We start from the raw sequence: 52,031 nt of genomic DNA on the forward strand, positions 1-52,031 counted from the left end.
GCGAGCCTTTCCTTGGACTTTGTTGTTTAAAACCAGGAGATCACGAACTGCTGTATGACTACAGCATCTCAGCCCAGGAGAGGACGCAGGTTTCCTCACAGGCAGGGCTGCAGAAAGTAAAGCAATCAGCAATCAAAAAAACCTCACCTGCCATTTGGCCAATATTTATCAAATAAGAACTCTTCTTTTCTCCTTGAGAGCCAGTTCTCACTGATGCTTACAGATATTCTTGCGTTGTCAGTTCATATTTTTGTGATCCTTCCCGAGGGACTGTAAGAACCTTATTAGCATTAGATAATTTAGTCTTCCATTACCCTGTTTAAACTGTAGCTGTGACATAGCATGAGGGGCACAAGTACAAACTGTAAATGCAAAGGAGCAGCTAAGTTCATTGGAGATCTCACCTCTTGTCTTGCAGAAATCCCTGTGGAGAGGCATCATCTACTGCTACCTCACTGAAAAGGCTTGTCACTCAAGCCATGGCAATTCATTTTGTATCATGGGAGAGGGAGATGGTTGACATGGCATCATCACAACTCCATTTTCACCCTGAGATAAGCTTAGCTTCCACCAGCACTTGTTCTCAAACCTTACCCTGCTCCTGCCCGGTACCACCCTGATGCGACAGTCTGCTTCCACTCCTGCAATGTCCATAATCAAAAACATCATGGACATGCCTCTGAGATGCCAAAATGCCTCTCCTTCCCCTTGGAAATCCCTAGGTCCACTGTGCATTGCCATGACACTCCTGTAAGAAGGTGAAAAACACGCTCATCCAAAAACCCCAGGTGCTAGGAAGAGGGGGTTTCATCCTAAAATGTCCTACTGCTGCCCCTGCTGCTAGTAAGTGTCTGTGTATGTCCAGCTTTCAGCCCTGATAGTGGTTTCTTTTCCTAAAGAAGATCAGGAAAATCAGAAATAGTAATAAGACATCCCAGCTCCAAATCTTACACTTCAATCACATGGCCATTGCCTTCCTCTTTTCCCTTAGCCAATTTTATGTTGTCCTGCTTGCAACAACATTCGTGCTGTATCAGCGCCCCTCTCCTTCAAATGAAAACCAGTAGAAGTCACCACTAGTTTAAAAAAATGAAGCAAACAAACTTTTCAGTGACTCTAACCATCTCTCAGAAAGGACCAAAGCATTCCAGGCGCCTACACTGCATCAGGTTCCTACAGCAGCAGCTGTTGTATCCAGGCTGTTTCGCTTCACCTTGCCATTTCCACCATGAAAAGCCAAAGTCTTGTATCGCACTTCACTCAAGAGCATATCAAGACCTACCATTCTGTACCAATCTGGGAAAAATAGAGGGGGAGTATTATAGCTATAACAACTATCTCTATGTATGTGTCAGCCAGACCTATACTGCTGGACAAATATACCATATGAAAATCCCTGGGAGAAGAGCAATTATAGTAACAGTGGCTTATCTGCATGACATTCGATTAACTGAAAAGGAGCTAAACAAGCAGTGATTTGGCAACCTGTCCTATTTCCTCCTTGAACGGTGGAGTATTGAAAAAGATAAAGCAAAAAGCCTATTTTTAGACACAGCAAGTTCTTGCCAGTGCTACATTCCCACGCCCTCTGAATGTTTGGGGAAGGAGAGGGTCACAGCTGCCGGGGGCTGGTAGCCCATGCCCTTGCCGCACCATACACAGCACCGCAGCCACCGCACCGGGGGCTTCAGAGGCAAAATCCGGGTCTCCTTGAATTCACAGCAAAACTTCAGCCAAATTCAGGCATCATCCAGAGACTTTTGTGGCAGACACCTCAATTTCTGACTTCATTGACTGCAACGGCTAATTGAATACATTTCAACTAACATACGCAGCAGTGGCACATCATGTCGATCTTGCCTGGCACCCTGGGTGACCCTGAGCACAGCGTTTCCCCCCAGGGACAAGGGAGACTCTGCTGGCAGCCTGGGTGGAGGAGTCCGCACTACAGGAGCACCCGCGTGTCTGTGTGAGACAGGACGGGGAGTCCACAATGGCAGAAATATAATTCAATTCTCCTCAAAAAAAAAAAATCCCTGTGGAAAACACTCAAGTTCATATAATTCACACCTGTTTTTTCACAAGAAGCCCTGCCCCAGGGCATGTCTAATGATGCAAATCAGAAGAATTCTAATTTGCAGAAATTAACTGCGCAATTTCAAAAAAAAATCCCCTTCACGTTAAAGACATGTTTCTCTCATAAAATTGAAAAAAATCCTGCTTGGATGTTAACTGTTTTGTAGGCATCTCAGACATTATATTATTTGCATCAAGATGGGGATGGCAAAACTTGTCGGGGGAATCTCATACAGATATTGCAAAGATTTCCTCTTTTTTTAGTTGGTTTTTTTCCCAGTTTTCTATGTGTAAAACTGAATGGCTTGGTTTTTGTCTTTTCTCAGAGAGAAAAAAACGATCCCGATTCAAAGCAGCACTAAAATACAAGGCACTGCCAGATGTTACATAAACGATGATGTAATGCTGAAGTATTTCATTACACATGCAGCTCTGTTCTTCAGCCCAGTGTGATTTATTACATTTTGTCAATCCCATTTTATGTACCTACATCATTTTTACACCATTTTTCTTCATGACATTGCTACATTCTCACAGAAGCACATTGAGATAACATCGTAACAGTGCAGGCAATGAAGTTAGCATTTTACAAATAATGTTACTAATAAATAAGTATACCGCTGAGTGGGAAATGGTCTGTCTGAGAGAGCGAAAAGCAAAGTTACCTTTGAATAATCTGATGGGGGGAAGAGGCCATAGGTCCAATAAGAAAAGTGAGTTTGTATCTTCTCGGTGCATATTCTGCCTTCATGCAGAGCGGTGAGGAAATGCTGTTCTTCCATTTTTTCAGTTTAATCTCACATTCCCTTTGTTTTGCTCATGTGTTCTGCGTGCTGCTGGCTAGATCTCATACAGCAGCTGCTCAGTCAAACAGATTCATCAGCAAGAGCCAAAAGATCAACACTTAAAATCTATTTTGACCCTGAAATTATCAAGCCATCAGGTATATTAGGCTTTTTTTCCTGATCTTGCATCAAGGTTTGTTAGAAAGTCACACCCAGCAACATCGCTTCTTGCCAGGAGAAAAAGAATTCCAGAAACTATAAGCTGAAAAATATAGGAACATCGTGTCAAAATAATACAGCAGGATGCTTAAAAGATGCATTCCTACAGCAATATGGTTAAAGAAAATAACCCCTCTAACAAGCAGGATGCCATAAATCCTGTTAGATGACTGAAACAGAGAAGTCCTCTTTTCTAGCAGACAGCCCTTAACCTGCATCATGCAAAATGTTGCAGTGAGAAGCTGCAGTTGATAATAATTTAAAATTTCCCTCTCCCAAGGAGCACGGGGCTAAATTCTGGTTTTGCTATGTCACTAGAAAATCAAAGGAATATGCTATTCTAAATTGCATGCCCCCTTGCGCATACAAAAGGCATATCCCTGTTCTCTGCAGGTCAGTATTTGTTATTCAGTAGTTAGGGTACAGATCAGCAGAAGACTCAAGTATATGCTTAACTCTCATTAATTTCAATGGTTAAGCACTTGGTTAGAGATTTGGCTAAACCAAAGCTTCCTTCTCCTGTTGTTCAATGTATGTTTGGGCCCTCTTCCAAAACTTGTTAAAATTTGTCTGAGGCCACCCACTAACAGCACTTTATCTGGGATTTCATTGCAGAGCACCCATTCTACTCTAAGATGTCGGTATTTCACAGAGACATAGTTCTACACTTACAAATAGCTGAGTGCTTCCCCAATCTGGATGTCAAAAACAAGCAGTCCAGAAAGGAAACTGCTTTCTGCTCCAGGACATCTCTGAGTAGCTGTCTGTTCTACAGACTGTCTAAAGTGAGTGAAGAGACAAGCTGGATTTATTTTGACTCCCTTCTTGGTTTCAGACCCTTCGTAATTTATCCTCTAGTTGCATTGGCAGGTTGGGACACCTCTCCTGCTATTGTTCGTGTTCTCTGGCTGGTGACTGGAGGCTTCTCTTTCCACCAAAGGTAAGCAGATAGCAGAAGTGGAGAAGCCTCAACATACCGCAATTTCTTCCTTCTCTAGTTAACACAATATCTTGCCAAGCAGAGTCATTTTTTTTAAAAAATACACCATCTTGCCTTTATTTTTTATTTACTTGTGGAGACTCAACCTGCCATGGCACTGCAGTAAGTCACCTCTATTGCCACTATGCAGTGCAGAAAAGGGGTGTGTGGGTAAGGGGAGGCACAGAGAAGAGAAAGGACTTACCTGAGGCCATGCAGAAGATGAATGTCAGACTCAGAAACAAAGCCAAGTCTCCCGAGCCTCAGTCTTCTTACTGGACCTCACTATCACAGTGAAATGCCAAATAAGAGCAGTTTCGTCTCTTTGGGGTAACTTCAGGCAAAACATTTGTGGTTAGTTTTGGAGGTTCAGTCTCTTGACTGGCTCATATCTCCAAGGTTGCTCAGCAGCAGGTGCGATGCTGAGTGAGTGGTGGGATGGCACATTTATGAGCACTCGGCCTGGCTCAGGCATCACTCACATCAGGCATCAGGCCCCGAGAACATTTCCATGGTTTGGCTTAGAAGCCAATATTGCTTTTGTTGACGGGGAAGGAAGAAGGACTGGGTGTTCAGTTGTCTCACAAAGACCAAACCATCTGCCAGCACCCCAGCAACACAACATTGTCATCCTGTCAGCCCTGTCCTGTGTCAGGATACAAGGAAATGGAGAAAGAGCTTTTAAGGTCCCATGGCACACATGAGGATATAACCCCTTGGTGGGTGCAGGCTGCTTTTATCTTCTCATCAAAATGGGAAAAAAAAAAAATCTAACTAGCCATGAGACTTAAACTGGGGCAAACAGGAGTTTGATTTCTTTTCAGATAAAAGAGATGTTACAAATGAGAATTTTATCTTGCATGGAGGCGTGACAAAGTATGAGACAGAATCCTTCTTGATTACAATCTTCCATCATTTTGATTTTATAATTACTGAATGGAATCAATCAGCTTTCAATTGTTACCTTGGCGAAAGATTAAAACATCATTACTTGTCATACATATTTCACACTTTAGCAAATTTTAATAAACTGAATGCATGAGAAATGGTCATATTATCTTTCACAGCACTGGGATGCTAATGACATTTCTATTGATTTTAATTCACATTTGTTGGTCAAAATAACTCAGGTTCAGGCAAGGCATGGACTCTTATAATCAACACTAACAAATGAAGACTGCTGAGCACTGAAATGGCTAAAATGGAACCATTAATCAGAAATATCATAAAATAATTTCCAGTGAGCTAGGGAGGTCTTATCTTCCTACTGATCATTCTTTATGGTCTATTGATCGGTTTATAAGAGTACGTGTTGGTGATCTCGCCATGAGAGGGTTAGGGAAGAGGTAAAGGAGAGCACCACAGAGCAGGTGACTCAAGACGAGCAGGGGAAGCCACCTCAGAGACAGCTGCCCATCAGCCATGACAGCTGTTTTCACCATCGCAGTATTTTGTTTGGAAGCTGGGATCCTTCCTCAGGAATCTAGCCTTGGAATGCTGTGGCAGAGAGCTTTTTCTCATGGTGCCCATCACTCAGGTCAGCCAGGACGAGCCCTTCGGACCCATCAGCTTTTACAGCTGTGGCATTCAGTCCCTGACATCGTTTGTATGCCTGGTCTCATTCTTGCCATGCAGGCCCAGTCCATGCAAGGTATCAATACTTCTTCCATGAATAAAGTCATGGGGAATAGGTTTGGGACATTTTTGGTGCATTCTGAATACCTTTAAAATACAAATTACAGACAGTTTGCTTCGTTCAACACAGATACCATGAGAAAACCAATACTCCAAGTTATCCAACTAACCTAAATAATCCCATCCATTAAGACAAGCAGAGATACTACTCAATATTCCTGAAAGTTTTAGAAATCTAGTGCAACCAGCACTTTTTTGCTGATCAAATGTTGTTGTTTGAACTCATGCTGGTGTTTTCTCTTCTACTCCTAAGCACAACTTAATAGCAAGATGATGTAATTGGATCTTGAATTACTCAGACTTCATTACTATTATCAATACATTACAGAACATGTACTAATATCCTCTGAAATGTTATAAATAATTAAAACTTAAATACATTTGTTGAATTAATACAGCTCGTTTTGTGCTACATTTTTTTCCTTCTTGTCTTATGGTCAGATACTGGGATGCTATTAGCCTACAGACCTGCAAGCTTTTAAAAATCAACTCATCTCAAAGCCCTCAAGGAGTGTCATTAACACCAACAGAGCTAGACCTGGCTTTAAAGTTCAGTGCATGCAGAAGTGTTTGCAAGACCAAGATTTAGCCTTCCTGCCTACTACTGATCTCCTTGAGCTCCCATGTCAGTCACTGGAGTAAGCAGGTTTACCATCCCATAGGGCAAACCCAACAATACTGTCTCAAGTCTTTATTGTTTTGATGGATACTCCCACAGACATGCAATTCATAGATTTAGAGCAGAATTTTGCCAGTCATGAAGCATATTAGTGAAACCCTAACTTAGGTGAATTACCAGCCAGTCTCTACAATTAACACCAGAAACCTTAATTGTCTCTTTCTTCGTCATTGCCCAGCATAAACATGGGTGGGTATGAGTACTATATGTCATGGTTTTAATGTGTGTAATGCAAAGCATAACATTTACTAGTGCCCTCAAACAGACTGTGTTTGTCATAGCGGTGCTGTGCTTTTTTATTTCAGAAATCTCCCACACAGAAGTAGGGATGTAGTGTTGCATCTCTTTAGTAAATGCTATGATTTGAGACCTGGCTTTGCCAGGTGTGGAGAATGTATACCTACTGTGGTAACTCTTAGAAACCACGTCCCATCGTCTTAAACAGCATACGCACACACGTCACCATTCAACAGTCCCCACCCTAAAAATTGCTAGTGCATTTGCAATGCATCATACAATAGCAGATAAAGTGGATTATACATATAATTCATTGCAAGTCATTTAACTACATTAAAACAGTGAGTTATAGGTACATAGAAAACAAAAGATGGTGTGTTCTTTGATATATTCCTGCTGGGAACAAAAGACTAATTCCCTGCATTCCCTCTGTCATAAAGATTATCAGTCACCCGATGAATTTGGCTCCCCAAGAACTGTGCTGTAAGCACAGACAACCCAGGGTTCTAGACCCACTTCTACACTGCACAGTACTGGATGAAATCCAAAGATATTAGGACAAACAGGGCAGGAGGCTCTTTAGAGTTTGGCATGGAGGAGTAGATGTTTACAGGCAACGTGGACTGGAAACATAAGAAAGAGCTACACAAAGCTGCATCAGCCGAGAGTTTGACTCTCAAGTGATTTAAAAATATATCAAGGGTGAGCACATGTCACTGGGTCATGTTACAGGCTTGGGCACCACGTTTAAAGACTAGGCTGTTCAAGTCAATTTTTCCTGATAGTCTCCCTCTTACTATTAGACATATCTGCTAGGTTAGCTAAGGCATTCTCATCAGCAGAAGAAACACCGTAAAAGCCAATATTTATTTTAAGATCTAGCTCTTATAAAGGTAAAATACAAATATATATGCCAGGAAATCTGAATTGAGCTTGGGGCCACAAAGAAGGGAATCACAGAAGCAGAGAGCGCTCTGGACCAGCAAGGCCAAAAAACAATGGATTGTACACATTAATCTTCTTCCACCTCAAGATGATAAAATATGCTTCCCTTGTCCTCCTGCACCTCTTCAAAATGGGAGACATTGTAACCCTCAAATGCTTTAGCAGAAGCACGTACTACACTGTTTCCTTATGCTTCTTTATGCTTAAAAACCTCTGCTCCAAGTAAAGCTGCTCATGCACTTGTCTTCAGTTTGAGACTCCAGGAAACCTCTCCCAAACGATTTGTTCACATCCATAAAATCAAGAAATTCTGGCCTCAGAATTTCCTTGGCAACGGGTGGGCAGCCAGCAAAACATCCCCTGGTATCAGTCCACAGGACTTCACATGGTCACCAGGAAAACATGGTACCAGGAAAACAAAGCCACACTAACTCACCAGGAAGTCAGCAGCATTTTTCTTCTGATTATAGCAACTCGAGAACAATCGAGCACTGTCCTTCACATCCAAAGGCATGAGAAGAGACACTAAGTTTTATCTTGTTGATGATTTGTTGATGAATGGCTTCTTAACAGCCGAGGTCATTTACTGCATATCCAACGTGACTGATGCAACACGCTGTGGTAATAATCGCAAATCAGAGGGACATCAAAAAAGAGCCTCGAAGACTGAATTCTCTCTTTCCTATTCCCACCTAATGGCCATTTATAAAGCTACAACAAGCCTCAAAGTGCACCTTGAAACACCAAATTTAACAAGAGGACCCTGACTTGCAAAGTAAAATGAATGTAAAAGAGTTCACTAAATATATGTTTTAGCTTTATAGGCCTCTTATGGTATCACTGTTTAAAAAAAAAAAAAAAATCTATCAAATTATGGCAGTGACACAAAACCAATAAAGCAGATAAATTCAGAGTCGAGAAATCACTGCATCAGTCCCTAAGAGAATAAAATATGTTGCTAAACTAAAGCCTCGTTAAGATGTCATGTACTCTTCCTGTTTCCCTTCCCATGGTCACTGGTTACCAGGGTTTCTCCTTTCTAATCAGTTCCCTTTTAATATCTTGCTCATACTGGGTGAATTAGTGGCTCTGGAGACAGTGTGAGATTTTCCATGTACTTCAGCAGGGCCAGGACCTCAGACCTGGATTTTATTGTGCCTGTGGCTTAGCATAGCCCTGCAGTGTCCCTTCTGCCCTGCACCTCTGCCCACCACCTGCCCTGCCCAGCCCTCTGCCCACCAGGTAACCCCACAGCTCCATCAGAAGCAAAAAATTCCTACCTGTTACTGAGCACGTGGCTCATATACATATGTGTATGGATATGCATATGTATGAATGTATATCTCTAATTCTAAGGAGGGAAAGATAAAGTATATAGACCTAAGCTAGAGATTTTGAACACGAATAGTTTGCCCTGCAATATTAGCTCACACAGTTATCCTGATCAGGGATCTAGCTGCACAGCCCAGGCCACCTCGGAGTAACAGGACACCAAAGAACTGTCACCTTCTGGTCCCCAAGTTTTGCCTGCCCTTTGCTCTAAATTAGGTGCGATTTGGACTGTGGTTCCTGCTGGTCTGATGTGCTGTCAGGGCCATGGGCACGTTCCTGTCCTCCCTTTACTGAGGGCCATGGTGCTCCTAGGGCTCTCATTTCATGTAGTCCTCTGCTTGTCTGGTCAGTGGCTGACATGGGTGAGACACCACTATGGGGATGAGAGAGACACAGGTTTCAGGGCTGGGGAGGGACTGCAGGTGAATGGGACTCTCTTTCATAACTTTTTGATTTTGCCCTTCCCTGTTATAACGATAACATGCTTTTAACATCTTTATAGATGTATATGGAAGTGTCAATTCTGTCGTTGTTACGTATTGTTAAAGAAGCTATAAATGCCTTATGACTCAAGGATCTCCAGCCAGAAGAGAAGAGCTTAAAAATGGAGCAAAACTGCTATCCATAATTTAAATGGGCAGCTTTCCCATTGAAAAATGCTTTTCAATTTAAACTCTATTAACAGGAAATTAGGAGATCTCCCATCACAGTGTTATTGTTTATTTTAAAATGAAAACTAAGAACATAAAAACACTATCAGCAGAAATGTTTGATAGACCCAGAAATAAATTAAACCATTTTATCACATTTTTTACCCCAATGTTTATCTTATTGTCTCTGGCAATTTAAATTTAATAGGCAAAACTATTAAGAAGGTAGCATAAATTGAAATTTTGGCCCAGCTCCTCATTGCTTTGAAATCAATGACAGAACTGCCATTGATTTTCATATGATCAGGATTTAGACCACAAAAGGTACTGTTAGTAAATTAGTCAGCAGCCTTGACTCTTAGCATGACCAATCTTCCACTGGTGTCAAGAGAAGAATGCCACAATCATCCCATGTAAAACAGAAGTATCATATTTGCTGTCTGGATTAACTTGTAAAAAATATATCTAGATATACATGTGATATGTATGCATTTTAGGGACAGATGCATGCACACATTTCTGTGTAGCTGCAGGTGTGGCTGTGTATAGGTATGTATGTCAGCATAAGTATGCGACTGAACTGCCAAGGTGGCAAAGAGACTGTAATGTAAATGGGAAATTGTCACTGGGAATTTAGTCCCTGTTAAATAGTTACATATGCAATGTAGTGTTAATCAAAACAGGTAACTCAATATTCCAGCATATAGAGTCCTGCATTTTTTTTTGCAGAGCATCCAGTAGCCTAGGGCATAGTTTTCAAGTGTCCAAAAACTACCTGTTGTAGAAAAATTACATCATATGCCTTTTCTTCCAGGAAAGGTTCTGAAAATTCCTCATTTCAGTCTGGCAAGAAATACAGTAACACCAATTTTCTCATAACACTTTTTTTTTTTTTTCGGTGCTAATATCTGAAAACAAGAAGTGTAAATAAATGCAAAAAGCAGAACAGAAAGGCTAGCTATAATTTTGCAAACCTCAAGAAGAACACAAACTGTAATTGCATACACAATTAAAATGTTCCAAATCATTGCAAGACAGCCAAGAAAGCTCCTGACTTTATTTCGTTTTAGTATTATTTTTTATTTTCATATGAACTGTATTGGCTCAGTCATTCCTTGATCTAGTTTTCATCAAAGTTTGCTTTTCCCATATTGTGTTTTTAGCAAAGAATTTCCACCTGTTTACAGTAAAGAAACGTGACTTCTTGCAGTATGAGGCTGCTTGTTTTTCTAGCTCATATCCTTTATCATATGCCCTGAGGGCTTGGTCTCCGTAAACCAACAAAACCCCAAAGAGCGCCAATAAAACCTGATAACAACTAACAGTGTCAAAACATCTAGGCAAATGGGACAATGCCCTTCAGTGAGCTACACATTACAGGAGCCCTCCTGAAGAAGGAAACAAGTCTGTTGGATGGGGTTGGCTCTTCCGTGACTCCAGCAAAAGCTGCTCCAAGCCCTGGGCTCACCCCTGGCCCTGCCCTCCCCGCCAGCCCAGCTCACAGCACACCCTTGACATGGCAGCATGCTGCAAAGGAGAGATCTTCCACATAGCTCAGCTCCTCTGGTGCCTGCCAAACCTGTTCTCTGGTCTGTATGTTTGGTAAAGGGAGCAAGGGATGAAGGGAGAAGTAGCACTGGGCTACCGGAGTCTGGTTCCCCACCGCTTTGCCTCTCAGGCTTGGGCTTTCTAATTGAGCGTAAACCCCAGGTGAAGCTTCCTTCTATGAGGAACATCTAAAATACCCCTTTCCCATGTAGGTTTTCTATGAGGTTCAACAAAGGATGAACACAGACAAGCACCAGTCCCCCAAAGAAGCCCTTCATGGAATCTCTCCTCTCTATCCAGGCCATCGTTTTCATGACAGCTATTTGACATCAGTGCTTCTACACCTCTAGCTTAAATTAGCCCATAGGTCCAGGTGAGACATGCCAGCATACAGATATAGATGCACTCTGCATGGCTTCAACAGCCCACTTTTTTTTGTGGGGAAAAAGGGAGAAAAGGATGGCTCTTGGCCATTATTGGTACTGATGCCAAACCTCCTGTCAGGTACACATACAAGCAAAGGCATGTTGGTCTCTTGGTGCTGCAAAGAACATCAAGCTGTGAGATGTGTTAGTTGTCCCAATTAAATCCCTAGGCTTTTGCTCAGACCCTCTTGTGCAATGTGACTGCCATGAGAGCTGAAATCTCTCTCTCCTGGCAGCTCAGGAATCTATGCGGCTCTGAGCCCCGTCACCCTCCTCACTCCATCCCCTCTGCAGCTTGAGGTTCTCCAGCGGCTGCATCTCCAGAGGCTATATATAGGGTCAGCATACCTCCTCAGAGAGGGTGCATTGCTCCTCTGACATCCCTACCTGCATGGGGAAATCTGCAGCAGCTGCTAGGCTGAAGCCACTTTCACACCATTATCGTCCCAGACACATTAAATATGTCTATGGGGCAGATCAAAGGGAGGAACAGGGCTGCTTTGCCTCCCTGGGAGGGTGTAAGCTGTGCCATCTTGGGAAGCATGTGGCCAACATCAGCCTGATGCTGAGCTGAGTAATTATCCTTCTACATGCATGTAGCACACACTTGCCCTGGCTGAGCCTCCCACCACAGCATGCTCAGGCTGGGCTGCTGGTGTCTGACCAGGTCTGGGTATGGGCAGAGATAGCACCATCCCTCTAACCTGCCCTGTGGCTGTGTTTTAGAGGCTGTGAGACTCAAGCTCTCCATGTCATGGCACATTTCAAGTGCTTCCATTTGCTCCAGACATGAGAAAAATGAGCCTTGGTAATAGGTTGCACTAGAAGGACTGAGACATGGCATCTCCCTCAGCTCATAATACAAATCATTGTTTATCAGGAGACAGAGAGAAGCTTGACCATGTCCATTATGGACAAAATATTTAGCCCAGTGCTTGTTCCTGGGTTCTGTTAATCTCCTTCTTCCACATCCCATCTGTCTTTACACTCACTACCAAATCCAGACCTGGGACAAGAGGCCACTCTGACAGTCTAATTTGACCAGCACTTGTGTATGCCAGTGGCAGATCTTGCCCTTCATCATTCACGATCCCACAGGGCTGCCCATCAGCTGCTGCTCTCTGAGTGCAGACAAAGCAACCACTCAAGCAGGAGCATCCTCTCTGAGTGAGCTCAGTGAGCTCGGGCTGTCCCAATAACCTTGAATAAATCCTTTCTATTTTTCTTTGCTAAATCCACCTACTGAAAGAAAGGCCACTTCAAAGGGAGACTCTCACCCTGTCTGACATCATGGCATGCTGAGATAATTCAGAGCAGTTATGATAAATGTTCTGACTACTGGCACCAAGAAACAAAAACGGGCTCACAGCAACATAAGATTTAACATGTTGCCACAATTATCTGGGGAATTGTCGTGCTGACCATGTTCTTCTTGCTATTTTTTACTGACCAAATAAAAAAAAACAGAGAACGTTAGAGGGTTCTGTCAAATACAGCTGAAGTGCTTTAGACTTCCCCCCTCAAAGGAAAAAAAAGGCAAGGAAGCTCTAGTAGAAGCAGGTTTTCGCTTGTCAGGTATGGAAGGACATGTTTGTAGCCTCTGCACCACAGGCTCTTCTTAGCCCATTTGAGATGTAAGCGGTGCTGCTTACAAGGGCTAATTCTCTACTGCTGGGAGGGTAATGCTGCACCATCAGCTCGGTGGAGGGAAGCTGCACTCAGTCAGGAAAGAACAAGCCTGAGTGGCAAAAGCCAAGAGGATTTGCAGTGGGAGGAAGCACCGCCTGCCAAGCCAGAACACAATGCAAGCTTTGATCCCAGCCACCAGCTGTGCCAAAGAGCCTGGCACTTTGTAGCCCAGCCATGAAAATACTCAGCCTTGCCAAAGAGCAAGTGGGAGCAGATGGAGCAACAAGGGGAGTACAAAAACATGAGCTCAGGGCTGTAGGCAGGACCAGGTTATGAAAGAAAAAGAAGCAAGAAGTAGTTCATCGGAGCACCTCCATCTTAATTCAACTTAATTCAACTGCTCCTTTCCTTGTGATCCCGCCCCACTGCACTTCTTCCTTTGTATTCCATTTCCATCGTTTCTCCAACAAGGACTTAGAACGAAGGTTCCCTTCCTTCCACAACACCCAGACGAGCTACCTCTTCCGGCAGCCAGCATCTCAACACACCTTGCCCCTAGAGCCAGCCAGCCACCCTCCATTGCACCCTGACCCCAACCCACGAGATCTCTCAGGGTAAATCAGCTGTGAGTAGTCATGCTGATGAATTTCCTTGGGGTGAGAACCAAACACATATCCCAAGACAGCTAGAAGGAACCCGCTGTCCACAGCCACATGTGCCAGGAGCCAGTCAAACCACTTCACAACTGCAGTCCAGTGTGTAAGCCTGTTCACCCCCTGGCTTGGTTCACTGCTGCTGAGGTGTGCTTTTCTACCAGCCTTCTTCCCTAAGCATTGCCTACCGCTCATTTCATTGGTGTCGCATTCATCTCCTTCTAAGCTATTTTTACTTGTTGGCCAGCCTTAGCTACGGACAGACCAGTAGAGATCCTTGAGACATTCAGTTCCCAGAGTTTTGTGAAAATTTGCAGGCAGGTGGAGGAGAGAGACTGGCATCCCACTAGGAAAAAGTCTTCAGTATGAGTTTAACCCAACTATCAGACAACAGAGCATCCAGATAGATTAAGACCATTCTAAATGCCTCAATAGCCGGTAAAGTTTCATTCAGGCTTAATTAATGATTCAGTGGTTAGAAAGTAATTTCAGATAACCTACATATCATTAATAGCTATGTTTTTGGCAATAAAAATGTTCCTTTGTTCATAGTGCCTTTTTTAATTTCTCTTGCCCCTTCTCCTCACCTTACCTGCTTTCATAACTATGTTTTTTAAGTCAAAAAAAAAAAAAAAGAAAAAGTATTTTATTTAACCTTATGTTCCAGTATGGGCAAAAGTGTATTCTCAGCATAAGCCCTCATTCTGCAGGGACCAGGTCCTATTATACATCTTGTCAAAGCAAGACCTGAGGAATACCAGTATGGATGTTAACAAGTAACTGTATGGGGGAAAAAGCATGATATATCCCAGGACAACATAAAAGAAAACAACTGCCTGTTCAAGCAGTACGTATACATACAGAAAACAGCTGAACAATGGTCAGAAACCCTACGCTCTGCATCCTGATAAAGTAGACCAGCTGTCCCCCAGGGGCCTGCAGAAGGGGAGATGAATGTGTAATGTGAATTCTGCCTTCAATTTATGGCTTAATTTTAAAATAACTGGAAATAAAACATGAAGAGGAATATCACCCACAGAGAGCAATCTGAACTCTGCTTTCTATCACTTTCCTACAGCTCCCATATATCTCTGTCAGCATGGAGAGCTTTCTGAATACATCTGTACTATGAGTTACGCAGCAGGCCAAGCCTGTTCCCAAGGCTGGGCTTGCCCACCATCCACATTGTTTCAAGCCCATACACTTGCAGTCTTGCACAGCCAGGAGCCTGAGGTCCAGGCGCTTCCTCATGGGCCGTACACAGCTGACACCGGCACAAGGCCAAATAGGGTGAGGCACAGTTTAATAGAATGTAGCCCAAATACAGAGCTTTTAAAGCACGTTTTATTATCCTTTTCTTTTTTTTTTTTTTTTTTTTTTTTTAAACACATGGCCAGGAGCTTGTTTTTGAAGTGCCTAGGCTGTATCTGGGGCCAAACAGGAGGGTGGTGTAGTAGGTCACAGAGCTTAGACCATCTGTTGCCTTGAATTCACCCCTTCCCCTCTACTCTGCCCTGGTGAGACCACACCTGGAATATTGTGTCCAGTTCTGGGCCTCTCAGTTCCAGAAGGACAGGGAACTGCTGGAGAGAGTCCAGCGTAGGGCAACAAAAATAATGAAGGGAGTGGAGCATCTCCATTATGAGGAAAGGCTGAGGAGCTGGGTCTCTTTAGCTTGGAGAAGAGGAGACTGAGGGGTGACCTCATTAATGTTTGGAGTGAACTCATTAATGTTTACAGATGTATAAAGGGTGAGTGTCAGGAGGATGGAGCCAGGCTCTTCTCGGTGACAAGCAATGATAGGACAAGGGGTAATGGGTACAAACTGGAACACAAAAGGTTCCACTTAAACTTGAGAAGAAACTTCTTCACAGTGAGGGTGACAGACACTGGAACAGGCTGCCCAGGGAGGTTGTGGAGTCTCCTTCTCTGTAGACCTTCAAACCCACCTGGACACATTCCTGTGTAACCTCATCCGGGTGTTCCTCCTCTGGCAGGGGGATTGGACTAGATGATCTTTTGAGGTCCCTTCCAATCCCTGACATTCTGTGATTCTGTGATCTCCCTTGTCCACAGTACCAGCTCTCTTCAGTTTTCTGGTAGTGCTAGAAAACGTGGGTGGGCTGGTATAGACCAATCATTAATGTTTTCACATAATCCAGGAGGTTGAAGAGGACAATGTTTTTGTTGGTAACGTTCATGTGATTGCGAGTCCGTAATTGCTGCCTTCAGTCATGCTGGGGCAGGGGGAAATTTGAGGGAAAAAGCTGTTGAAAGAGGTTTCTGTGGTTCACCTTCTGAGCAGCATATGTTCCTTGTTACTCAGGGCTCTCACAGGAGAGGGAAGGCAATACAAAATAAGAGCTAATTGAAGCTGCTGTTTTCAGACAGAAAGTTAGCAACGTGCATTTGTCTCTGCTCACGCTAGCCATGCTTCATGGGTTTCCTAAAGCAGAATTCACTCTGTCAGCAAAACAGAACATGTGTTAATTTACGTCCTTAGGAAGGAAAGCAGTGAATCATTTCTAATGGTTCAGGTGGTCTACTCATAGCACCTAATTAATTTTGACTGGAAAGTTGCAAAAAATTCTCTGAGACAATTTCAAGTATTTATTTTAGCTTTATTATTAAATAAGTCATAATGAATGAGGAACTGACCTTGTGGTTAAACCACTGACCTAGGACTGAAGTTCAGTCCCTGACTCAGCTCCCTGTGGAACCACATCACTTTGTTGGCCCTAGCTGTACGTGTTCCCTCCACTAACTTTTTAGCAAACCACACACATGACCTCGGGAGACACTTGGTTCTCAGCATGCATCACCACCACCACCAAGGGGGACACGGAAGGCAGGACTGGTCTCTGGGGTTTCTTGCTGGTCTCGAGGAAGGCCCAGGTCAGACGCAGACTGGCTGTCTGCAGGGCCACATACCTGAGCGTGGAGCAAGGTGAAAGAAGCTGATGGCCCTCCAGACCAGAGGTGCCAGAGCAAGACAGATCCCACCATCAGCCCCAGAACTGCACTGGGAAGACGGTGTCAGAGCTGCAGGGATCACCACTGCTGGGTGCCGCCAGCATGCAGGGCTGACAGGAGGGAGAACCATCACCAGAGACCTGTCCTAACAAGTCCGAGTAACAAAAGCTGCTTATAGCTAAACAAAAGCTTTCTGATAATGCAAAATTAAACTGACAGGAAGCAACACACGTTAGGATACAGTCTAACAGACGCTTCAGCATTTGTTTTATGTAAATTTGAACAGGCACCATCCTCTGTGACCTGTTTGATAAGGAACACGACTCTCATTCCAGAACAGCAACTCTGTGTATGTTTTCTCAACTTTTATTTTCTGCTACGCTGACCTCAGCTACAAATTTCCCAGCAAAAACACAATAGATGGTTTATGTCACATTACAGGAAATCACGAAAGCCTCTAAAGTGACCCTGATTTTCAGGCGCTTTTCTGATTTCCTATCAGTCCTTTTTTCCCTTCTCATGCCTGCTACATAGTTAATATTGGAGCTCTAAAAGGAAAATGTCATTTTTAAGTCACAATAAGGCTTTCTTGCTATGTCACTTATTTTCTCTGAATTACTACAACAGAGGCTTTTTTTTTAACTTTCTCTTCTGTCACCATAATTTCACTAGTTTACAGTGATACACACAAAAATACAACAGGAAGAGACAAAGATTCACAGTAATCCAAGTCATTGCATTATTTCAGAGACAGCTGCCTTCCTTTCCTTGCTTCCTCAGACACCAATCCTGAAACTTTCTGCAAATTGCTGTGCGCCAGTTTAGTATCATGACTGAACCGAAATCCATGGACCTCTGATGTCTGTGCACTTCCAAGTAATGCTGCCTTCTGCTCCGTTGTTCTTTGTTAGATGAAAAATGAAAGAGTACAGCCTGCATTAGAATCAGAAGAAATGCAGAAACCAAGTTTTAGCAAAGTCACTGTCCTCTCATACCTAAACAGAAAGAAAAGACATTTTCTGCCATTCCAATTATTTAGTTAATCCCAGTGAGCTTTTCCTGGAACAGATATCTGTGTTGCCATTATATTAAGATATTTTCTAAACAAAACTCTTAATGAAAGCACCATTTTGAATAAACAAATGCCTGTCGGCAGCACAGCTCTGCCAGAGCTCCCCAACCAGGACATTCGCCACTGTCCCAAGGGTGCTGCCAAGCAGGACCGAGCCCAGAGCCGGCTCCAGACACCGCTCCAGCCTCCTGTGGCACCCACACACTTTGCTTCCTTCCACTTGGGTGGAAAACGCTCGATCTTTCTCGACAGACCAAAAGCCCAAACTTGAAATAACTCTGCAGCTCTTCATGGAGCACAAATTTAAGTACTTTTGCTTTCAGGGGGAGGAGGTTTGTTTTGTTGGGTTTTTTTCTTAATCTACCATAGTTAAGTGTAATCTTGAATAGCAAAAAGAAATACCCTACTTAGAAAGTGGCATGGCTCCTTTTTTTGCTTCAATTGCACCAAGATCTCATTTAGTAGGAAAAAATAATCCTCCCAAATTTCTCCCAGCCTTCCTCTTCTGAGTTTCTGTTGGTCTCACTAGGTTGCAGCAACAATCAGGTTTATTGTTTCATTTCTTAGGCATATGTTCTCCTACTCACCACATCACACTTTTATTGAGGAGTAACACAGGTACCCTAGGACCACGGCTAACACTGCCCAAAGCTCTAACCTTTTAAATACTCTGATTTCACAACTCCAGTCTTCAGGAGCAAGCAATATTTAAGCAAAAAGAAACACAGGCTTTGCAAGGCTCCTCAAAGAACAAACAAACAAACACACACACACACACACATACTAGCTTAGTACACATTTAGAACTGAAAGAAACAATCAGTGTTTCTAAATGATTTTATGTCTTGATTTTCTCACAATTTCTGCATGTTTTGCAGGGTTTAAATAAAAGTCCTTTCAAACTCTACTCAAGAACCCCATATCCTCCTGTGTACAGCTTCTCTTTTCAATCATACAATCTCCAGGTTTGGGTCTATTCTTTCTGAGTGTTTAGCTTCTGTTTTCTTCAGCTGCCTCTGCAGACTCCAATTTTGTGCTAGTTAACACTCATTTATTTTCACCATTCCCTTGAACAACCATAACCAGTTTCACCAGGTGGTTTTTCTTCTGCAATTTTGTTCTTTATCTACCTGCCCCATCTTTCCAACAGGGCAGTAGCCATCTTTGCGTGCAGTGGTGCTCCATTACAAACCATGAACATCCCCTTTTACCAGCCCTCACACTGACCACGCCACCCCTTCAGCCCAGGCCACCCAGTGCCACCGGCAGACAAGGAGATGCCACCAGCATGGGCGCTTGAGATGTGTGCGGAGGAGGTGCCCAGCGGGGGACAGCTGAGGGAATCGGCAGGCCAGGGAGCGCACAAGCCTTGTGTTTGTATCACCACCCAGTAGTCACGGAGAAGCCACTGCCAGGCAGCAGCCTGTCCTGGCATGCCACATACTCCCACCTTTGACAAGTGTTGAGGATCCACGACTACGTCTCCTGGTTTTTGCAAAGCTGTCATTTAACTCACACCTTTTTTGTATTTCTCCAAATTTTGCTCTCAAAAAGCTCTCCCTGTGCCTCTCCAGCCTTCTTCTCTTTTCCCTTCTGCATGGCTCTGAGCCAACAGGGTGATTCTCACCCTTTGCCCGCTCCCACAGCACTTGGTATCCCTACTCAGCTCCTGGGCCACCTACTCACCCCTGCCCCGGGCGTGCAGTCCTCTCCCTGTGCTGTTTGCCAACATCTCCATCTCCCGGACACAGCATACACGGCATGTTAACTAAACATCCTTTTTTTATTATTCCTGCCCACAAATGTCATCAACATCTTCTGGTTGATCCATGGGCTTCAGGGAACTTGAAGCTGTGAACTGACAGCTTTTGGACAGAAAGCAGAACCTGTGGATTAAACTTTTAAGGGATCTTCACAAGGTGGCTGAAATAGCAGGGCCAGCACTTCTCTAACAGGCTTATGCTTGCCATGTGGAGGTCTCCACCTGCACTGGGAACAATTTGCTAATCTGCAAATAACGAAACAGAACAAACAAACAAAAAATCCTTTGATTTCTGAACAGAGAAATTCTGAAATTTTCATTTGCCAGCAGCCACACTCCTCTGTGCTCCCATCTCTTCATCTTTTCCCAGTTAAAGTCTAACCATGCTCGTTACTTCAAAGAAATCCAACACACAGCTGGCCATTGCCAAAATTCATTCAAAACATTATGCCAGCTCAAGCAGACTTGAAATAGGCAAGGCCAGTAGACAGAGCCCCCTTCTTCTCACCTCTCCAGTCTCTGCTCTGTATCCCTTTTCCTGCAACATTCCTCCCACACTCCACCTCTCTTTACATGAGTTCATTTCCAATTTCTTTGTCCTGCCTCAGTGCTGAACTAAGGACAAAAACGATGTATTCAAATGTCGCGAAACCAGAGAGTTCAATACATGGCTGGAAGAGATTTGCTAGCTCACGCTACAGACATTTCCAACCTTTTGCCTTGATCTTCCCATTAGTTTCAGCTGGATATTTTAGTTCCCTCTACTCTTCTGTGGCATCTCCATCAACTGTTACAAACTTTGTTTGTTACCCAGAATGCTGCTCCACTTTACCTGTGAGTGAAGCGATTGTTGTGCAAAGACCCTTCTGGTACACTGGAGGTGGAGTGAAACCAGCTGGGTTCCAGGCACCTCACCAATAAATAACAGAACTCTCCACTGTGGAGGACTTCCCAGCATCATGACTGTTACCAGAAAATCCTAAGCAACCTAGTGTATGTGTGAAGAAACAACCAAGCAACAGCTTCACAAGCAAGACCAGGCTTGGATAGAAGCATGGTGATGTTGATGCCTTGTCCAAAAGGTGCAGCTATCAAGGCAGGGAGGCCGACTGTTGCTGCTGCTACAGGCAGGAGCACCATCGGTTACTCAAAGCAATGAAAATGCTCAGGCAACTCACAAGGCACACGTGCTGAGGTTTCAGGTTCATTCACCAAATCACCAGGCTGCTGGGGGTGGACTCCATTTCAGTTGCTATGTCTTAAATAAAAAACCTGACCCCAGCAATCTGTGTAATTATAAATTCATCTAGGAAACTCAGATCACACCAGACTGCTGAGGTGCAAGGTAAAAAAAAGACATACTCACTGAAGGATGTGCAGCAATCCTCCTGAGAAAACATAAAAGACTGGATGTATTTTTGGTGGAAACACTTACAGGCTTGGAGCCATCAGCAGGGAAATCCTCTCCTGATGGTCATCAAGACAATAAGGCTTCGCACATAGGAATATTTAAGAGACTCCCATCAAAAACAAGCAAACAAAAAAACCCCATGCAATTCCATAGTTCACCTCTCCTCCTAACAGAAACAAGTTGCAAGGCCCTACACATTGACCCAACTTCTTCAGGCAGAAAGGGGTGACACAACACACTGCAGCCAGGTCCTGCTGCTATTCCATCCAATTCCTATACCCTGCAAAAATCACATTCTGGTATTCATCATCATTTTATTAGATAGAACAGCTGCAGTGTACTTCTGGCACTGTGATTTTGCCCCATTTTCAGACACCTCCTTGTTCTACAGCAACCTACATGAACCACCATGAGGCAAGAGCCGCACGCACCATGGACAAGGTGACCGCAAACACGCTGCCTTTAACCACAGTAATGGAGAAAATTCCAGTATGGGCTGGGAGAGCCAGTCACGAAACACGGGTGGCGAATCCCTCTGCAGAATATGTGCGGCGTATTTTACCATTTTCAAAGCTCAGTTTCACCTGCAATTTCACAGAATGACAGAATCACAGAATGTCAGGGATTGGAATGGACCTTGCAAGATCACCCAGTCCAATCCCCCTGCCAGAGCAGGAACACCCAGATGAGGTTACACAGGAATGTGTCCAGGTGGGTTTTGAATGTCTGCAGAGAGGAGACTCCACAACCTCCCTGGGCAGCCTCTTCAGTGTCTGTCACCCTCACCGTGAAGAAGTTTCTTCTCAAATTTAAGTGGAACCTCCTGTGTTCCAGTTTGTACCCATTGCCACTTGTCCTATCATTGGTTGTCACCAAGAAGAGCCTGGCTCCATCCTCGTGACACTGACCCTTCACATACTGATAACCATGAATGAGGTCACCCCGCAGTCTCCTCTTCTCCAAGCTAAAGAGACCGAGGTCCCTCAACCCTTCCTCATATGGGAGATGCTCCACCCCCTCCATCATCCTTGTGGTGTTTGCTCGCACCTGACACCCAGGCCGGGCACAGGGCAGGACCCACACGGGACGGACAACCCCGACCCCCAGTGGCGGGCAGCGCCGCCCGGGACGCGGAGCCCCGCCCCTCGCGCGCGGCCCGGTGCTAACCCCGCCCCCAAGGGGTGGGGGCGCCCCCCCGTGAGGGGAAGCGACCGCCCCCGCTCCGCCCTTTCCGCGCCCCTTCGCCGCTTCCGGTGCCCGCGGACGTGACGGATCCCGTCTCCCCGCCCCGTCGCTGCGGCGCCTGCGCACTGCGGCCGGCGCCTGCGCGCGGAGCGGCGGCGGTCTGCCCCGGTTCCGTTCCCGCGGTGGCGGCCGGCGGGCCGCGCACCATGAGGTGGCGCCGCTGCGGGGCGGGCGGGCCGCGCTGCGCCTGAACGCTCGCACCCCTTCCCTCGCACCGGCGCCGAGCCGCGCCCGCTCCCCCGCCCCGGCATGGAGGAGAAGTACAGCGGGCAGGCCTTGGCCGGCGGCGGCCTGCTGGGGCCCGTGGATGTGCCCAGCGCCCGGTAACGGCAGCGGGGGGGAGCGGCCGCTGCGGTGATTGAGGGTGCCTCGGGCGAGCCCGAGCCGTGCTCCTGTCGTCGTCGCGGCTAGGGGGCAGCTGATGTGGCTCCGCAGGCTGCCGTGCGGGCCGCGGGGAACGAGAGGCAGCGGCGGGGGGCCGGGCCTGGGGCTCATGTTCAAAGCGCCCCCTCTCCTTTTGCAGGCTGACCCGGTACATCGTGCTGCTGTGCTTCACCAAGTTCCTGAAAGCCGTGGGACTGTTTGAATCTTACGACCTTCTGAAAGCAGTCCACCTCGTGCAGTTTATCTTTATAGTGCAGCTGGGGTGAGTGTGTAGGGGCTGGAGCCTTGTCCACTGCTGCCGTGGCACAGTTCATCTGTGGTGGTCTTTGTCAGCATCAGGCTTGTACCCTGCCTTATGTTATTATAGGTTAATTGAGGAGAAGGCGTAGCAGTGGATCCAGGAAATACTCTGTTGATAGCAGTTTTTCTTCCACATCTCTGCTCACTATGATTTTAGAATCATATCTCAAGTTGGAAGGGACCCACAAGGATCATGGAGTCCAACTCCTTGCTCCTCACAGAACTACCTAAAACTAAACCATATGACCAAGGGCATTGTCCAGACGCATGTTGAACTCTGACAGACTTAGTGCCATGACCACTTCCCTGGGTAGCCTGTTCCAGTGATAGACTACCTTCTCCATGAAGAACCTCTTCCTAATTCATAATATGAATTTAGACTGATGCAGCTTTGACCCATCCCTGCGTGTCCTGTCACTGGTCACCAGAGAGAGGAGATCAACACCTCCCCATCCCCTGCTGATAGTGAGGGAGGTGTAGGCTGTGATGATATCACCCCTCAGCCTTCTCCAAGCTGAGCAAAACAAATGCCCTCAGCTGCTGCTCCTCATTCTTGCCCTCAAGACGTTTTTTCATTTTGGTGACCATGCTCTGGACACACTCTAACAGTTTGTTGTTCCTTGCTCTATTGAGGTCCCCAAAACTGCACACAATACTGGAGGTGAGGCCGCACCAGTGCAGAGCGGGACAGTCACCTCCCTGCCCAGCTGGCAATGCTGTGCGTGATGCAGCCAGGACACAGTTGCCCTCTTGGCTGCCAGGGCACACTGTTGGCTCATGGTCAACTTGCCACAAACCCAGTCTCCCAGACCTCTTTCCATGGGGCTGCTCTCCAGCCTCTCATCACCCAGTTTGTATGTTTAACCAGGATTAGCCTGTACCAGGTGGACAATCCCATGCTTGTCTGTGTTGAATTTCATGCGGTTGGTGATTGCCCAGTTGTCTAGTCTATCCAGGTCTCTCTGTAAAGCCTCTACCCTCAAGAAACTTAAATGGTTTTGCTGCGTTGATATTGTTCACACCATGATAGTACTGATCACAAGAAGCTCAGGCGTTTCCAAGTTGTCTTAAGAAGGGTATAGAAGACAAGTTTCTTCCTTATAATTTATATTCCTGTAGTTCTTATGAGTTTCAACTGCTCTTTTTCCCTGCTGGAGAAAAGTATAGAAACTGATAGCAAATATATAGAAACAACCTTTGCAGACACAGTCGTGCTTCATGTTTGCCTTATATGATGTGGAAGAGGATTTCTGTAATAAACCTGTCAGAGTTGGAATATTTGTAACCTCATTTTTTCCTTTTATTTCAAATTTGTTTACATTTCTGGGCATCTGACTTGCATGTTCCCAAGCTCCATAGTGTTCTTCCCCATCATTTACTCTTTATCCCAGTTGAGAAAGATGCATGGTGTTTCTCGCCATCTCTAACAAGACTGTATTCAGCATTCCATATGTAAGCCTTTGGGTAGATGTATCTTGCTAATGAAAAGGAAATAGTATTATTTCTCCTGAAAACTTCTGAGATCAGTTACTTTGATTTTTAGTAAATCACAGGAGATGTCTCGTTAGCCATTCTCTGAAGAACTTGCATTTAAAATTGACCAGAACTGAAGTTCACTTACTATCACCTTTGTGCTGGTATCTGACACATGTAATGCAACAGGGAAAATAAAACCAGTTAGTGTGATCAGTGTGGCTTTTTAATGTAAAATGTAGAGGAAGCAGTTTTGTCAGCTGAGCCTCGTATGAGATACCTGGTTATTTAGAGCTGATTTGAATAAAAAGCTGACTGCTAACACACTAATAGAGAACTTTTTTCTTTTAACAGGTCTGCAATTTTTATGGTTTTGTTTCAAAAACCATTTTCTTCCGGAAAAGTTGTAACAAAGCGTCAGGTGAGTTGACATATGTAATAATGGTTCACATCTTTGTAGATAATTCTTGACAACGTGGCTTTTGCCACAGAACAAAGGTTGCTTTGCTTGGAAGATGTGGTTGCAACTTCCAGAAGTGTGCAACTAACTTCATCTCTAGTGTGCTGTAAAAAACAATCAGCATTTTTAGCTTATGTCAGCTCCTTTTGAGAGTATCGTGAAAAGCTTGGTCCTTGGCTCCATACGAGCCTCTGTTTTGAGGATTGGATTTTCAAAAAGAGTTTAGTCTATTTAGCCAACTTCGACAGTTTCTAAGGTTGAATTCAGGACTGCCAGAGTGTTCAAGTGCTTCGGTCATGTCCTTCCCACCAAAAGAGTGCTTTCTGCATGGTATACTGTGATGGGGAGTTAGTCTGTGCTCTTCAGACCTCTCTTGAGCTCCTAGTGTCTCAAGATGTCAGAGAAGGGCCAGGTTGGAACGTACTGCTTTGTAAGAAATTAATTTTCTTCACCTGCTCCATATTCATCTTGGTTTTATGTAATTGTGTGCACAAAAACTTGGCGCATGCACGATGTCATCAGTGTGTGTGCTAAGTAGAGAGAATGTGAAGGATAGCCTCAAAAATGTTCCAAATGTCAACTACTTTAAAGTGTGAACAGGAATAAATTTCATCTTTGATTCATGTTCAGAAAAATCTCTCAATTTATGATTTCCCTCTTGCTAAAAAACTTAAAATTCTGGATTTTGAAGATGTGATTTTTGTGATGGGCACTTTTTCTTCTTTAATATACAATTAATAATGTATTGAATAGCTGAATTATAACCTGCTTCCTGAAGAAAGAATTTAACACATACATAAGTATTTGTAGACTTAAGGTCTTGGTCTCTTTATCTTGGATGTTTTACCTAGTTCTACATATGCTTATCAGATATATAAAATAGATTACAAAATAAACAGCGTCTTTGACAGATAAATGGACTTGCATTTTTTTCAGCGTTTTTTCCAGGCTTTTTTTTAAAGAGCTCTCAGACTATGCTATATAATCTAGTATTCTGGTAGAAAAGAAGTCTAGTTCATAATGTGTCCAGACCTTACTTACTGGAAAAATAGTGAAGAAGATAATCATACTCAAAATTTTGCAGAACTTGCAGAGCATTTGGTTTCCCCTCTATTTCTACAGCTACTGTGTTAAAGAATGCTAATAATGGGGTGTTTATTTTGAAACTGTGGAGAAAATGATAATGAAATACCTTTCTTTTGTAGTGGATCAAAATTTTTAAGCATGCTGTTGTGGGATGTATCATTTCTCTCTTGTGGTTTTTTGGCCTTACTCTTTGTGGACCACTGAGGTAATTATTTATTTACTGTAAAGAATGTTTTACCTTTTAAGATATTTTTTGTGATCTTTTCCTGTATTCCTCCGTTGTTTTTTGTTTTGTGTCCATTAGTCCATAAAGCCAGCTTCTTGCTTTATTTTTTGCAATTTTAAATCAATCTTTATGCCTTTCCCTGTGAACTCGGTTGTGCTTGAGAAAAGGTACGTAGAATTTTGTGTAGAACTTGTAATTTTCTTAATTGATTCTTTGACAAGATGCCAGTAAAATTCTTGATAGTACTTAAACAATTGATGTGAGTGATTTAACAAGCTCACTGACTGCTGTACTGACTGTCGTTTTCATGGTTTCTCTAGTCTTATTAATGTAAACCACATTTTTTATTTGACTGTTTGAAGTCCATGGCTTGACTGCTGGTGATAGCCACTTGTATTGCTGTGCCAGGGCCATAATAGATTTCTGCATTTGTGACAGAGCGCTACTTTATCTGGTTGTGTGTCTGTGCTGTGTTGGAGTTGGGTAGCGTTAGTACGTGTACTCCATGTAAAATCACTTGTGCTGTTTGTTAGCAGTACTGACTGACTATGAAAGAATAACATTAGACTTCCAAAAATGGAGGTTAATGTATTAGCATCTTTCATTAAAGGGGGAAGGTGAAGCTTTAAATGATACATTTTATGATACTGAAGTCTTGTCCTCTATAGAGCAAAAGGCATACCTGCGAGTAGCAGATTCCTTAATGCTGTATTGTGGATGCTGTCAGTCTTCCCAAACAGAACCAGGAACATAGGCCATAGCACATTGTGTGGCTATGCAGAGAATGGCAGAACCATTTGGTAATCTTGACAGGAATTATTATTTTCATGTTATGCTCTGGAAAGCTGTCAATATAGCCTATTCGTCAGTCTTTTCTGTCTAAAAGAAATAGTGTACCAGTAAGAATTTCTTACTTTCAGCAACTAAGAGGTTCTGATGTTGCATAAACCACTAAACCACCAAGATCTCAATAAACAAGCTGTAATACAATAGAATAGGACCTCTTCTTTCTGTGAGCCAGAAACTTTGGTTTAGAGGGGGTGTTGTAATGGCAATAATAATTTTGTCTTGAGCAAATTAATATCTTGTTGTGTTACTAGAAGAAAGTACAGTTTAAAGTAAAATATAAAAGAATAATTTTAATCTGTTCCTTGAGTCAGAACATTCTCTGTTTTGTGATATGTCTGGTTGTCCACAGTTAGTACTGTTGCTGGTGAAGGCAAATAGATTTGCATTTATCCTGTTAAATTATTTAAACTTCCTGTTGAAATCACAGGATAAATCTTTGACTACTGTGTCATTGAATTTTAGGTGAAATAGCATGTATCAAGCTTGTAAGGTAAGTAAACTCCTAGTAAGTGGACATAATTGTTTATTTCGCTTTTTTTTGTAGGACATTGTTGCTGTTTGAACACAGTGATGTGGTTGTGATATCACTCCTTAGTGTCTTGTTCACAAGCTCAGGCGGAGGACCAGCAAAGGTATTTAAAATTTATTTTACCAAATGTAAAAAATACTGAATGTAAATTCAAGTACTTCTTTACCTCGAACAAACAGTGTTTCAGACCTGTGTTCATAGAAACTGTGTTGTTTTTTTAGCTTACCTAGTGATGAAATGAGAAGATGTACTACTTGAAATAATAAATATGACATTAAGAGGGAAACTGGGAGGAGCTGTTGGAGAGCCATTGCAGATACCTGAGAAGTATTTTCTATTTGTAGGCACAAAAGGATCTTGAGAATGATATTTGCACGTTAAGCATTCTTTGTAACGGAATTTTAGGGTCAAACTGACAAAAGGAGATGTGTGCGTTGTAGTTGTTCTGGTCTTTAGGCATTGAAGTCCATCAGTACAGCCTCCAGATCCTTGCCTAGTCTCTTCAATATCTGTATTTTTTCACATACTTTGGGTTTTTTTCTGCTTATGTGTGCTGAATGCATGGGCCCAGTCTTTCACTCAGTCAGAAATCCATCCTTGAGACATCCTTTGTCCAAGTTGCATTACGCACAATTTTGGAAGGTATTTTCTAACTGTGCCTAATCACCCCTGAACGGAATGAGCTCGTCCCACCACCTAGTAGTCTTGGCCACTTTAACTCAAAACCAGTGGTAGCTGGAGGAAGATACCCAAGGCCAGAGTACTTTCTATGTAAGAGGAAGTCTGGCTTTGGTGCCACCTCAGGCTGCAAGTTTTGAAATTTGTCTTGTAACTGCTGCTGGAGTCCCCTACTCACTTTTAGGGTGGCTTTAGAGTGAAAAGCAGTCATCTGCTCTGACACTCCACACGCCCTGCCTCAAATTGAGATGCTGTGGGCATCCAACATGAGGCTCCTCATCTAGAAGGCAAATCTTTTGTCCCGCCAGCCACCCAAAGGGTAGATGTAGAGCTTGAGAGAGTGGTTCTGTATCTTAGTGTGCCATGCTTGGAAGTAAAGCTGAGTATCTTAAGTCCACAAAAACAAGGGAGCAAAAAACCCCTGTCCTCTGAATGTTTCAGCTTAATGAAGTGAACTGTGGCAAAGAGAAGTCAGCTGGCATTCCAAAGAGGATGTGATAGCTGTATTTGGCTTTGGAAGATGGATTGTAGCAGTATTCTTTAGCTGTAGAGCTCAGTGTCTTGCCAAGATAATGAATACCAAAATTGTGGTGTCTTAAGTCAGGGTGGTGAAAGCTCTGGGAACTGGTATTTCATAGCTACCTCTCTGCCTTCCTCACAAAAGCACTGCAGAACTCTTTATACAGTGCTCTAGTGTTTACTTTCCCTAAGGCAAAATTCTACAGTTTGTCCAATAGATCTTGTTTATAGTTCCTTAATGCTACAGGATATTAAATCATCAGGCTTAAGTAGCTGTGCATTTTGGCAAGCAGAAACACCATGAAGAAGGAAGTAATCACACTTGAGCTTCATAAGATAGAGGCTTCTAGCTTGTTAGTGCAGTGAGTTGGCCTGAGTTATCTGGTAAATCTGAAAATTAGAACAAATATAAAATTATATTGTCAAGGTCATTTGAAAAAAGAATGGGTATTTTCCTCGTTCTTCATACTGAACTAAAATATGCTTACATTGATCAGGGAGGGAAAACGACTTCCTGGATTTTTTTTTGCGTTAATCTGTTACAGCACATTATAAAAATATTTGAGATGGTTTTTTGTTGTGTGTTTTGTTTTGTTTTTTTACAGACAAGAGGTGCTGCATTTTTCATCATAGCTGTCATCTGCTTACTACTCTTTGATAATGATGACCTCATGGCTAAAATAGCAGAACATCGTATCCTTTCTTGCTGTGTGTAAGAGCAAGTGCCTGCTATTACTGGACCATAGAGAATGTGAAGTTCAGTGCACATAATTAAATATGCTTGCATTTTTCTTTATAGGAATGTTATCTTTTGAGAATATTATAAAATAAGATTTTATTTTTATATCTAAATACTGATATTTACACGAAAAGAATGGCATTGCTTACTTTGATGACTTAGGACACAGCTATAGATTTTAAGTTGTAGTTAAAGGCTCCCAGCCCATTTGCACATATCAGACCACGTAGGATTGCTAGAAGCCTGCGTACACATACACAGGCACGTCACAAGAAGAGCCAGAGGCCACAAATGCATTGTAAAGAGCAAGTTTTATTTTAGTTACCTCTCTACTGGGGGATCTCCGACGCCACACCTAAGCTCCCAGGCAGAGGTGACACAAGCAGGGGATGCAGGCTGGTCAGTTCAGCCCTGCTGGAAGATCGCCAGGCCTGCTGAGCTCACCTGTATTTCAAGGCTTCAGGCAGGTGCAGCCTCCTGCTCTTTCTCACAACAAAGCGGGAATCTCGGACAATGATAAGGTGCCTAGAGTTTCTCACAGGCCTATGTTATCTAACGCAGAGGTTCTACTCATCAAGCACACAAGGTCAGTAAAACGATTAGTGTGGTCTATGTGCTTTTTCTACAGACAGGTGCAAGGCACTTGAGCATATTTACATTTAACTAATCTCCTCGCCAAATCTTCTACTATTTCCTCATACAAAGCCCTTTTGATAAGTCTCCTTTTCTTTTAGGAATTCTAGACATAATGGCTGTAGCCTAAATGTGTACAGTAAATGGTTGACAGCCTGGCTGGCAGTCTTTTCTGTATATCCAGAAAGATTCATAGGATCATAGAATGGTTTGGGTTGGAAGGGACCTTCAAAGCTCATCTAGTCCAACCCCCCTGCAATGAGCAGGGACATCTTCACCTAGATCAGGTTGCTCAGAGCCCCATCCAGCCTGGCCTTGAATGTCCTCAGGGATGGGGGATTGACCACCTCTCTGGGAAACCTGTGCCAGTGTTTCACCACCTTCATTGTAAAAAATCTCTTCCTCATGTCTAGCCTGAATGTCCCCTCCTTTAGTTTGAAAACATTACCCCTTGTCCTGTCATAACAGGCCCTGCTAAAAAGTCTGTCCCTATCTTTCTCATAAGCCCCTTTTTCAGTACTGAAAAGCCACAATAAGTTCTCCCTGGAGCCTTCTCTTCTCCAGGCTGAACAACCCCAACTCTCAGCCTGTCCTCACAGCAGAGCTGTTCCAGCCTCTGATCATTTTTGTGGCCTCCTCTGGCCCCTCTCCAACAGGTCCATGTCTTTCCTGTGCTGAGGGCTCCAGAGCTGGACACAGGACTCCCGGTGGGGTCTCACCAGAGCAGAGCAGAGGGGCAGAATCACCTCCCTCGAGCTGCTCAACATGCTCCTTTTGATGCAGCCCGAGATACAATAATCCCTTCATCCCCAGCCTGGATTGATACTGGGGTGTTGCCCTGACCCAGGAGCAGGAACTTGTGAAAATGAACAAGGGCCAAGTAAACTTTCTCAAGGAAGGATGAAAACATGGAGTTACAGATGCAAATGGTATAATAGTATCAATTAACCCCTTGAGTTTTCAGTGAGTAAGTTCATTGTTCAAGTGACTCTCGTAGTTTTCCCAGAAGCTATCATTATTTTAATATTTGCTGCATTGTGCTTGTAAATTACTAATTTTTTTCTAAAGTTTAAATAATTAGAAACTGGAAAGATACATATATTTCAGACACCTGATTGTTCTAGTGCTTTTAGTGAAAATAAATTTAATTTTTAAGTCTTTTGTGTATATTTTTTGAAGTCTCGTTGCCAAAACCAACATAAAACCTATATGAAGACTGCTGCAAGTATTTAAAAGTGACTATGTTCTCACATTTTAAAACACTAATTTTTTCCCCTCAATATTTTTAACTATTTATTTTCTGTGGAAATATATTAATCTTTCCTGAATTTTAAGGATCTGGTAAACCTTAAAGTTCAGTTTGCTTACTTCTACTTTCTGTGGTCTTCTGCTACCTCTACCTTTTCCTTGGTTTAAAAAAAAAATCAATTGAAACTCTTCCTTAATGTTTTTATTTAGCTGAGGGGCATCATGACAGTGCTCTTACCCATGTTTTGTATACAATCATTGCTTTCCTCGGTGTTGCAGATCACAAGGTAAGTAACTTTGGTTTTAGTAGGTTAATGTTTATTTAAGTTTTGTAGGTAAGAATTTCACCACCTCAGAGCTAATCCAAGCCTGAATCAAAATTTTCAACATCCCCTCCCCATATTGGAACTGAACTATCACTGATTTTTACAACCTGATTATGAGCAGCTTCAATACAGCAACCCAAACCATACAGTATTCAAATTGTGTAGCTGCCAAGGACTTTGCTGCAATGCATAACCTAAAAAGTCTCATTAAAATTATCGTAAAGTATTCTGTCATCTAAGCCATTTCTTGCTCACTTTGGGGGTCTGTCTTTTGTTGCTGCTTCTATATCTTTATCCAGTCTTGCCTTTATGTTAGGTGCTTGTATTTGAAGATACGGTTTCTGATACTTCTCAGTAGTATAGCCCCATTATAATAGGTTACATGAATGACTTGTGTATCAAAATCTTACCATATGGGATTGAGCTGGCTGATGGAATTGTTCTGTTAGCTTAGTCTTGTTGCTAAAGTGGCTGCATTGAGGACTAAAGTAGGAAAATAAAAATATATGGAGCAGCGGAGAAACTATTAACATAAAAACAAATCAAATGTTTAGACAGACGGGTTAACTGTGCGCAAAGCAAGTGTGATCTCAGGGAGATGAGGTGCTGCTTGTCTATCTTGTGGTTCGTTTGTAGAACAATTGTGAAAGAAAATATTATGAAGAAATATGGTGCGATTAAAGGTAAGTGAATGTAAAGGATATGCAAGGATTAGAGACCAAGATGACGTTATACTTTTGAGGTTTACCTATACTTTCAACACTTTCTTAATAATGGAAGATGGGAAACCCAGTTATGTGTGATTTTTCTTCTTCCTCGTATGCTGTTCACTATCAATTCACACTTTGAGGATTTTAAACTTCAGGTCATATTAAGCTGTTGTGAATAGTGCTGAGGTGTAACCATGTATGCTCAGTTACTGTTTATAACTAGAGTAACAATTAGAGGAAATATCCTGTCTTTGGCTTTTCTTGGTAACTTAAAGAAAGCATGTTTAATCTTTTTTCATGTAAGTGTCCCTTTGTTTGGAGTGAGGTATTTAGCTGTCAAGAAGGGCTAACGGGATCCCTCTGTGTTTCCAGGGAGGAGTACTGCTTCTGGTACTGGCATTGTGCTGTAAGGTTGGTTTTCACATGGCTTCCCGAAAACTCTCAGTAGATGTAGGTGGAGCCAAGCGTCTTCAGGCTTTGTCTCATCTTGTTTCTGTGCTTCTGTTGTGCCCATGGGTCATTGTTCTCTCTCTGACAACAGAGGTAAGATAGCAAGTATAAAAATAAGTAATTTTTTGTATTGCTTCTGCTTGTGAAGTGCGGTTTAAATCTTTTCTTCATAATAGTGCAATTTAAATCTTTACGTTATAATGGCTTTAAATTACCAGAGTTGCCTTGTTTATTTTTCTAGTAAGCTCTGTTTGAAATTTTTCTTCTATATTTTGGTGTATATCTGCGTGATACCATAATACCCTCTTTTGTGTGATAACCTTATTTCATCTTTCTGGCTCAGATATATCCTACATTCATATACTAACATTGCACGAGTATTAATGAATGAATAAATACTGGGCTTTTTTGTTCCTGAGGAGTGGATTATTGTAATTTAAAAACATGTTCGTTATGCCTTAGGGAGAGTAGACCATTGCAAACATGGCGTTGCATATGGCATTGCTTTTAAACACATGAAAGTATTTAAAATAAGGTACTGTAGTGCATGTTCGCTTTATGTGTCTTTCTATAGCTGGAAAATTGGTTTTATGTTAATACATTGAAAGTATATAAGTATTAATGTTTCAATGGATAGCTGAAAACATCTGTAATGAAAATGAACTAGATTTAATGCTGTATGTAAAATCTCATCTAATGGCAAACATTCTGTTTGAAATGTATTTTCTGTTGCAGAGTAAAGTAGAGTCTTGGTCTTCTCTCATCATGCCTTTTGTAACAGTCATCTTTTTTGTTGTGATCCTGGATTTCTACATGGAATCAATATGCTCTGTCAAGATGGAAGCTTCCACATGTGCCCGATATGGATCCTTTCTTATTTTCGTTAGTGCACTGCTTTTTGGCAATTTTTGGACACATCCAATAACAGACCAGCTTCGAGCTATGAACAAGCCACCACACCATGAAAGCACAGAGCATGTTCTTTCTGGAGGGGTGGTAGTGAGTGCTGTCTTCTTCATTTTATGTACGTACTCTTATTTATCTTTTGATAAATCTATTGTCTGTGTGACTAAGAAGCCCATCAGAAAATGGATGTGTGCAGAATTCTTTTGGATGAGCATTTATGGATTCTTTTGAGTAAAAAGGGCCTGTGACTGTTTGCTCCTTTACTGCCTGTCTACAAAAAAAAAAGTAATCTGTTCTATTGTGGAAGTGATGACCTAATCTTGCATAGCAATGAAATCTAATGATAAACTTCAAGATAAAGTTGACACTTTGCTGTCTGCAAATCTCATGTAAGCTTTGATTGCTGCTAAAACACATTATAAAATAGCTATGAAGCTTAGAAACAGCAACAAAAACTTCAATACTTTCCTTGCAGCTGCCAATATCCTGTCCTCCCCCTCCAGGAAAGGGCAGAAGGGTACCCTTATTGGCTATTCCCCTGAAGGCACCCCTCTCTATAACTTCATGGGTGATGCATTACAGCAGAGCTCTCAGTCATTACCTCGGTTTATTAAGGAGTCACTGAAACAAATCCTTGAGGAGTATGATTCCAGGCAGATCTTCTATTTCTTGTGCCTAAATCTGGTAAGTGCATGGTTTGTTTGTTTTTTTTTTCAAACCAAATCACAGTAGTACACACATAGTACAGTAAGAAGAGTTGTTCTTTAAAAGGCTTCCCTGGTTGATTGTTTTTAAAGTGACCCTTGATGGAGCAGATGGAATGTTAAAGTAGAAGATTCCTGTGCTAATCTTACAGTGGTTGGCAGGTCACTTTGATTTGTAGTCACAGTGTGGCAGTGTTTCTGTGTGTAACAATTATACCAGTAGCTAACTACTTGTATGATGGTATATTTAAGATTGAGATATCTCAATATTACCACCAGATGAAATGAAACTAGTAAGTCCTTCAAGGATGGGGACACTAAATAGTAAGTGTGGGACTGAGTAGCGTCATTTTGGAGTCGGCCAGTTTTATTTCTAGCTTCACTCTTTCTCAGATAGGAAAAGATCATTCAGTAAGCAAAACTGATAGAACCTCATTTGCAAAGATCTCTGTTTGTTCTTTGGCAATTATCCAAGAAAATATGGAAAGGAACTTGAAGTATCCATGACGACTTTAAGGAATTCCATTATGAGTTATGAAAGGTGGGAAACACAGTTTATAGGCAGACCAATTAATAGTAGTAAATTGTGCAGGAAAGATTTAAACAGTCAACCTACTGGTTGCTTTTGCACTAATAACAGATCAGATCAGAGTTGTTATACTGCTTAATAACAAAATGCTTAAAACTTGTTTGTACAACATCAGTTTAAAATTTTAAATTAAAAATCTGTTCCTTTTGGGGGTTCTTTTCTTAGGTCTGAGGCTTTTGTAGTGTGTAGGTTCAAAAATGTCTCTTCATAGACTTGGAATGTATCAGTTATTTTTGTTTGGTCGGAGAAGAGAGAAAATGATCTAGAAATACTTTGAACAATACCTTGAAAAACTATCAAGTGTGCCCTATGGAGTTTCCTGCTAGCTACCAAGACATTAAATTACTAGTTAATGTTGAAGGAAAAATTCAAACTCTCTTTCGTTTTAGGCTTTCACTTTTGTGGAGCTTTTTTATGGAGTATGGACCAATAGCCTTGGTCTTATTTCTGATGGATTTCACATGCTTTTTGATTGTTCTGCATTGGTGATGGGACTTTTTGCAGCTCTAATGACAAGATGGAAAGCAACTCGCATATTCTCCTATGGGTACGTATATTAGGTTCTTTAAGGACTGTCTGAAAATTATTCCAGTTGCTCATTTTCAAAGTGCTCTGCCATAAAGATATGTTCAGGTTATTTTAATGGTGCATGCTTCTGTGGGTTTTTTGCTGTGTGTCTTTTCTGTTCCATTTTTCTTCATGCTATTCCCCTCTTACCCAGCAAAAAAGTGCCTGAAATGTGATTTTCATTTACCTCCACAAATAAAGCTTTATCACTGTTAAATTATGTAAAAATTGCCTTACTCTATGTATGTATGTGTCTGTCAAACAAAAATGTCTTGCAAGTCAGTGTTTATATGAGGATTTCAATAGTGCTAATATAATCAAAATTTGTATGGTTAAATTGTGTGGAAGTTGAGCAGTTTGAAACCTTGAATGTGCAGTGTTTATTTTAAAAAAATAGATTATTATAGCTTTACACTGTTGGTGTGTGGACAGTTGCAAACTAGCTGCCTCTTGTTCAGAAATAAATAACCCAGAAATTAAGGCATGATTTTGTGGTGTTGAAGAAAAAAATCAAAGCAAACTTAATGCTGTATTAAATGTATTGTAACTTTATTTATTATGACTTTGCAATTTGTTCAGAGTACCAGTTGTTCGTTCTCAGAAGTACATGCTTGCTTTCAGGTATGGACGTGTAGAAATTCTCTCTGGATTTATTAACGGCCTCTTTCTGATGGTAATTGCTTTCTTTGTCTTCATGGAATCAGTGGCCAGACTGGTGGATCCTCCAGACATAGATACAAATATGCTAACGGTAAGTTTAGCCATTCTGTTTGAATGTTGTTCAGCAGTTAATGGTTCATTTATGTTGGTTTTAATTAAAATAAAAAAAGATAAGGAGACTAAAGTTGGGTACTCACAAGTACAACAACTGTGCCTTGACTTTTTAAAATATGAAAATATACAGGGGTAAGTATAATTTAATTATAACAGTTAAATTGGATTTTTTTTTCTAAAATGTTACAACTCTAATCGTTTTAGATGGTGATCTTTCTTTCCTTCAAACTATTTTTTTTAGATGGAATTCTGCAAATCCAAACCTTCATCTCTCACATTTCCAGCTTCACTTGTTTTCTTCCCCACATACACTTAAGTTTGTGCGCTCCTGCTCTCTTCAGTAGCAAAGAGAGAGATTTTTATGTAACCACAAGTAGAAATGCACATTGCTGGAATTGAGGCCTGATTTTTTTTTTTTCTTTTTAATATGCAATACTCACTTCATTTTCACTACTGATTTTGTTTCCTTGTGGTGGGAGGGGTTAATCCCTCAAGAGGAGCAAAGTCTGCATAGGAAAGGTCTAGTAACCCCCAAGCAGGATTTCTTTAGTGCCTTAATTATCTGGAATTACTCTTACACTTCTCTCATTTTTCAAGAGAAGAGCAGAAAAATATACAGACAGATAGAAAGCACGGCTCAACCAATAAAGCAGTAGTTGCTGTCTTAAGTACAATTTTAGATGAGTGTATGTGTCCTAGATACAATACATAAACTTTTTTTTCCAATAAAAGCAGAGCAAAACTTGCATTCATACCACTCCATCTCTTTTTGAAAGTAAATAAAACCAATGACCGCTTCTTAAAACTAGATTTCCTATTTTGCCCTGATTTGTGGATACTAGGTTTTGCATTTTGGTGGTGGTTATTACATGGGGTTTTTGGGAAGGTTAGGGATAATCACTTTTTTTTTTTGAGAGAGAGAGGCGAAGAGAATTCCTCTGAAATCAGCTTTCATACTGAAATGAATATGATGAGGAACCCATGTCAGAATAATTGTTCTGTTGGTGTTAATGCATCCATGTTTTTTCCTTTATTAAGCATACAATGTGTCTAGTTACCACGTTCTAGAAAATGAACTTGAACTCTTGGGAAGACTTGGCAATGTTAAAGACTTTTCTCCCTCTCACAGCCAGTGTCTGTTGGAGGGCTGATCGTAAACCTGGTTGGTATCTGTGCCTTCAGCCACGCGCACTCCCATGGGGCGTCTCGGGGAGGTTGTCACTCGCACGATCACAGCCATTCTCACCACGGGCACAGCCACAGCCACGGACACGGCCATTCCCACGCCGACCATGGGCACAGCCACGGGCACTCCCACGCGCCTTCTGGAGGGGGCATGAACACCAACATGAGAGGTGAGTGTGGATTGTTGAATCAGAAATGATGTCTGTGATTCCCAGCAGACTTGGAAGATTTTCAGAATCAGACCCTGTTCTATGCATAATGCTTAAAATCTCCAGAAGTCATCTAACAGCCATTTAATGTCATATATGTGAATTTCTCAAACTGTTACTTCATTAATAGTTTAACTTGAAGAAATAGAACTTGAAATACTTCTTTGCTTGGCTTTCTCAGATGTGGGTAGTACCCTGTAAAAAGCATCAATTTGCATTCTTCATTAACATTAATAAGCAGTCATTGTAAGCCTTATTGAAAGAACTTAAAAGTTTGTGGTTCTAAGTTCCATCTGGAAATGAAAGTACAAGAGTACAAAGCTCATCCGTATATATATTACCATGCTCCTCGGTATTATGTGACAACTGGTGGTAAAAACACTGAGGGAGGCAATAAGAAAAATGCAGACCAACAGTCTAGACTATGCTCCTATTTGTGTTTCAAATTTAAAATCAGAATCTAACTAAGGAGGATAATTATATTAAAAATTTCAGCGTAGCTACTACTTCGAGTTTTTTCCTCGGTAACTAGAAGGTTGTTGATCTACCAGCTGCCTCGCTTATAAAAAAATCTATAAAAGATCTGATTTTTTTGTGTAAGCATGTCGGAGCATAAGCTTTCATTCGTTACTTTACATCTTAATTCAGCTGGCTGTTCTTTTTCTGGCATTTTTGTGAAATCTGCCCATATTCTTAACTATTTCAACATTCTTTCAAATGCTGACACTTAACGAGCACTAATCCTACAAATAGTTAGAGATTATTTTTCTATGCCCTTTGAGTTTACACTGAGAATGCTACCCACCATTAAAACAGTATAAAGGAATACTCCCAGCAGTAGCAGATCGACAACCTTCTTATAAAATTGGAGCCGAGTTGGCATACAAAAAACAAATGTTGCATTAAAATCTGTCCACATTAACAGGCCAAGGCATTTACACTTATCTTTTTTTATCTTCTGTTAAGGATCAATGAGTCCCTCCCTATAGAGTTAAATGATTAAGCTATATAGTAAAAATCCCACTAACAATTTGAAGAATAGTCACGTTTGGTTTAATCTGTGAATGCCTGCCTAGTTCATTGCACTGTAGAGTATAACTTTTTTTCCTTGCGTTTGTGTTTGCATTGGTTTTTTACATTGTTTTGTAATTGAACATTGGAAAAACTGTATGTTTTGTTTCATTTTGCACCCAGCTAGGCAGATAGTTTTCTGAGGGTTGTTCATTATATTTAATGAACTCTACTGTGTTTCCTCTGTTGAACATGTACACATATTTTAAACAGAACTGTTCAACCTAATCACTTGGTTTATTTTGTTTTCAGGTGTGTTTCTGCATGTGTTAGCAGACACTCTTGGCAGCGTTGGTGTTATCATATCCACAATATTTATTCAGCAATTTGGATGGCTCATAGCTGATCCGCTCTGCTCTCTCTTTATTGCTACGCTGATATTTCTTAGTGTTATCCCACTATTGAAAGATGCCTGTCAAGTGCTTTTGTTGAGGATACCTCCAGAACAGGAGAAAGATCTGCATGCTGCTTTAGAAAAGGTCAGAAAAAAAAAAATCGGAATGTTTTCATATACAAATATACAAAGCTATAACTGTTCTTGATAATTACTAAACTCAAGTAGTTCAGTCTGACAGCTTCCATTGTCTTAGATAACTTCATGGCTCAAATTTTTTTAGATCAGCTTTGCAGAGGTGAGACAGGTTTAGAATTTCCACTGATTAAAGTTGGTTTGCAACTAAAAAAAAAAAACTTGTACTGTTTTTTGCTTTTATGGGTAGCTCAGGATTACAGACAAGTATGGTGACGCTGTGGGAAAGGAACTTAGTACTAAGAAAGTAACATAGCAATTCCCAAAAGCTTGTGCCATTTTTAAACTCAATGTGTACAGTTCAGGCTACAGGATTGTACCTTGAGCCTGTAATTGCAGGTTTTCTTACTTATTCATAACTCGAAGTGCATGCTGGTTCACAGTAGGTGAGATGACAGGAGGAATGCTGTTTTTTCTAAATACTCTTTCATTCTAGTCCATTCTCTTCCTGTCTGCTGCAGTACGGTGTCTGCTTTCAGATACCCACCCAGAGAGGGGTTTGAAACTAGATCATCATTAAGGTCCCCTCCAACCCAAACTATCCCATGGTCCTATGATGCAGTGTGGGACACAACATCCCTCTGGCCAGCTTGGGTCCTCTGTCCCAGCTGTGTCCCCTCCCGTCTTCTTTCGCACGCCAAGCCTGCTCACTGGGTGAGGGCAGAGTGGGAAAAATACAACCTTAGCAGCACCCAAGCACTGTTCAGCAATAGCCAAAATACCAGTATGTTACCAAAACTGCCAGGCACAAGTGCGAAACACAGAACCTCACCAGCTGCTGTGAAAAAATAGTTAATCCATCCCAGCCAGAACTGGTACAAAGATAAATTTCAAAAAAATGATAAGTTATGGAAAGATACTATGTCTCTGAATTTAATCCAGCTATGATAACTAAATAGCTGCATTTCCTGGATAGTCAGGTAACAGATGGCCTAGAAGTGTTTAAATATCCAGCAAGCTTTCTGGTTGTTCTGTCCATTGATTTTATTGTGATATGTACACTGAATGATTTTTTTTTTCTCATCCTGTTTTGCATTGCACTCTGCTGGGTTTTTCATTTAGTTTGACTTTTAGTTTCTAGTCTTTGACAGTAGTAGCAAGGTGACCTTTCAGTACTACGTATTTCTGTATATGCCTTAGCTGGAAAGCTACCTTGCTATACAGCTTTGTTTCCCTGTTAAATATATGCTACCAATATCAATGTACATACACACATTTTAAATGTGTTCTTAAATTAGTTGTTGCTAATGTAATTTATTTACAGATTCAAAAAATAGAGGGAGTCATATCCTACAGAGATCCTCATTTTTGGTGTCACTCTGCAAGCGTTGTGGCAGGTACAATACATGTGCAAGTGGTATCAGATGTGATGGAACAGAGAATTGTGCAGCAGGTAGGTACAAGGTTTTTAGACCCTGATGTCTTCATTTCTCACTCTGCAGCCGCTTTTCAGCCACAGACTGAAGCTTGAAGCTGCTGCTTGTGATTATTTCTGTAACTGCTAGTTACTGTCTCAGAGCTGGTCACTAATGCTGTACTTCCCCTTGCCTGCTAGCCAGGAATTAGTTGCCTAACGAGTAGTCTGCTGAAACATCTGCCAAAACAAAACAAAAGTCTGTTTTTTTTCTCACTGTTGAAAGGGGCACTACATCTGCTCTGAGAAAAGGAGAAGGAGGTGAATTTCACACTGCAAAACAGGCAGTAAACATGAGGGATACCTGGATGCTAAGCATGGGTTTACAACTGGCTTACTGATATCAGTCTGCCTTGGATTTTTCTTTTCCTTAAAGAGATAACTTATTTTGCTTATGCAAGACACTGATAATTACCCAGAAGCTGCAAAGCCATGCCATACCCTCTGAAGCTAGTCTCTGCTTTCCAGAAAATGTAGTTCTTTATGATGATATATTTTTAAGGTACAGTATCTCAGAGTCAGAATACCGCAAGTTACTGTGAGGTGCATATAAGGTGTGATACTAATGTTAACCGTGCTGTTCTGTTCAGGTTACAGCAATTCTGAAAGATGCCGGCGTCAACAACCTAACTGTCCAAGTGGAGAAGGAGGCTTATTTTCAGCACATGTCTGGACTCAGTACAGGATTTCAGGATGTCCTTGCAATGACTCAGCAACTGGAATCCATGAAATACTACAAAGATGGTACTTACATCATGTGATGCAAAAAAAGGAGGTGTAAATGCTGAAGCTGTAGGATTCCATATTTGTATTACTTTTTCGTCAGAAGATCTTGCACAAACATGTACAGAAACAAACGTACTATATATTTGATTTTTTAAAGCATACTTTCTTTATTAAAATTGAATCAAGATGCTTTTATAAAGGAAATAAGATGGACTCAAACATTTACTGTATATGTGAAAATAATGGAAATCTTAAATACTGTACTTGGTGTTTATTAAACAGAAGTCTTGCAACTTGTGAATGAGCAGACATATATTCCATACTTTAAGTGTGGGACGTCATGGTTATGATTTCATGGAAGCAGTGGGAAATGGACACACTTTATACTGGAATGCAAACATAAGCAGCTGAAAAATATTTTTTTCAAACATAGCTTGAAGACTCTTTGCATGAAAAAAAAATACACATTTATTGTGGGGAGTAAAAAGCAACATGTAGTCATGTTTTTTTGCGCACTTTATTAGATAATAGAAATACAGTTTTTATATTATGTGATTTCTAAACTTAATGCATCGGACCACATACATGTTATCATTTTTAACCTAATTGGTTTTCTTAAGGAAAGAAATCCACAGGTGAGCACTGAGAAATTGTGAAGGGAAAAAACTGCAGACACTTTTCTGTTTCCTAGGAAGACACAGAATCAAAAATACACTATGTAAAATACTTTTTTTTGTTCTTCTTGTATGAATAACTACAAATGCAATAGTTTGAAGCTTAAAGTAATTAATCAGTGGCCATCCTCACACTCAGCTAAACTTCACCTCAGGCTTTTCTGTCACTTGATTTTTTTTCATAATCACATAACACAGCTGCAGGTGTACTGTAGCCAGCTGTACCTTTGTGTATTACCCAAGGATGCGGTCCAGGTTGAGAATGCCAGATGGTGCCAGAAGTCTAGGACTTGGCAAGCTGCTGAAACAAGCTGTAAATTGAGACTTCTAGACTGGAAAGAGAAAGTGTGTTTAACAAGGAATTAAGCATAAACAACTCTGTGTCTTCAGGGAAGACCTGTCAACAGGGTAATAACGTGTCTTCTGAGGCAGTTATCCTTACATCTGTCCACAGTCTTCCCATGCCCCCCTTTTCTTCTCGTCTCAATCTTTTGAGTATTTTCCTTGGAGTTCAGCAAATCGATTCAGTGGTTAGCAAGAATAACTATGTTTTTAATCATTCCATGCATCACAGCAGTCTTATTTTGTCAGACTGTTTTCTTGTTCTGCTATTTAGGATCAGTACTTGAATAGAAATACCATTTTAAAGACCAGACTTGATGTCAGTGGAATTTGAGGATAGAGTGATGTAGGAATTAGGTTATCAGAATAATGAGCAACACAGTGTGAAATGTCCTTAAGCAATTCTGCTTCTCTTGCAATAGGACTGTACAAACTGCATACTTTCTTTTGTAACTGTTAAACAAGTTTCCATTCACTTATCTTCCTCGGTGCTGAGTGAAAACACTAACTGCAGTGCAGGGCTGACTTGAAAAACTCTGGTCAGAAGGTCTCTGAAAGACGCATTGCTGTTACATGGAGGGATGAAGATCGACTGCACAAATAACAGTCCCTCGTTTCTCAGGACAGCGCTGCAGAACAAACCATGTTCTCAAAGTTTGATCCTGTTTTCTTCTGATTTATGTCTTTGGAAGTGGTTTTCTCACCTTGCCTCCTCCAGAAGGCTCAGGTCAGTGCAATAACAGTGCTACCGTTATGCTCAGCCTATAAACAAGGTGGTGATCTGGTTCTGAAAACCATTTTCAAACAAAAATCTTCAGTTATTTACAGACGCCATTCATAGCTGAGGTGATTGTACTGGAGCTGACAACATTTCACCAAACTGAGCATTAGCCCTATTGTGACAGGTAGATTAAAAGGGGAGTGATTCTTTTCAAACCAAATTAGCTTAATATAGTTGAAATGCCTTCATGCTTGCCACAGCTTGTCGTGAGTAAAAGCTTGTTTCATACTCCAGCTGCTAGCAACAGGACCTGAAACAAGGTGGCTGGGACCACGTTTGATGGTCATGGCAGTGACAATCAGCTCGTACCTGGATACCTCACAGGGAGGTGCAAACCTGCATTTGAACACGCACTCTGCAGCCGCTTGTGTGTACCCAACAGATGTGCACCGTGTTTTCCTGGCTACCCTGGCAGGAAGACTATGGCAATAAACATCTGCCTTAAATTCATTCAACAAGAATGCCGTATCTGGCAATAATCCTCCAGAGAAGGGTTCAGGCTTCTGCCTCTGCAAGAACTGTTAGAACTGTGCCGTAAGAGAAGGGTTTGAAATCACAGGTACTGGCAAATTTATGTATGTTTTAGTGAATGCTATGGTAGGGGGGATCTTGGTCATTGGATTTGTATGCAGACAGCTGCAGCAAAACACTTTCAAAGATGAGACTAAGACTCAAAACAAGGAGTAATGGTTTTGAACTGAAGGAGGGGAGATTCAGGCTAGACATGAAGAAATTTTTTATGATGAGGGTGGTGAAACACTGGCCCAGGTTGCCCAGAGCAGTGGTCAATGCCCCATCCCTGGAGACACCCCAGGCCAGGCTGGACGGGGCTCTGAGCAACCTGATCTAGTTGAAGGTGTCCCTGCTCATTGCAAGGGGGGTGGAACTTTGGAGGTGCCTTCCAACCCAAACTATTCTGTGATTTTATCATTGTACGTCTGGCAGCAAGCAATATATGTCTATATAAGGAGGGGAAAATAAACGTGTTTTTCAATAACTTTGTGTACTGCATCTTTTCTGGTTAAAAAAAACAACTGGGGTGCAAATAGGAAAGTCTGTCAAGAAGCAGCCGGTACCGGCATAGCCCCGGCATAGCCCCGGCACGGCCCGGGTACAGCCCGGTTACGGCCCGGGTACGGCCCCGACACAGCCCGGCACAGAGCGGGTACAGCCCCGGCCCGGCCTGCGCTGCCGCAGTCGGGGGCAGGAGCCCCAGACAGCCTGCGGGTCGCACACCTGTGGGTCACACACCTGTGGGTCACACGCACCCTTTTCGAACACTCGTGGGCGTTCCCCGTCGGTCGCCACGACAACACATCAGGCGGGGCCAGCGGCAGCCAATAGGGAGGTAGCGGGCAGCCAATGAGCGGCCGGCGTTGGGCGCTCTAAAGCCGAGGCGGGTGTCAGAGCCCGCAGTGCTGTGCGATGGCGCTCGGGGCCAGCAGGGTAGGTGCGGGACAGCCGCGGGTGCCGCGCCGCGCGTGGGGGGTTCGCTGTGTGCCCGAACCTGGGGAGGCGCGGGAGCGAGGGAAGGCGGCCGCGTCCTGCTCCCTCTTTCCCGAAACGCTCCCGCTCCGCGGACAGCGGCGTGCAGCAGGGCGGCCCTGCGCGGTTCTTTCATTCCATTTCTTCTTCGGGGGGAGGGCGGTGGCGTGTGTGCACGTTCTCCAGGGGTAGTCCCTCGGATCCCCGACTTCACTCAGTCCTCAAGTTTGCAACCCGCCAGGTCTGCACCCGTGACCCTCCAGCGTCGGGGGGGTGTAGCGGTGCAACCCTCCCTTCGGTTTCGGGTGTCAGGGTGGCAGTGCGCCCAGCCTTTCTCCGGTTCCCCTCCGCCAGCTCCGAGGTCCCGGGGGTGCAGCCGTGCGATCTCCCCATCAACATTCGTGCTGCCAGGGTGCAGCCTGCAGCCCCCGCCGTACCCGCGGCGCCGCTGACCGCCCGCCTCTCTCCCCGCGGCAGGGTCGTGCGGCAGCCAAGAGCCGCGGGGTGCCCGCCGACAGCTGCGGGCCGGCGGCGTGAGAGATGGAGCTGCGGCCCCGCACCGCCCTGGTGGACATCGGCAGCCGCGTCGCTGAGCCGAGGACGCGGTCTGGCGGCAAGAAGGCGGCGGGTGCCCGCGGGCAGGAGCCGGCACCAGACCCGTGCTCGCCAAGGCCTCGGAGAAGAGGACGCGGGAGGCAGCTGTTAAGGTGTTGTCGCCAGTTCCAGAGACACGGTCCCAGCCCGAGCCCATGCAAGAACCGACCGCGGCCTCCCTGCGGCTGTATGCACCCCCTGCCCTGGTCTGCGCTGCCCCTGCGGGGGACACGGCTTCGCTCTGTGCCCTGAAATAGGGCGGTGAGCCCCAGCAGCACTGCCGGTGCTGCAGGGTTGCTGGGTGCAGCTTTCCCCATGGAAGCCTTCACTTGGCCCACTCTGGGCTGTGAGGGGGAGTGCTGCCCACTGATCGCAAATTTTCTTGTAATTGGAGCCTCAGTCTTCAGCCCCCATGGAGACATCTGGACGTGCCCCATCAGGTGACGTGCTGTGTCAGGCTTTTCTGATGTCTTGCTTGATATCAAAGACGTGGATGTGAAAGCCAACGCTGACCTGAATTCCTGCAGCAGCTATGCAAAGGACATCTACAAGTATCTGAGAGACCTTGAGGTTGGTGGTAGTATGTCATAACTGTAAGTGGCACCTGCTGACACAGTGAACCTGTCGTTATAGATGTGCCTTGGACCTGCTATCCGCTTTCACCTATTGATTTTCCTTCACTTAAAAGGCAAGATTAAACTGAGCTGATAAGCAGATGCTGGTTGTTAGATTAATCAACCAGTAGTACTAGTGCCATGCTCATTCTAGCCCATCTCTAGTGAACACAGAAGCCTTGTGCCCTGTGGCTTACACCTATGGGCTATGCCAGTACTGAACTCTTTGATAAGCATTTACATGCACCAGAGGTTGGGCACTGCAAATGCTTCAGCTAAGTGGCTACATCTGTTGACACTATTCCTTCCACACAGGCAAGTCAGCCTGTCAGACCCAAACACCTGGATGGCCAGAAAATCACTGGGAACATGCATGCCATACTAATAGATCAGATTGTGCGAGTAGAAATAAACCTCAAACTCCAGCAGGGGACTTTGTACATGACAGTTGCTATCACTGATCACTTCATCCAGGTGAGTGTCTCTTGCCCAGTATCAGGTAATGCTTTTCCACTAAGCTAAAGCACAATGAGCACTGATCAGTAACACCACACATGGTTAGACACATTACCCTTAACAAAATATAGCTGACTAACAAAGGGCATTTGATGTCGAATGGTATGTACCATGTAGCCCTCTCAGCCATGAACAGTGACTTGATATATTAAAACTGCTGACTCCTCTCCCTCATTTGGTCTCCAGGCCTTCTAATAACCTTGCAGATCCCATCAGAGGTAATAGATGGTGTACAGTTATTCTGTACATGCCAGTACATCCTGCCATATAACAAACCTTACATTGGCTACATTGAAAAGCTGTGTCCTGAGCCAAGTAATTCAGATAAATCTCTAAATATATAAATCTCTTCCCTACTACAGGACAATGCTGTTACCAAGAGGACATTACAGCTGGTTGGTGTTGCAGCTATGTTTATTGCCAGCAAATATGAAGAGATATTGAGCCCAACTGTTGAAGACTTTGCCTGTGTAACTAATCACAGTTACACAAAGCTCCAAATCTGCCAGATGGAGATGAAGATCCTGCAAGCCCTGGGCTTCTGTCTGGGTCACCCTCTCCCTTCACACTTCCTAAGGAGGGCTTCAATGATTGCAGAGGTAATGCTGAGAGCAGATGTCACTGTTAGCAGTATCTGGAAAATACAATGCCTGACTGTGGCAGCTTGTTAAAATGGTTCTAAATTTGTGAGTACTGCAACAGTTTAGCAGCTGTGCCTGGTTGAGACCTCTCTCATGTAGAAACAGGTCTTGTTTGCCTGCCTTCAGTCACTTAAGCCTAACCCACTCAAAACCAGACTTAACCTGCCTGGTACTGCAGGTCACTGCTAGACTGCCATTGAAAGGGAGTGGTCCTAGAATGTGCACAGCCTAATACAGCTCAGAACTGCTCTGTGATTAAGCCACTTGAATTTCAAGCCTATAGGCCTGAAAATGTTTGCTAAGGAAGTATTTCCTCCTGCTTGACTAAATGAAGGCTTTGACAGGATGCTCATGCCTCAGGCATAGCCAATGCTCTACTGTGACTTACTGCATGTTGACTGCGAACAGCACATTCTAGCCAAATACTTGATGGACTTGTCCATTGTGGACTATGACATGGTTCAATTCCCTCCATCTAAGATCGCAGCGGCTGCTTCTTGTTTGTCTCTGAAACTCAAAGGACACAAGTGGGTAAGCTACACTTGCCAGACCACCTCTTAGTTTTGGACTCGCTGTGCCTGTGCACTCGCTTAAAAGGCTGCTCTGGGCCAAGTGCATGCCTTCTGCTTCCCTTGTGGTATCTCAGCATGTTCTTGTCTCCCCATGGTCCGTTACAAGGAACAGAAGTTGGGCAGTAACTGTTAACCCTTCCCTGTGAAACAGGAGACTACAACTGCCCAAGGCCAACAGAATACAAAGAATACAGTGTACTCAGATTATTCTAGCAGGCTTGTCTAATTACTACTTTTCCTTTCAGATACCAACTTTGCAATACCACATGTCTTACACAGAGAGAGACCTTCTCCCAGTTATGCAGCACATAGCAAAGAATGTAATTCTTGTGAATGAGGGCATTACCCAGCATATGGTAAGAATCTCATGGTGCAGGCAGGGAGTATGCTTGATTAAGTGTCAATAACTGGTGCTCTGAAGCTGCCTTAGCTGAGACACTGCTGTCAAACTTGGATCAGACCTGCTTATGGCAGCTGAAGATCTCTAGCTTGCCAAAGTAGCATAAGCTGGCTATGAACTGCTCTTGTGTGTTAGGATGGGCTTGGCTTGACCACCAAGCCTCAGGTGAGCTGGGATAGTGTAAGTTTATGAAGCTCGAACTTGTGTTTCTGCAGGCAATCAAGAAAAAAATACTCCACGAGCAAAAACATTGAGATAAGTAGCTCTGAAGAGCTGAAGTCTTCCATCATACAGCATCTAGCGCAACCTTTGATGCAAGAGTTAACTCCTCTGTGAACTCAAGCAGCATCTTGGGACTATGTGCCCCTGTGTATATATCATGTAATTTATTTTTGTGTTTTAAAAACAAAGTTGTTTTACCTTCAAGTTGTGTTTTCTGGGGTAGGACAGTTGTCTTCCACCTACAGCTGAGCCATCCTTGTGGAAGCTGTGAGCAGCGGAGGTGTATGGGAGCTCTGGGGCAAGGCAAGAGCCGTGGCACAGGCTCTGCTGATGCTGTGGCACAGACAGCACCTGCCAGATTGGCCACACTAGAGTGCAGCTCTATTAACATAGCATATTTTTGTTAATAACCTAACAACTATCAGCTTTTCTCTAGGGGAATGCTGGTCAGGGAGCTGTATCAGCTTTCACCTGTAATTTATAATTGTTCTTTGCCTACCGCTCTGCCTGCTTTTTTTGTCCTTGTTACAAATACTTAACCCTGTGAAAAATGCAGTTGTGATTCGTGCTAAGATGTTTAATGTTTACAGATATAACCAAATGAGGCACGGGCTCTGAACCTGGAAAAAGGAAAAGGTGGTTAAGTTCTATGTAAAAAGTTATGAAACTTGCTTATGAAGTTATGTTGACAGAGGGAACTGACATTTTAAGGGTTAACTAAACATATAATGGGTGCCTACTAACGAACTAACACTTTAAGGTCTAGCCACACATAAATGCTTAGTTTAGAGCTTTATGTTAAGAAGAACAGAACCCCATTGAATGCCAAGATAAGAAATTTTACTGCACCTAGCTGTAAACTTGAGGAGACAAGATAACGAAGATTTACAGCAAAAGGGGGCGCCAGCCTGGTTTCAATCGACTTGGCAGCTTGGGTCCCAGTCAATTCAACATAATAAGCCAAAGGTAAAAAGTCCCCTGTGATGAAGCTGAAGGAGCCTTCATCCAAAGACCCCTCCTCAAATTCACCAAGTGACACGGCGCAGGTGAACAGGGGAGGGTTTATGGTTATGGGTATCTGAGACTCATTTTATTCAGAAGCGGGGAAAGGTCATGAATATGTATAGGCGTTCCTGGGGTCACTATGAATATGTAATACCATACTGTATCTAAGCACACTACTTATTGTTAAAGGTGTGCGTGTTGGGCGGAGCGAATCCCCCGCGCACCCAGCGCTGTTTTGCTCATGCTCTAATGAACACGTGTTTAAGGAATACAAGGAATTGGATTAAATGTTGTTTATCCATAGAAAAAGCGCAAGTTATTTATTTCAACCATGCTTCCCTTCTCTTATTTACCTGAAAAATACGTGTGAGAAGGGGCTATCTTGTTTCCTTCCTGTGCCGGCCGCAGGGGGAGGGTTTTTTTACGGGGCGGGCCTGTAGGGAATAGGCCCAGCACCCCGCAAACGCCCCCCCGCCGCCCTCGGTCCGCCGTGTGTGACACCGGCGCCCGCTCCGGGCCCCGCTGGCCCCGGCCCCGCCTGGCGGCCGAGCGCCGAATCGCCGATGGAGGAGAAGTGGCCTGGGATTGGCCGGCAACGCGCGCGCGACAGCCAGAAGCAATCGCCGGCCGCTCTGCCGAGCGGCGCGCGGGAAGTTTGAACGGGCGGCCATGGAGGCGCGGCGGCGGCGGTCGCGGTCAAAGGCGGCGGCCAGGGCCGGCCCAGTCGCCGAGGACCTCCTGGTCGCCCGGTTGTCGAAGGCGGTGGATGTGTGCACGTTGCTCCGGTCAGTGCTGGCGGGCCGGGGAGCCGCTGGGGCGGCGGCGGCGGGCAGGCCGGGGTGGGCGCGGGGCGTTACCGCCGTGACTGACCGTTGCCGCGTTGCTGTGCCCAGGCTGAGGGACCGCATGAGGCAGCAGCTCCAGGACTGCAGCGCCGCGCTTCAGAGCGGTACGTTGCTCCCTGCTCTGACGCCCTCCAGCAACCCCCTGCGCTTCGTCCTGGTGCCATGTTGCGGTAACAAGGGCTGTGGAGTGTTTTTCTCCGCCGGGCACCTCGCTGCTTTAAGGGGTTTCTTCTTGTTCCTGTCGTGTCTCCGTTACTGGTGTCCCCTTGTGCTGAACCAGCTAGCAGAATGTACAGAGCAATGCTGTGAGCCAGCTCTGGCGTGTTGAAAAAATGCTAAATTTAAATATTGTAATGTCTAATTTTTTCTCCAATACAACTGATTGATAGTGTAGTCTCACTAACAATGGAAGAAATAAGGTGTGGCTGTAGGAATACAAAGACTTGTTAGTATAGCCATTAAGCTGCTTATCCTTTGTACTCTGTAGATTGTATTTAAAAGTCTCTTGTGCCTTTTTTTTAAGTGACATTCTTTCTTTGCAGATCAAACACCTTACCTTGATCACATCATTGATGAAGAGTGTCTCCAGGAGTATGTAATTGGATAACTTCAAACATTTGATGTCTTTTAAAATATTTAAAATAAAGAGGTGGAGGGTTAAGAAATGAGCTTGGAGGTTCTCTTCTAGTCACTCCTCAGTAAATCTGTGGATCAACTATTAGTACTTTGTAGGAGTCTGGTGAAAATAGAGAAAATCAAGATAAAATATAGGAAAGAAATATTTTACTCATTCTCATAATGTAGTTCAGTATCTGATGTGGCTTCAAAGTTTGCAGTCCTTCTTGTGACAGCTAGAATTCACTAATGTAGTTCCACGTGTTAAAATATTCCTGGCCTTAATTTGTGGTTTACAGGAAAAATTCTTACTGTAGACGCATAAAGAGCAAGTTAAAAGCGCGACATTACTTTTACGTTTTTTGTTATCTTCACACTGTTTGGGGTTGTGTGTGGTTTTGTTTTTGTTTTATCCTTCAGTGCTGTGGACGATTTGGAAAGAGTTATGGAAGAATTAAAACTTGTTTTCCAGAACAAGACATTCGCCTTGCAAAGGTAGAATTTTCTTCTTGTTTATTTGGAGGTTTAATGTTTGTTTCTGTGCACACATACCTGCACATATACATAATTCTGATTAAGACAGGATTTCACAGTGATATGGTGTGTGTTACAAACATAAGACATTTGAGCCAGTAGCAATGCAGATGGAGATACCATAGAGAACAACAACAAATTGCAAGTTAAAATGTGTAAACACAAGGGTTCCTGCAAATTTGTGAAAATCTGACTATATACTTCAGTAAATTGATTTCTTGGCAGTGTTTTACAAATGCATGTGAAAAGATAGAGTTGATAGGTGTTATATGTCTCCTGTGTTACATGGCTCTTCAGTTTAAGTCCCATCTTTGCCCAGTTTGCCTTCTGCACCCTGTGGGCTTAATGGCGTCTGAGTGTGTGTGTGGCAAGAGAGAAAGGAGTTGTCACTCTCACAAATAATCATCGATAATGCCTTTCTTGTCCTGAGGGTTAAGCCCCATTATTTACAAAATGTGATATTTAAAAGGTACTGAGTATTTTATATATATAATTACACTATGAAAGTGGACATAAATGGAACCTTGGAAATGTCTCTTTTCTTACTTTTCTAAATCTACTTATTTCAGTTTCTTATCAGTTCTCATCAATTA

At 43.1% G+C, this 52,031-nt stretch overlaps 2 protein-coding genes across 3 annotated transcripts; both read left to right on the forward strand.

The window, feature by feature from the left end:
- Positions 1 to 22,410: 22,410 nt before the first annotated feature.
- On the forward strand, positions 22,411 to 42,855 carry SLC30A5 (solute carrier family 30 member 5). 2 transcript variants are annotated; one of them, XM_080362383.1, is made up of 16 exons: positions 22,411 to 22,637; positions 22,838 to 22,960; positions 24,826 to 24,892; positions 26,137 to 26,222; positions 27,637 to 27,724; positions 29,424 to 29,511; positions 31,649 to 31,725; positions 32,847 to 33,017; positions 33,660 to 33,948; positions 34,306 to 34,514; positions 35,513 to 35,670; positions 36,312 to 36,441; positions 37,594 to 37,819; positions 39,182 to 39,408; positions 40,723 to 40,851; positions 41,463 to 42,855. In XM_080362383.1, the coding sequence occupies exons 1-16, from the start codon at positions 22,564 to 22,566 to the stop codon at positions 41,631 to 41,633; spliced, it is 2,313 nt and encodes a 770-aa protein (XP_080218509.1). In that variant the 5' UTR covers positions 22,411 to 22,563; the 3' UTR covers positions 41,634 to 42,855. The 2 variants fall into 2 exon arrangements, with proteins under 2 accessions (XP_080218509.1, XP_080218510.1); XM_080362384.1 differs by lacking the exons at positions 22,411 to 22,637; positions 22,838 to 22,960; positions 24,826 to 24,892; ... (1 more) ...; positions 27,637 to 27,724; positions 29,424 to 29,511 and adding an exon at positions 29,583 to 30,143.
- Positions 42,856 to 45,886: 3,031 nt separating this feature from the next.
- On the forward strand, positions 45,887 to 48,471 carry CCNB1 (cyclin B1; the record flags this gene model as incomplete). The annotated part of the gene is given in 7 exon segments (XM_080362533.1): positions 45,887 to 45,929; positions 45,932 to 46,044; positions 46,404 to 46,562; positions 46,967 to 47,203; positions 47,639 to 47,776; positions 48,063 to 48,173; positions 48,433 to 48,471. Coding segments are annotated over 7 exon segments (840 nt in total).
- Positions 48,472 to 52,031: the final 3,560 nt, after the last annotated feature.

This window comes from Nesoenas mayeri (assembly GCF_963082525.1).
Source record: "Nesoenas mayeri genome assembly, chromosome: Z".
Taxonomy (NCBI): Eukaryota; Metazoa; Chordata; class Aves; order Columbiformes; family Columbidae; genus Nesoenas; species Nesoenas mayeri.

What these genes read in the sequence shown, in the direction of transcription:
- SLC30A5 (XM_080362383.1), top strand. Translation starts at nt 22,564, where the DNA reads ATGGAGGAGAAGTACAGCGGGCAGGCCTTGGCCGGCGGCGGCCTGCTG. An exon ending in AAGTTGTAACAAAGCGTCAG is followed by an intron (nt 24,893 to 26,136) that starts GTGAGTTGACAT and finishes TTTCTTTTGTAG; the next exon opens with TGGATCAAAATTTTTAAGCA. An exon ending in GGCTAAAATAGCAGAACATC is followed by an intron (nt 29,512 to 31,648) that starts GTATCCTTTCTT and finishes GTTTTTATTTAG; the next exon opens with CTGAGGGGCATCATGACAGT.